This window comes from Pithys albifrons, chromosome 1 (assembly GCF_047495875.1).
Source record: "Pithys albifrons albifrons isolate INPA30051 chromosome 1, PitAlb_v1, whole genome shotgun sequence".
NCBI classification, from domain to species: Eukaryota; Metazoa; Chordata; class Aves; order Passeriformes; family Thamnophilidae; genus Pithys; species Pithys albifrons.
The window spans coordinates 2,947,276-3,019,364 of NC_092458.1; the positions used below are offsets into that span (position 1 = coordinate 2,947,276).

Here is a 72,089-nt window from a genome sequence, read left to right on the forward strand (position 1 = left end):
CAACACTCCTTCTGTATCTATCCAGTGAGGAGCTACACAAGGACAAAGTGTCATCTTAGCAGACATCCTAATGCCCCAAAAGATGGTCCAGGTTTAACTGGCAGCAAGAATCTGCTTGTGTATGTGATGCAGGAGGGGAAGAGAACGAGACTCACTGTGATTCCTGTGCAGGGCTTGTTTTCTGAATAAACAAAGGGCTTCTGTTTGTCAAACTGCCAGTTGAGTGCCTTTAATTATGAATGAATTGAGATTTCCTGAGAAATTAACACAGTCAACAAGTGTCTTTTTTGAAATTATAAACAGACTACTTTTCAGCAAAGGGAATATGTGATTAAGAAAGCTCCTCTGGTCAGAAACTGCAATTTATACTTTAAAATCTTAATCAATCCAAAGCTTCAAATTTAAAGGAGAACTATAACCCTATAGACATGTTTTGTTCTGTTTATGTTGCCGTTGTTTATAAACTGCACCATCATTAACTATTTTCACTCAAGTCTCTTGTGGCATTTACTAAATGCTGGCCTGGGTGTCGCTAGCAAGTGATGAAAATGTCACAGAAGCAAAACAAGTGTATGGTTGTTGAAAATGAACATAATAACTTAATAAATACATATTCAAATAAATGATGTGTATGAAATATGCCTTGCTAAATGATGAGGTCCATACAGAGGGCCAGGAATGTCTAGTCACTCGACTGATTAAACAGGAGCTTCATTTTTACAGTCAGGACCACATTTCCTTAACATCTGCTCTAGTAAGAAAATGAAAGCAGTGACAGATTTATTCTTTGTTCTTTGAAGAATTTCCACCATATGGATGCTACTAAAGCTCAATCGAAGGACAAAGGGGTCTGTAGGAATCAATAGATCTTACCTGTGCATGTAACCAAATGAAGTGATTCTGTCACTTGGGGATCATTGTTTTGTAAACTCTTACCATTAATTTCTTTCTGATATGATTTGAAAGTTTGTCTTTTCTGAAAGAAGATTGCTTTTGAGGAGACTGTATTTGTTCTAATTTGTTTAAATTAGAAGCAGTATGTGGCTGGCCTTGAAAAATGAGCTGTTGAAATTGCTGTGATAGCAGTCTGGTTTAGTTAAAGCCCAAGTTGCCAAGGCTTTCTTAATGCAGAGAAAGAAGATAGCAGTAAAGCAATTTTACTGTGCTAATAAAGAGATTTTTGGATCAGTCCCACCTAAATGCCCATGAAGGCAGTGAAAGCACAGCTTTGCCAGTGTCTGGTGTGTGCAGGCACTAAGTTATCAACAGCAAAAAGTGTCCTAATAGCCATGGGCTGCACAGCTCTGCTGGCAAAGGGTTACAGTGTGGCTTCAGCATGAAGCAGAGAGGGACTATTTGAATTTATACAAATGCAAGTACACATTGCTTCACACACAATTTTTCCTCTCCCCACACACTATTTTCCAGAAGCAGTATTCTGTTCTTGACATGACATAAGCCAGACCCATCAAAACTCCTGTCAGGTACTGTACCAAATCCCAACAAACATCCAATGGGTGGACTTCAGCAGAACTCTTATTTAGCTCATCCCTCTGCCTGGTGTTCCTTTTGGGCTGCAGCTACATGACTGTCTGTCAAGAGGGGGGATTAGTACTATGAAAGTGAATAAGGAGTATATGGTTTGAAAAATGCATCTTTAAAGTGTGCCTGTCATCTAGATGTGTGGTGACATGTGCTCTAAGACTGCCAGATATTACCTTGCTCTAGTAGCAGGGTGAGGGGACAGGTGGAGAAATCCCAGCTCTTTGTTCCCATTCTGAAACAGGAATGCTTTAACTGACGCCAAGTCTAGACTCAGACTGAGGGAGTAGATAACCAAACCCCCCCAAATAACAACTCTTTGCAGCTTTCTGAGCAGATAAATATAAAATGTGGAGAGCAGCCAGGCAGAAAGGGACCTTGGAGTACTAATTGACAGGAAGCTCAACATGAGCCAACAGTGTGCCCAGGTGGCCAAGAAGGCCAATGGGATCCTGGCCTGTATCAAAAAAAGTGTGGCCAGCAGGCCCAGGGCAGTGACCCTTCCCCTGTACTCTGCATCGGTGAGGCCACACCTTGAGTGTTGTGTTCAGTTCTGGGCCCCTCAGTTCAGAAAGGATATTGAGGTGCTGGAGCGGGTCCAGAGAAGAGCAACAAGGCTGGTGAAGGGACTGGAGCACAAGTGCTGTGGGGAGAGGCTGAGGGAGCTGGGGGTGTTTAGCCTGGAGAAGAGGAGGCTCAGAGGTGACCTCAGCACTGTCTAGAACTACCTGAAGGGAAGTTATAGCCAGGTGGGGGCTGGTCTCTTCTCCCAGGCACTCAGCAATAGGACAAGGGGGCACGATGGGCTCAAGCTCTGCCAGGGGAAATTTAAGTTGGATATCAGAAAAAAATTCTTTCCAGAGAGAGTAATCAGGCATTGGAATGGGCTGCCCAGAGAGGGGGTGGATTCACCATCCCTGGAGATTTTTAAATGCAGATTGGACGTGGCACTGAGTGCCATGATCTGGTAAATGGACTGGAGTTGGACCAAGGGTTGGACTCGATGATCTTGGAGGTCTTTTCCAACCCAATCCATTCTATGATTCTATGATTCTATGTTGTTTACAGGCCAGAGAAGAGAGTGAGAGAGAGGTACCTGGGAGATGTTGGTGCCACAGTTGTAGTTCAGTGTAATTTCAAGCACCACAATTATATCCCATGTCTTATGCCCTACAAAACCTCTAACTTCAAAATAAAAGAGAAACAAAAGATGCATGGATCTTACATCCATTTTGTCTACTGTGGAACATCAGTTACTTTCAATGTCTAGGCAGTGTCCAAGATGAATTGACAGATAGAAATTACCTAATTATACTTTAATGGATATGGACTACTAGGTCTGTATGTAAGCTCGGTGCTGGAACTTCCTGACTTTTAGGTCAAAATTCATAACATTAACAATCTTAAAGGAATAGCTGTAAACAAGAATTACCACATCAGGGTTTTTTTATTATTTTATTATGAAAGAGCTCACTATCTTTCCTCATATGTGTTTAGTGCTGCATTTACTGCAAACTAGTTTGGCAGTACTGATCTACAGTCTGTAGTGAGCTGCTCACATGCTGATGTTATCTGTATTTCTATTGTAAGGTAGTACAGCTGTGACTCATGTTTTGCATAAATATTAAAATTATGATTTCAACATTTTCACTTTGACAACACCATGCCAAATGCTGCTGTGATAAGTTTCATCAGCTTTTCAAAAGCAAGTCAGAAGAACTGATTTGCTTTTTTAAATGAAGCCATAATGAAATCTTCTAACAATTCCAGATGTTTAGAAATATTCTGCAAACCAGTGTCATCCTACTGTTATGACCTTTAACCATCCTGTTGCTTGTTATATTGATCTACTATTATGTTACACTGTGCTCTGAACTGATAAAATTTGAGGGGTTTTTTTTCTACCTTTCCTAAGGGCTTACCTCACTCACTGAATAACAAAACCATACCTGCATATTCCAACATACAATGTAGCTCATTTGCACATCAATTGAGACTCAGTATTTCACACCCTCATGAATAAGCAAACAACCGATTTCAAGATTAGCAAAAAAAATCTTTCATCACTGTTATGTTTAATTTAATTTAATTATTAATTATATGTATTGTGCTTAGCATTACTTCGCATTACTTAACATTTTGAAGTTTGACAAACCTGGCATTGTATGCACTTCCTCTGTTGGTATAACATGAGCAGACAAACAAAAACACTGGTAACAGTCAAAGAAATAGTCCAAAATGTGTTGCTGGGTATGGCAGTCCATGACAACTCGAGCTGGAAGTTTGTTAATGAGGTGACATCCAAAGAAAGGCAAGGTGCAGTTTGTTGTTTTGTTTTGGTTTGTAAGATTTATAGTCACAGAACAGAGCCATCCTCTTGCACATGAAGTAGTTTGCACCTTATTGAAGACTAGGGTCCAGATAAGATTAGTTTGTGTTGGTGATACAAACCCATTTCCTGGGGGAGAGTGTCTTAAAGAGACTTAATACATATCTTAAAGTTTACCTGAGGAAATGATAAAGTTATCATCTTGTATTTTGCTTCACAATGAAGACATGGCTCTTGCACATTCCAGATTCCCCTCTCCTCCCATTTTTCCTTAAAACAAAACCAAAAAAACCTGGAGAATATCTGATCCCTCCAGTATTTGTACTGTGAGATCTCTAAAAGCATTTTATCTTGTTAAAGCAGCTTCTTCTGCTGAAGAGTCAGTTCTTCAAAACTGTACAACTGAAGAATCAATTATCCCTGAAAAATCAAGGTTGACAAGCTGCAGTACCACATTCATTTCCAGAAAATGCTGTTCACAAAAGACCTAGAGATAGATTCTAGTTATAAGCAGATAGAGATTGAAGTAGTTTTATAGTTTTTCAAGTAACCTTCCTTCATAACAAGGCAGCACTGGGCTTTAGTGTTTGAGGAAGAAAGCAATGCTAATAGTGAAACATCATGCAGAGGCAGACATTAGTATTTGTGTTTGCATCCTCTCAACTGTGAGCTGACTCCTGTTGCTGCTCAGGGAGAAACACAGAAGGGATTTCTGTGCTCATAAAAGCTGAAGGCAAACAGTCCATAAATCTGTATCAAACAATAAGCTCCACAGCAGGTTTTTAATAAGGGGCTCACTTGCAAGATGACCTATGCAAGAAAGAGGGAGAGGACTGACACAGTCAGAAAACAAAAAAAATCAGTAGCTGAAATTATATACGCAAAACTCGAGCTGTTTATGAAGCAGCACAGGGAATGTGGGTGCTGTTGAGCTTGCTGACTAATCCATCCTGTTACCAAAACAAACAACACAACTGACACGGCTTTAGTGGTGGGAGGGAAAATGCTTGTTCTAGACAGTGACAACTGATGGCCAGTGCCATCCTGTCTGCAAGATCTTTTCTGATTGCACAAGACCCAAGAAGTGTGTTAGGTGATCAGGAAGTGAGAGCTGCTGGATCCTCAGTTCTCAGAGTGCTCCATCCCTGCAGAACTGAAAATGCAGGGGATCCTTCCAACTGAAGTGGATGTACTTTGAAGAATAGTTCGAGAAGCAATCACCAGACCTGCAGCCCATAGATTTAAAGAAAAAACCCCAAACCACTACAGACAAAGAGAAATTACTTCCAAACCGATGTCTTTCTATTACAAAAATTTAAGGAACCCATATTTTTAGGTTTTCCTAATAGCAATTTAACTGTGGTCTCTATGAAATCACATGATCCCATGCTTGCCTTTCAGGCTCCTTTGAACCATCTGGTGGTATAATTCCCTATGAAAAAATAAGGTATTGGACTAAAGCAATCATTCTACTTAAACTCACAGTGCAACTGCTTTAAAGATTGTCTCTCAGGACTAAACCAAGCAAGATAATCAGCCTGCACAATAGGGCTGATTCTTCCAAAGCAAATACATACATGGGGTAACAATAATAATGCCAGTTAAATAATGTGGAAATACAACAGTGGGTGACAACTGGTTCATATAAAGTGAACTGCTTTTGTACAAACTAGGATGGACTTTTCCCCGGCATTTATTCTGACCTGACTCAAGCCTGCAGCCTGTGCTGAAGACAAGCTGTGGCTGACCCAACCAGACCACCCAGATGGCTCTGAGCCAACAGAGCAGGGTCAGTGAGACCAGGGCCTTTTCCCATGGGGTTTTGAGTATCTTGGAGGACTCCACAACCTTTCTGAACAACCTCCTCCCTTGTGTGACTACCATCAGAGCAAAACATTGTTGTCTTTTGTTTTAATGGGATTTCCTGTATTGCCTTGTGCCCTTTGCCTCTTGTCCGGTCACTGGGCACCACTGAGAAGGGTCTGGCTCCATGGCTTTTAGTCTGTGGCAGTAGTTTGTGTCTGAGGTGCTTCCCAGTGTCTCAGCTTCTCCCACATGACAAAAGCTCCAACACTTTATCCATCTTTGTGGCCTGTCACAGGTATCCCTCTAGTATGTCTGTGTCTCTCTCACACTTGGCAGTCCCAGAGCTGGATCCAGTACTCCAGGTATCACAGAATCATAGAATGGTTTGGGCTGGAAGGGTCCTTGAGGATGATCTAGATCCAACCACTCCACCACGGGCAGGGACAATTTCCACTAGACCAGGCAGCTTACAGGCCCATCCAACCTGGCACTGAATACTTCCAGGGATGGGCATCCACAACTTCTCTGTGCAGCAGGTATGTCTGACCAGGGCTGAGTAGAGAGGAAGCATCACCTCCCTTGACCTGCTGGAGATGCTCTGCCTGATCCAGCTCAAGGTGCTGTTTGCCTTCTTTATTGCAATTGCTGCAAACTACAGTCCAACGTGGTGCCCTCCAGGACCTCCAGGACTTTTCCTGCAAAGCTGCTTCCCAGCAAGTTGGTCCCCAGCTTGTCCCAGTGCATGGGCTTGTTCCTCCCAGGGGCAGGACTTGGCACTTCCCTTTGCTGAGCTCTGTCAGTCTTCTCTCAGCCCATTTCTCCAGTCTGTCGAGATCCCTCAGGACAGCATTGGTCCATCTGGACAAATCATTCCAGCAGTGTTCCTGTGCCATGTCGCAGCTTTAAAGGGCTGCTACTCATTTGCCTGTCTTTATCTCCAAGACTGATGAGTATTACTTGCATAAATTCCAGTCAATTATAATAATTGAGAAAAAAAAATCATACTGTGCCCAGACTACAGCTCATAATGGGACAGCATTGCAATACTTGATACAGACCCAGGGTTCTTTAGATGGAAAGATTATAGCTTGGATGCTGATATGGATATTAGGAAGCTTGTTTATACTGCAGAGAGTTCCAGTAATAGACTAGACATTGTATTAGCTTTTGCCAAACAAAAATGATTTAAAAACTTCTGATACTAAATAAATTAATAAAATTCTAATCTCATAATATTTCAGCTTGATGAGTCATGAAATTTGAGTATCCTCTGGTGCAGGACAGCTAAGGGCAAGGCTGCAATTTTGCCCTGTGAAAGGAAGACACTGGAGTCTCAGAAGCCAAGGGAGAAGCCTGATATTGAGTAACAACACGTTACCTAAGGTTGGTGTGCTGATGTGAAATTGAAGTGCCATTTTGTTTCCAGAGTGCGTGTGTGTTGTTTGTGACTCACACAACTGATTTGGATACAGGGAACTAAAGACGTGTACAGACTACAGATGAAGGCTATATCCCTGTATCATCATGGAGCACTTCACATGTAGAAGGCAGCTGGGAGGCACAAACAGAACAAATAAGAATCCAGCAGGCAATCGCCTTCAGTGTACTCACCACATACACCCCCATGCTTCTTTCTTAAAGTAACAGAAAGACCTTATGCCCCCAGCTAGTCCCCCCAGCAATATTTTCTATTTCATGAACATTTTTCTCTCTGGCTCATAACAGCTTTTGAATCTGTAGCAATCATCAGACTATGGTGTAAGACCAAAAAACATTTGGTGTATTGACCCCACTGCCCCTTTGGATCAAACCTATACTATGTGATCATGTTCCTTCCTGCTATTTTACTTCTATTTTCCTGCTTTTTCCTGAACATGGAGGGACTTGAGGAAATGTGATTTCTAATCCAGTCCTTGAGACTGAATGTATCACCGAAGCAGAACAAGTACTGCATGTATGTGATCTGTACATTTGAGCAAGTTAAAGCACATGTCTGGGAGAGAGGCTGCTCTGTGGCTCATGCACAAAACATTAATGACAATTATCTGAAAGACAATGAGAAAGAATAAAGCGACACCTTGTATCAATTAATTTATGGTACTTTAATACCAAGTTAATGCATTCCTCAATTAAGAATTTATAAACTTGTAATTTATAGAAAAAAATAAATCACAGCTTCACAAAAAGCTAACTTGAACAATTTGTCCCCTCCCCGCCAACAGGCAGTTTACAATGTATTTCAACTATGTTGGTAGAAAGTTAACAGTGGTGTGAAACTCTTAAAAAACATTTGCAACAGTAATTGAAAATAAAATAATGATTTTACTCCGTGAAAAATTAATAGGAATTATGTTTCCCGGTAAAAGGTAAGTCAGAAAAGCAGCAAAAATCCCTCTCTAATTGTTACGTACGAGCTTCTCTCTTGCCTTGTATCTCATGGGCAAAGGCAACACGGCAGCATTAATCGTTCCCAGGTTCAGCACTCCAGTGGTTTTGGCAAGACATCCTACTCAGGAGTCCAGTGTTTGAGGTGTGTGCTGGTCCTGCCTCCCGCTCTCCCCACAGGCTGCTGTTCCTCCTCTCCCTTGGGGGGCAGTGGGGTCAGCAATAGCTCAGAGTAAAGGTAAGGAGTATGAAAATTTTTCTGTGGGATCATGTTCGCTTTCCACTTTTCACCTCTCCAATACAAACTGGAAACACCAGAAATTGTAGCTGTCACACCTCACATATGAGTATATACAGGAGAGGTGGGATTTGAATGTCGTATTTTCACCTGGGCACAAAACCCCCCTCTCTGCTGAAGTTATAAATACAACCACAGGACCAAAATGTTCCTTCTCTAACTTCTAAATTAAGTCACATTTTCAAAGGTCATTGCACTTGATAACAAAAAGGCAATTAATATGCAAATGATATTAAATATATTGTACAGACCTGAACTTCTGTGCAATCCATTGCTTCAGACACATACATTTAACATCTTTTTAAAAACTAAGCCTCTAATCATGGTTTAACAAAGAAAAACAAACTTTGTTAAAACCAAAAATATTTAAGAACAAATGTACACAAAAAACCGCTCCCTTTAACTCCTAGTGCATTTAAACACATCTTTGAAATTCTCCATGTTGTTCCCACATTCAACCTTGCTACCATTCCATACCAATCTAATGACACTATACCAGAAGACCTTTTCTCTGACCTAACCAATAAGGCTGGCATTTGGGATGCTGTTGGTACAGAGAGGAAAGCTGAAGGTAAGATTATTGCCTCACTCCTTTACATGTGGAAAATCAGAGGTTCCAAAGTGGATGTGACTCATTTGTCACAGATGAATTCCAGTGGCCCATTTCAGGTGCCAAGCACTTGGTCTTCTGAGCTAGCTTGTCCCAGCATATTTTGTGACAACTTCCTGTTAAAACAACAGACATGGAAACAGAAAGGGATATTGTGGTCCCTGAGACATACTAAATGATTTCAAGAACTAAAGCATGGATATTTAGCTGGGAGTGGACCCTCTTTAAGGAAAATTAAGTTAGTTTCAACTTTCAAGAGTTTAACAAAAAGTCACTAAAATATCCTTAAGCAGGACGACACAATATTTGCAGTGTTGGTCAAGAAGAGTGTGTTGTACAGAGTAGCTTTAAGAGTTATCAGTTGCTGAGGACCAAGCAGCTGTGCTGTCACTATCATGCTGAGTCAAACTTGTCTTTCCAAACTAGGTGAGGATGAAACATGGTCTTAACCAAAACATCTCTTTACTCCCATCTCTTTAAAGGTGTAACTACATGACGTGGTGTCTTAAATACTTAAAGTGGGCAAATTGACTAAATGTGCCAGAGGCCAAACTGAACTTTTTAATTTTGTAATTGAACATTGCAACAATATTCTGTGGGCCATATCAGCAAAATATTCACTGCCAAAGCAGTGGCAACATGTGCTACTGGTAATCCATTTTAGGCTAGTGTTTCAAAGGTTTGTACCGTTGAAGGTGTTTTATACCAGTGGCCACCACAACAAAACACCTTTGGCAACCGTAGACATGAAAATCCACAGCAGCTGGAGGAATTGTAAGATGTTTATAAAGTTCTACAGTGCAACATTAACTTTCTGCAGTGTGTTGCATAAAACACCAACCCCCTGTGCAAAGGACAGCTAAACATCTGCCATCACTACCTCACAGATTGCAGGTTTTTGTTCTATCACTTTCTCAAACAAAACTTGGGCTGTGAAGTTTTATAGGATGGTGTGAGATAGTCCACGCAAAGGTCTACAGTGCAGCTGGAGTTGATGGGGAAGGGAACAGAGTAATGAAGGGCTGAAGACTGAATTTTCAGTGCACCACTGGAAGGTTACTCAGGGACTGGTGACAGATGGATTCATGAATAGATTGAACCACACAAGTAGCATCATCACATTGATGGTAGAATCTCTTCCGACAACAAAACAAACCGCAACAAAAAAATCAGCTGCATCCATCAAGTCCAGTAAGTAGTCTCATTTACCTTAAATAAGAAAAAGCATGCATTAGGAACATAGAGTTTACTCAAAAACATTAACAATACTTTATAACACAGCTAACCTATACGAGGAATTCAGTAAAACCAACTTTTGTTTTCAATTACTGCAATTATAAATTAGATGTGTCTTGTGACACTGGAAAAGCCAGCTCTTAAGTGTGTGGGATGTGAACACAGTCAGAGAGCAGAGACCACATGGTTAAGATGGGTAAATTTTTAACAAGTAGAAGAATTAAAGGAAGGTAATCTATGCTTATTTTCATTCTGAAGGTAATCTAAGCTTATATTCCTCTGAATTTGAGCTCTGCTTCCAGAATTAGGGGAAATATTACTGCAACTATCTTGCAGAACTGCATAGTAATCCCTAAATGTAAATTAGTATGCAATTTGGCAGAAACTATCACAACACAAGAAAATAAAAACAGAATTTTAAAAATACCCCCACAAGGTACTTAAGTAGGAAGGATATAGTATTATTATCAGTACTGACATCTCATTCTGTGAAAATAGAGTCAGAGAACTTTATACCCCAGATGTCACATAAGATCCTATATACAGCCAATTCCCACTACACCTCACTTGGGAGATCCTATTTAAGCACACAAAGGCATTTATTTAAACTTGAGTCTAATAAAATATAGCATCATTTTATTTAATTCTACCTCTCCCCACCAAAAAAAAGTACAGCTACAAAATACATTGAAACCTCTTAGGTGTTCACTTCCAAAACTAGTGTGAAAAACTTAACAAAATCTTAGCATAAGGACTCCAGTTGCTATACACAGCTGGCTTCAGTAGTGAAATAAAACAGAACTGCCCTTTCTCCACTGTGAGAGAAGATTGATGATCATAAAATAAGGTACAAGTAATTGATCTGATTTTGAGGGAATTACAAAATGATATCATGAAATACAGTATTGTTCTTCAAATTCAGTCACCAGGTGCCACATGAAAAGGCAGCTTAGCAGTTCTGTAAATGGGGTTTTGCCACGTTAGTGTTCTCTATTCTGGCACAGCAGATTTTTCCATCGTATTTCAGTAGCTGTAAAATCATGGCCCTGCCTTAGAGAGACATGTTCAACAACAGCTCTGTTGCCATGCAAGACTTACTGCTGTTTCAGCACATGAGGGATGAATTCAGTCCTCACTAAATTCAGTGCTCAAACCTGCTACACTGATGACTGTGTTTGAGTTCCAGTGTTTCATTAGAAGATAAAACGCAACAAATGGATTAAATGGAGTTTCTGTACTAAATTAGAAGGAAAGTTTAGTTAACAAGTTCTGGCTTTTAAAAGCAAAAAAATGTTTACCAAGGTTTCTAAGGGGGAAGCAGCCCTGCTCCAATCAGCAGCACAAGTATTATATAATCTATAGATCTACACTAGCACACAACTGGGCAAAACTACAGCCTGTACATATTATCACTGTTGATATTTCTTTAGAGACATCATAATTTTTAAAACAAATTTGAGCAGGAAATTTCTTGCAACTTCTCCCGTCCTCCAGCTTACAATAAACCAATATATTAATATATAAAGTAATTATATTGGCATATATAGCAACTATAGATACATAGCAACAGCAACCATATCAATAGTCACTGTTATGTGAAAACAAGGACAAAAACGGTTTCTGAAGGCCACAGTGAGCTGAGCTGAGTGTGTTTCCCAGTTGTGGGTCACAAAGGCATAGACAAGCTTAAGGAAGAGAGAAAAAGAAATCTCTTATGAGCTCCAGCAGTGCAAGTTTAGATATTTATATGCAGGTTAGTGATAAGTTGTTTATAAAAGCAATAAACGCAGAATTTAAGTTGTGTATCTCCCCACTTATCATTGATTTTCTTATTATTTTAGGTATCCTCCATGTGGTGAAGAAGCTGACCTGGAATATATATTCAAGTTGCTTTGTTCAGCTTGTTAAAAATTTACCCACTTTTCACAGCTGGTTTTATTTTATTCTTACAAATAAAGATTTTTAGATTTTTCTCATTCACAGATACATTCCAGAATTAGTAAATCAATGTGAATCCATTTGTTCAGTTTGATTTTTGCCTAGCATTTGTTTAGTTTGATTTCAGTTCTCCTACAAGCTCCGATAGTCTATTTCATGCAAGCAAAAATACAGCTGAATAGTTAATTTAGACTGAATGAGTAGAAACAAAATACATCATAGGAGCATGCTAGAGTCCTCAATTGTCTGTTTAATTAACACCCCCTGCCTGTCCCACCAAAACCAAAACAAAGAAAGAAAAGTAAACAACCACCCCCAAACAGCTTACTAAGCAGCAACAATGCCCATACTGTAAAATACTTTGGGGACTGAAATTCTGAAACAACAAAGAACAAATGACATTACCATGTAAACTTCTTTTTCTTACCATAATAATATCTTAATGACGTGTGTTACTGCTGGAATAACTAACACTGTCACCCATATTAATAATTTTCTTTTAAAATAAGTAATATATTAATAGGTTGGAGATGCATCTTCATTGCATATGCACACAGTCCCTTCACCAGCTTTGCAGATAAGACTTTTAGGGTCTCTTCTGCACACAATTATTTCACTTATCCATCAAGAGCAAAGTAAAAAAAGAATGTTTTATAGATTTAGTAGATCTAGTTCCAAGGGGACCAGAAAAATCAAAGGGGTACATGAAGCCTTGTGGGCACAGAAGAAAAAGTCTTCCTTTCATTTGAACAGGCTCCTCAAAATAATTAGAGACTTTATAAGAAGAAATACAGGATAAAGGATGGAACCTTATTCTAACAGCAATGCACACTGTAGTGCAGGCAATGCAAAACTCTGCTAGGCTGCTCCACCCTATATCCCTTTCATAAACTGTGTGCAATCTGCACAGATACAAAGGAAGGGGAGAGTTACAGGTTTCATGTGCTTCTAACAACTACAAATTTCATGGCACATGAGGATGAATTCGAGATGGCCTTCACCTGGCTCCCTTAGGTGCATTATGTCTGATTCACACCCTCAGACTCTCGTGTGCATGGACAACAAAAAGCATCAGTCATTTTTGCTGGAAAAAAACGGAATAAAAAGAAAAAAACAAAACCCCAACACTTAAACTAGTGCAGAGAGCTTTTAAAGTGATCTAGTTCAAATAATAACTAACCTGAGGCGTACTTTGCTCCGATTAAGATTACCATGCTACTCATAATAAAAATACCCAAAGGCAGACTACAGAAGATACTAGTGTCACCTGATGTCATCCAGGGGAGGGTGTTTCCAGTCAAGCAAATCAAAAGAGAAATATATATATAAATTGCAATATATGTGTTAAAGATCATATGAACAGAAAAAAATAACAAATGTAGTGACATTTGCAGAAAAACGAAAAAAAATTATGTGTAAGCCCCACAATAATTCACAATAGGCTCTCAATGTAAGAGTTCAAATCTAAATTCTACTGTCAGCACTATCCAGGTTGAGCCTATTTCTAATACTCTTCAATCTTAAGTATCCTTAGCAGGCAGATGACAAAGTTTCAAAGCAAGAACTAAGGAAAATATCATTTCCCCCCCAGGTGTTAAACCATATAATCACTGAGATAAGTTTTGATAAACATGCCTCTTTTCACATGAAATGAAGGGAGAGATCTAGGTTTACTTTCTGCAAGGCAAACTTTTTTATTCTTCCAAATAAAATAAATATATATATAAGCATCAGAATACTAAATCATAATGGACAATACTGAAGTGAATTGTGTAGCTCACACTAAATTACCTGCTTCCCTTCCCAATAGCCTTGGCAGAGTTGTTTGTAAAACATGGTGTTAAGTAAAATATTTAAACCACAATATAGGATGGCAAAAGGAAAATTTTAGCTTTCAAGAATAAAGAGACTTCATACAGCTTGAGAGCTCCAACTGTGGGTTTTGGACAGTGGAGTGAGTTTACATTTTGAGGATTCTTTACTTAATACTTTTCATTCTAATAGTTTTTCCCACAATAGGGAAATGAAATTAAGAAAAAGCCCATAAATGATGTGTTGTAGGATGATTCAGGACTAAAAACTTATCCTGAAATAGTGTTCAAATATAAATTCAAATCATAGATCACAGAAGATTGCAGCTTTAATTTAATTCAAACCTGACAAATGAGAAAGCCCTCTACTTCAAAAGAAAGACCTTGTTCAGACCCTCAAAAGTGATTTTATATTCCATGTGTGTGAACAGTAAGTGTATGTAATTCTTTACTTTATGATAACTTCTTGCTCTTAGCCCTTGTAGATCAAACAGATTTTGATGTGGGTATCAATCCCTCTATACTATACAGCAGATAACAAAGGCAAGATATGGCAGGAAAAGTCACAGGATAGAACTCCTTTGCAACATGAGGTTATAGTATAACAAAGTTAACAAAATCCCTGCACTGTCTTAGAATTGTGCTTTATCTCTTCTTCTAGGTAAGATATTTTTTCTTTTTTAAGCCAAGGGCATTCTGCAAAACCTGCAGTTAGTCTTGATTTCATATTTTCTGGTTTTAGAGCCCTCCAAGATATTAGTTGTGCCCTCTTTTCAAGAGGAAAACCTAACTATCTATTTTCCTGCTTGGTTCACACAGTGGTTTCAAGTAATGATCTTTAAATCACTGTAATGGTCAAGAGATGGTATGAACAGAAAAGCCTAACTGGCTAATTATCAACATTTAACCTGCATTAATGTTTGGTTTACCATTTGAAGGAGCTTCAGATGTCTCCCAGCCCATGGATTTCACTACAGCTTTCTTCCACCTGGCGTACCGATATTCACTTTCTGAAATTGAGAGACCAGCAAACAGAAAAACCCTCAATGCACAAGAATATAACTACCAGTATTTAAGAACCAAACACTACAATATTAGTTTTCCACTCTTTAGCTCAGTGTTGTTTGTTTGCACAGAGTATTATAAAATGCTTTTTTGATTTAAAAAAACACCACCCCAAGCTCCAAGATTATGCACAGTAAGAAGAAATTAAATCAATTTTCTGCATGTTCACCAATAAGAAGGTTCACAAACAGGACAAAATGAAGCAATTGATGTTCATGTAGAAACACTTCAATGTTGAAAATGCTGTCTTGAAGTAGGGATTGTAGAAGTAACTATAATCAAATTGTAAGACAGAATTATGTACCAAAATTTAAGAAATCATAGACAAGACAAAAAAGTATTTTTATTGCACAGGAATTAATTATGTCCAGTACATAATTTCTATCTCTAGAAGCACTTATGAACTGATGAAAAAGATAGTTAGCTAAAATCCATTAATTAACATAGGCTTTTAAAAGCCAAAAGAAGAGTCTTCCCAAAACAGCCAGTCTGTCCTTTTTACATCTATGAAAACTCATATGCACAGGAGCTTAGAAACCTCTTTCACATGAAAAACCTTTCAAGATTTCTTTTATTTTACTTGCTATGAATCCAAAGCTACTGACTGCAATGCCCAAGCTGCTTTGAAAGAGAAGACAGAAAAGAACCCCAACACATTCCCCCACGGAGCGGTGTTGTGGCAACCATCCCTTTTTTGTGGACAAAATAGCAAGTGAAACACACACACTTTTCACTAAGGCAAACACTACCAAGTTGATCTTCAACATTTGTGAGGATATTCATAGGGTATTCATTTCATATCAGTATGTGAGACAGTGAAAAAGAAAAAGCCTGATCTGTTGGTCAAAAAATAAGTTTGCAACTGAGATAACATGAAAGGGTTTTACCCTCTGGGTTGATCTGTGGTTCAAATCGTTCACATGTCACTGCTGTAAAATCTCCAGGATTCAGACTCCAAACTCCAACTCCTTCTGCAGCTCCTGCTGCCATAGCAGCTCCTAAAGCTGTTGTTTCAGGCATTGATGGCTTTACTGAAATTAACCACAGAGAAGACCATGATGATTTTTAATGAAAGTCACCTTGATGACATTAGAACTAAAGATTTGCACATCTATGCAGATACAACAACAAAGCAAGACATCCAATTTGCTCTCAACAGCCACTGCAAACCAATGTTGTTTTCAGCCTTAAAAAGAAAATAGGAGTTGCAATTTCATCTTACCTACTGGAATACAAAGAATGTCTGATTGGAGTTGCATGAGGATTTTGTTACTGGTCATTCCTCCATCTACTTGCAACTGTCTTAGTGGTATCCCATAGTCCTTGTTCATGGCATCTAAAATCTTAAGCAAGAGTAATATACATTACAATTTAAATGCAGAGAAATCCAGGATACCCTCAGAGTGTAAAATACTGATACTTCAGCATCTGCTGAAGAGCATTACGTAGATCATTCTCCTCTCCTATATATTAAAAGAGCAAAACAGAGGTAGTGGCAATACAGTTTTGTTTAATGCACAGCACCTGCTTTCTATTCATTACAGGAATGCTGGTGAGAGGGGGGTCTTTCTCCTTTGATGCTTTCTATGTAGCCCAAGTGCTGCTTATGTGCCCTGAGAAGAATTTTTAAGAAAAGTTGATGACAACTACAACATTTATGAAAGATAACAAAGGAAGAAGCAATACTAAATGGAGTCCTTTAGCTGATTACATTTTGTCTAGATACTTTCTCCAATTTGATGCATTAAAGAATTGAAAGATTTAAGCATTGAACTGACAATCTGGAAGACATTTCAGTAGGAACTGAGGAACATTGAACTGTTTTGAAAGAGCAGCCTCTCAAAATATTTTGAGTTAGTTGTTGAACACTCAGAATTTTACATTAAACAAGACTGACAGCAAAAATAAACTGTTAGCATAATTTTTCTTAAAACTGTTTCCTTCTTTTGAGCATAGTAGACAGTTGAAAAAGGGGATAATTAACTAAGGGTGGAGTATTTAATTCACTGATACTTATCAATATGCTTTTTAGAGGGTTTCCTAAAAACATAAGGTTTGCCTCAAACCTTAGCTACTGGTAACTCCATGGCATGACCCTACAAGCCCCATTAAATACAGAATAGTGGGTTTTCTAGGGTTTTGTAAAAGAAGTCAGTTAAATGACTCCTATGCACTTTGTAAAGTTAGTGCATACTTTTTGTTGACCAATTAGGCATTACCAAGTGCAGAATGATCTTCTCTCTGTAATTTTTCAATTTATGTGAACAAAAAAGAGGTGTATTTTTCTCAGCTTTAAATGACAAAGCAACACAGACCACAAAAAAGACCAGAACTACAATGCATTCTGCCCTGTTCTGTACCTCACAAAGTACCCAGTTATACAATCCTTACTGGGAAAAGTCAACATGCTATTTAAAAAAGAACAAAAAAATTGTAGGCTTGCAAGGTAGTAAAAACTAGATAGAGATGAACTGTCCAGTATTCTCCCCATCCCCAGAAAGGAAGTCATTGAAGTCCCTTACCAGAAAATCTTTAAAGGAACTAGAGGAACTGTCACAGGATAAATAGAGGTTAAAAATTACAATACAAGAGTAAAGTCAGTTTTCATGGTGACAGGGTCTGTCCATGGGCCTGCACTGTTCAATGCATTAGAAATAATCTGGAAAACAGACTTCATAGCATAGCAGCAAAGTTTGCTGGCAGTGCTAGACTAGTACTGCTCTCCACCACTTATTTCTTTCACATACATCATTTTACATTTGTTTTAAGTTGATATTATCTGCCTTTTTTTACCATCCAGAACTTCAGCACTGTTGCAGTCTCTGGTTCTGTTTTCCCTGTTGTGTCACTGTTGTATCACTGTTTATCACATGTTGGATCATTATGCTCCCAGTAAAGATTGAAAGAAATGAAAATAATGCTATAAACCAGGAAAATGAAGAAAAAACCACATCATGATCATTCTGCTGCTATCTCTATTGTACTGAGCTTGGATGAAGAGCAAGGTATCCAAATATGCAACTTTTGTTAATGACAGCATTGTATCCCTCAGAAGTGAAAAATTGCTTATTTGTCCATAATGCCTTCTAGAAGAAAAAACATAACCTGTGTCATCTGCCTGCATAAGGAAGGAGCTTTTTGGATAATAAGGTGCTCAGAAGGACCGAATATCACAATAAAACAGGCAAGAAGTCCACTGGATGTGAATTTCAGAGTTTTCCTAAGGCCTTCCATTTTAACTGGAATTGAAAGAACTTTGTTTTTGACAAGACAGAATTGATGTATCTTTGAAAAATGTACATATAGTTTATCTCTGTCTATAGGACTCAATCTGTTTATTTTAGTGTGTCCACTGGCCTGATCAGGCATTCCTGTCACTGACAAAAGCACATTGACTAAAGCATAGGGGAGTACTAGATCTGCTCAAACAGTGAACTCCACCGTCAATCAGTATGAGAGCTTTATTCCCCTCTCTCCTACTCCCAGCCACATGCCCTGTCTCACATTCTGACATTTGCTGCACTCCTCTGCAAGGCAGCTGAGGTCATTAATCCAGCAGAAAAATAGACCAGCAAAAAGAGGGATAATTTTCTGCTGGAAAGTTCATTGAGCTGTCACATGAGAGGGAATGGATGGGAGGATGGACACAGAAAGAGAAGCAGACAACAAACCAGAGTGTCAGTTCAGTTTCCTGTAACTTTACCCTGACTTCTAGTACAAGAATTAGAATGCTACTTCCAATCTCCTTCACAGCCTTCTGAGGAGTCAGAGGCTGTCTGCACAGCTTTAAAAGCAGAAGGCTGGGTGAAATTTCTGTCTTTTTCCACCAGTACTTTATTCTGTCACTACAGGAACAACATGCTGCCTTCCTCATCTTACACAGATTGAACTGGGAGCTATTTTGAAATTCAGTATGTTTAAACAGCAGCAGTTTAAATCATGCAATCAAATTAAGGTTTGACTGGTATTCTGTGAGGTGTAGGGATTTTGTTTTCTCCTGTATTTGCACAGAACACAGGGACTGCAAACACAGGGAGAAGCAGATGGCGATATAAAGATTCTAATGATCATACTGATATCAATCCCTTTGATTTGGCTGGGAGATTAATTTCCTCTGTGAGAATTTTGGTTTGCTGTTGCAGAATTCCATGTAAGGCAGTGAAGGGAGTCCAGATTTCCCTTGGTATGTTTGCTGCTGTCTCACTTTAACTCGTTTTTGTTCTTGTGTACCAGAAGCAACATAAGCCATCTCTGTCACAGCAGACAATGTAAAATGTCATCTTCTACATGAACAAAACTTTGTAGTTATGGCACTGGCCTTGTCATTTTAATATTTCTGTGTTCTGCCTCAAAATATTCACAAAATAGGTTTAGCTTATTTTAAGTGCTGATAAAAAGCAGCATTAGAACTCCAAAATAATGTACCACTCAACTTTAGATAAAGCCACAGGAATAATTTTTCAACATTAGTAACAAGCAAAGACAAGAATAGCATTGAAGGACAACATAAAGTATATGATTAATTTTCATTATATCTTTTAAATCCATTTTTTTCTGAAGAGCTACAGTTCCTCTTATCATACTAATTTACAATGAATTCAGGACTTGATTTGCCTTTACCTCTCGTGTTTGAAAGCAGACAGCTTCTAGTGCAGCAAAGGCAATGTGCTTTTTATTTGTAAACTGAGTAAGGCCACAGATAATTCTGTTAAGGAGAGAAAAAACCCAGAGTTAGGACACACTTCTTTACCAAACATACACAGTTACTTCAGACCTAGGTCTACTAATTGAAAGCTCAATCAGTTCCATTGTATGAGGGCTACCTTTCAATATTAAAAAGCTTGGGTTTTTTCAATCTAAACTCTCTCATTTTCCTTACAAAGGTGCTTTCAGGGTCCAATCAATACAGTTGCCATAAAATACTTTGATTTTGCCAGTCTGCATGCAGAGAGATGTATATTCACCCATACACACCCACACAAGTTCTAATCTGCCTTTAATAATATAAAGCCTCACTAAAATCGTAATAAATTATCTAATGCAATGCTCTAATGTTCCTATGGAAAAGCAAAGCCAGGTCAGTACTGTGCTCTAAGTGCTTGAAATTGTTTTCAGGTCTTTCTGACTATTCATTGCTTCTGAACCTTCAAAGGGATTTCTGAATATGGTAATTATGCTAAATCTAACCATGAGTAAACTGAATTCTGTCAATGTACTCTGAACTGCAGAGCAAATAAGCATCCTTTTATTCCATTTCAACAGCAGGAATGCTGAGGAATGCTGCTATATTTGGTGCTGGATACATGCAAGATCAAAGATATTAAAGGACATTTTCAGTTGTTACCATTCCACAGATCAGCTTTTAACAGCTCAAAAGTTAAGCCCTGTGATCTGAAAAACTGTAAAAACATGAATCTCAAATATTATTCTTTTTCCTTACATACAAGAACCATCTAAATTCTAAAGATGAAACTACTTGAAACCTTGGGAAATACATATCATTTAAGACTTTTCTCACTTTAGGAAAGTTACTTTATATATACATTTGTTCTGCTTCTGTGATTCCCATGGCATGTTGTGATTCCAGCAACAGGAGGCAAGCTCAAAATAGCAGAAAAGACAAATGAAAGGCTATTGTTTGAACTATTACCACCTTGCTGAGTCTGGACTACCAGGAAAAGGACGGGAAAAAAAGGAGTAGAAAAGAGTTTTCAACAGACTGGGAAGAAAGCTGGATATAAGAAAAAGCAGGAAAAGGGAAAAGGAATTAAGTACCCTGAAACTGAACTCAAAAACACTAACCAGCACTAAATTCTTCCCTTCTTACTTTTGTTGCCTGACAGCTCACAGGAACACAGACCTCCTACCTCCTCTTTTACTTTAGTGAGATGAAACTTTTCAGAACCAGAAATTGCTTTCCCTGCCTTGATCCCCTCAATTTTTTTTTCAGAGGGGGACAAGAAGGAGAGAGGAGGATGAGTAGCTGAGCTGGCTAATCCTTTTCTCCCAGTAGCAGCTGCTGTTTTGAACAGGTTAAATACAAAACACAAACACAGTAGTTGCTTGAAAATACCACAGAGAATGATGCATCCAGACACATTAAAGGAACAAGAAGAACAATTTTACATGCCTGGAAGGACAAGTGTGACAGTATTTGTAAAGTGGTTAAAACCCTCAGTCCTTACCCCCTTGCACTGGGCTCCCAGTACGGTGCATACAGTCCTGAAAATGCTGGCACGAAGTAGCAGCCATAAGAAGTCCCCACCTCTGCAGCCAGTTTTTCTAATGCACACACACAAACAGGCTTCACTTAGCTTTTCACAAGTGTAGCAACACTTAAAGATGATGCTTAAAAGTGTTATTATTTAAATTGGAAAAATATTCTGAATACATTAGGTAGCTACAGAAACAATCAAACCATGTATACACAAATAAAAAATACAACTAATGCTGGCACTCTTCTCCTCGTTAATTAGTTTTCCATATGAATGGAAGATGGGGCATAGGGAGTTGTGTAAAATGAAAAATCAAATCTGAAATCCAAAATTATGTACTCAATATGCTGACCTAGATTCTGTGAGGTTTTCAGAGGTTATCCTGTGGGTAAAAAATGCAACCTTCAAAACAGTCCAAAAGGTCCCACTTTACTTACATTTAAGTCAAGGCAAGCAAATGAAACTGGATCAAGACCAAAGGGAGTTAAGAACTAAATTCCCATTAACTTCAAATGGATTTAGTGTTCCAAATTCTCTGCTTACAGATATAATCACAAGGCCACCTACAAGGAAATCTGAAGTTTCTTAATATCTGAGTAATAACTGGATATATGAACACAATACTAAAATATTTGCAATTTAAAAAATTATATTAAGACATCTAGAATTGCAAAGGAAATAATAATATGCAGCTCCTTCCTAGAACAAGAAAGGAATTCTTTTTTTCCTGCTTTTGCAAAATTTTTGTTTGCATTGGTCAGAGAAGCTGAGCACTAGACAGAAAAACTTCTTCAAAAAGTCTTTCTAAAATGGTACTTTCATATGGACTCCACTGTTGTTACAGTAAAATCAAAAGTGAGCAATTCAGATCTATAGAAAAACCCTGTGAGACTGAGCTATCAGCCAGAAGCAGCAAGGAGCTCAGCTGCTGCTGGCTGAGAGGGAGGTGGTTACTCCCCAAGAATTCACATAGTAGGAATTCACAGGACTCTGCAGGGGCACGAAAACAGCCTGGATGAAATAATATAAACATGGGACTTGTGAGAGAGAGGCTTTAACCAATTGAAGTATCTGGTGTGGTGGTGTGTTAACTCTTTTAGCCAATAAGCTGTAGTCCTAACCCCATATAAACTGTGTGCTTTGGGTAATAAAATGTCTTCACTATAAACTTCATAAGCTTGTTGGTGAAGTCCTTTCTCTCTGCCCAAAATTGTTTACTTTACTCCACTTAAAAAAGGAGTGAAGGGAGAAGGAAGGATTTCAGGGAAATGAAGAGATGATGGAGTCCCACATGACTTTAACAAAACTGACAAGGTTGAAGTTCTTGAAACTCAAACCTTCCAAAGGTCTAGTCAAACTTGAGAAGAGGTACTGCAGTGTCTCAACAAATGACTAGTTCACGTGACAATAGTTTATACTCTGCTGTATGATCTGCAAAGCTTTTGTTCAGAAAAACAGACTGATATTTTAAGTTTTTGCTTAATCTTTCAAGTTTTACATAACATTTTAATTCTTTTTCCACCTTTGAATATCAAATTATTAAAAAAATGTAAGGAATCTCTTTTTAATCCTAAATCTCATTAAATCAGTCACTTTCAAACTTTTGCCCTTGCATGCTTCTGATAATTTTTCCTTTTCCACTATTTGATATATTCCTACTTTCTACAATGTTACACACCACCCACCTTGTTTCAGTTCAGCCCAAGTGGAAAACATCAGCTATGCAACTGCTAAAGGATTACTGTATTCTTAGGCAAAAAATATTACTCTCCTCCACAACTCCTTTAAGAGGCAACTTTGCAAACTGAGGTCCCTAACTCAATGGATATGAAGCCTTCTAATCAATCATTGCACATGTGGGGCCTCAGGTTCCCATGGTTATGACAAGAATATGTAGGTTTAAAATCAAATATGAACTGGTTTCTGTAACACAGACATAAATGCTCTTGACTCTGGAAAATTCAACCCTGTATGAATTGCTAGGGAAACAGATTGCAATAGAACAAATTTTCCAAGGTTGTACTGACAGGCTCTATGAAATCTGTGTATCAATAACAGTGGGTTCATGGATGTGAAACGGACTGTTTAAACACAGCAAAATACACACATGTTCCAGGTTTCTTCAGTTCAGTATTTTGAGCTTTCATTTACCAAGTGAGACATCATGACATTGGAAAAGTTGAAAAACTGAACAGTTCCAAATTGTGCATACTCACCAACTTCCAGTGAAGACTCAGCAATACCCAGATTGTCCCTCAGCCAACGAACAACAGCACCAGCTATTGCAACAGATCCCTGAAGGAAATAAAATCACTGCATTAGGAGACAACAACTGGCAGCTTTGTGTTCCTTTCTAAAAGACTGGAGAGGAGGGGGGAGCTGTGGCCTCCAACTGCAGGCTTACAGACAGTTACAGCTTGAAGCACTCCCAGGAATGCTCACAACTAAACCACAAGTTTCTTGCCATCTGTAGACAGACTGCCATGTGAAAAGGGCAGCCTCTTACACAGGCTCCACGCACAAAAGGTGCAGATTCTACACTTTTTTCCATGCAGGGAAGTTACAATGACATTTTCTAAGCAGTCTCCTTGTCTTTCTAATTTATGACTTCTCCTGAATATACAGGTCTGAGGTCCGGTAGCCTCGGACTTCTTTTCCTGATAAATTAAGATTTTTATGCTTTGATTTAAACAAGACTGATTATATCTAGTCTAAATACAAATGCCCAAAACCACAGAAAATTTAGGCACTGGTGCATCTGCCAGCAAAATTGCTCTGAATTTTTGAATTTGGCCCTGAATGGCTCCATCATATCACAGAGGAATGGCATGGCCACCATCTCACTCCAAAGTCCAAATGGACTTCTCTACAAGACAATCTCAACACTACTAGAATAAGCTTCAAGTAAAACAGGAGCAGCATTGTTATTTTCACCCAAAGCCACTCCTAGAAGGGGCAGGGGTGTTTTCTAAGCAGCTGGCTACTACTGTTACAAGGCACTGATTTGATTTAAAAGAAAAAGCTGAATCCATACTTTTTGCCTTCCTGGGAAGTGTCTTAACCAGCAGATTGTAGATGATTCTAGCATGGATACAGGATAAAGGACACTGAACATCTTCTGTTGAAGCCATGTTTTCAGACAATATCATTAAAGACTTGGAGATGAAGAAGCAAAACACACAAGCACATTTCAGCATGCAGAAATACAAATCACTCTCAGGACAGTTCCAGTTCTTCATTTAAGAACATTGCTTAAAAATAAAACAAACCTCTCACACAACAACACAAAATAAAAATCTAAAAGCTTGACAGAACATGGCAAATGCAAGATCTGCTTTCCTTAGGGAAGGAAATGAGGACAGCCTCCCACATCCTAGTGAAGTACTGTAAGCCACATACTATTCTACCAGTGAAAAAAATCCTGTGTGTTGTCTTTCTTTGTTTCACATGGAAAACACATGCTGTCTACCAAAGCTCAGTATCAGCAGAGAATGTGGTATATGTGTTTTGAGAGTAATTATTGGACTATAATAATTAGCCCAGTTAAGCAGCACAGGTGGAAGAAATCAATTTGGCTGATCCCAACAGAGCTTTGGTGCCAAATAGATGCTCAGCTGATCTGTGGTTGAGAAGCAGAGCTTTAGAACAATGAACCCTGAAGTTTAAGTAAAAATAAAATTTTCTACAGAATTTGGATGCCCTCAGACTTGTGTGGAGAACTGAGGAACTATATTCTGTAAGTAGGCACCTAAATCTAAGTAGGTAAAACCCCTAAATTGTTAAAGGATTTTTGTCATAGAAATTTGATTCAGATTTTTAAAAGTTAGAAGTAAAATCCATTAGAATGAAATAAAAAACATTTAGCTATGACTTCCATTATGAGGGGATAACTGAAACACTACTCTCCCCTTCTATTTAAAACCAAATTTAGTATAAAAATCTTTGTTTTATTTTTGTATAACATTTATAAAAGATCTGAGAGACTGAGTAAGAGAAAAAATTCTTTTACCATCTTGTCCTGAAAATGTAAATGATGCAATGAAGAAATATTTTTATTAGATTACACGCTATAGATTGAAGATAGGGATAAATGAAACCACACATAACCCCTGAGGCACACAAGCTATAACACAGAGCTATTTTCATTTCCATGCAGCTGAGGATAACAAAAGAATACCAGATAACAGAAGTAAACAAGAACATGTATCACTACAAAAAGGAAGAAATGACTGAACTTACCTCTAGTGCATAACAAACAGGTTTGTCTCTGCCCAGTTGGTAAGCTATTGTGGTTAGAAGACCATGCTCAGAAAACACAGACTAAATGAGGAAATGTGAAAGAAAAGGTAAAGCATGAACAGACGCAGAAAATATTTAAATAAAAACATTCAAATTCTAATAAACAAGAGACCAAACCTTCAAATGAAATATGGAAAGTTTAAACAAAGTACATTTTCAGTCACTCTAAATATACACCTGTCATACAACCCTCAGACCACTGGTGCTAATTCTTGTTTCCACAAGCTGCCACAGATCTTTGCAGAGCAAAGAACTGGGGGTCTTTAGAAGGACATGTAAATCAGAAGGAAGCCAAAGCCTCGAGTTATTCATTCAACTCCAACTACAAAGAAATAATGAGAGAAAATGAAGGGAAGAAATAAAATAGTCAAGAGAAGGAAAAAAGACTGTGGTTACATAACATAACCCTGTCTGGATGACATTAAGAAACATGCACAAGGAAAGAGCCAGAAACTTGCTGCAAAAAGTTCCGTTTGGAAACTTAAGGAGCTGGGGAATGGAGTCTTACTGAAATACTCCAAGAAACTTTCTACTCTTTCAGATTTCAGTTTGTGTTTTTCCTTATGTCTGGCAATATAATTGTTGTTAGTAAGTCTACGAAAGGCTAACATACACTTGTAATCAAAAACTTAAATAAAGGTTGTAAAAAGAAAGACCAAAAAGGCAACTGACCTTGTGACCTGTATTGCACAGCAAGAAACAACCTGTTCCATACCTAGCAAGAAAGCAAAGCAAAGTCAGAACCAGGATGTTTAAAGGATAACCGTGACTGTAATTCATCAATCCATGAGTCCCCTGTGGAGAATCAAGACACCACATTTTGACCCTTGAAGGTTATTTTACCATTAACTGATGATACAACCATCCTCAAAAAGCTGATTTAAATGCAGCCTGAAGCTGAAAAATCCAGTCACATTCCTCTGGCTCTTTCTTGTATAACACTTGATCAGAGAGCAGAGGCTGAAAACTAAGTGTGAACTCCTCTTTGGTGGCAGAGTTTGCCTACTTCAATGTCAGCTGATTATGAAAGCTACTTTATAAAATAAATATTTCACAATATTAAAGGGGAAATTTTAAGAAACATTGTCCCTGTCAAAAGAAGAGGGAGTTCTTTAAGCATGTTCCATCCAAAAACTTCTAAAAACAGCATGTTTTTCATTTGAAGACCACATCACATCACATATATGTGTGCATACACATAAGTATAAGGACACAGTTTAATAAAAGGAGTACAAAATACTACAATCCATTCTAACTTACTTTGAGAAATTATGAGTTCCTAACCTTTTTAACCCCCTGAAGGTAATAGTTTAAAACAATACTGAGATAGTCTTCAGTTATATTTGGAGAGAAAAAGAAGCAATAACAGAAATAAGTTAAAACCCCTTGCTTTTACCTTTTAGTTTAGAGCTGTTCACTTTTTTCCCAAAGGTCTCTCGTGTTTTAAAAGCATTTATTATAAAAATACCTTGTGAGTATTACTTAGAACTACGTTTGTTTTACTAAAACACAAGGCCACCAACTGTTCAATTTGTGCATAAATATAAAATTGGAGGTCAATTAACCACAAGTACAGATTAATGTGCAATCATACCTGTGAAAGTCCCATACTGTGCATGTACCTACATGCCCAATAAAACAGATGGATCTATAATGGAACAGTAAGTCATTTATGCAGAGAGCTTTTCCTCAGATGATTGTTTGATTACACCAGTTGGCTGATTTAACTGATCAGCTATTTTAAACAAGGGACACTAAAAGTCTGAGAAATAGGAAAAAACAAATGCAAAATTCTCCATGCTGAGCTAGACAGAGAAGAAACACTAAGCACTGTGACTGAAATGGACCTTTTCAATCCAGCAATGCTGTGCTGTACAAGTCTACACAATCTAACTCACAGGCCTGTATTTTTTTAACTTTAGGTCGTAATTTAAATTATACTGAAACTGTTTTAATCTGTGTCTTGGAAAATTTCAAAATTAAAATCCTCCTGTCACACAGAGATGTTTTTCTCACAGTAGCTGTGTTCCAAAATATAACTCACAGGCCATGTAACTTTAACACTTTCACTACTTTATATAAATAAAGTCAGGATGTGGTTTACTTTGTAGGTCAGTACAATCAAAATGTAGATCTGTAATCATGTGATAACTACAAAAGCATTTGGCAGTGAGCTTGAAAGATAATATAATACTAAATAGCCAACAGAGCAGTAATTATCTTACAACTTTACTATTAACTTACGTATTTTTTGCTTGCCCATCATTAAAACACATTTGCCCAACAAGAGCAGCAGACTGGTCACCCAAGCACTGAAAATGAGAGATATTTTCTTTTAGTAAATGTCTGCACATGAGTTACATGCATGAAAAAGGAACATGAACAGATACATTCCACCATAATTTAAACCTATTAGCTCCACACAGGTAACTGAAAGTGAGGAAAAACCTACAGAGACAAGCTATGCCTTTTATTACTCTTCCCTTTATAAGAACTGAAAATGAAATGTGTTGTGCTACTTATGGTGAACAATTTAAAGAAATAAAAATTAAAATTTACTATCTTTATGCATGTTGTATTGGAAAAAGCTGAGAATCTGCCCAGCATTTCTGGACTACATATGTACATAACTTCTTTCATTTATGGGAAGAGGAGCTTGCTTCCATTTTGCAATGTTACTCATTTATTTCAAGATCCTAAGTTGCCAACAGCACTGTACATGTGCATTAAAGCTGCCAGCTGTATTTCCACAGCCAGACCTTATTAGCGGTGAATCAAGCCAACCAATAATTTATCTTCCAAATTTTACTTCAAATTTAACCTGAAGTAAAAAACCTGCAACTTAATTTGTAGCAGGAATCACTCATCTTAAAGTTTTTTTTGTTCATGCAGGATCAGGTTGTCAGAATCTGAGTCAAAGTAGGACTTACCCCAGAAATTGGTACACCTGTCAAAGCTCCAGAGCTCTGTTTTGCAAAAAGAGAAAGAAAAGCTCTGAGTTAGCTTTCTGTGGCTACAATTGAAGGCAATGAAAAAGAGGCTAAACTTCTAATGCTCAAAGGATAGCAACCATGTAAGCAACATGGTTCAGTTCAGGTGTACACACAAATGCAGACTGATGCAGCTCATGTCTAAAACACTGAGAAACAGAGAGCAGGAAATTTTACAGATATGCTTTATATCACCTCAATAGTTCTTGCCATAAATTTTCTTGAAATCATACTATATAAAAAATTAGGTTCAGTGTAATCTGTGCACTAAATCCCAAGTGTAAAATGCAAAAGTGTAAAATGGTAAAGTGACTAGAAAGAAACGTGACTGTTGTGACACTCTAAGTGAAGAGAGATGTCTGATGTTACAACACAGCATTTTAAGCCTCATACAGACTTTCTTCCAAGCACTACCAGCTTTTCAGTTATATTCCTGCTACAAAATCACAAAGTCATTTAGGTTGGAGAAGACCTCTAAGATCATTGAGTCCAACCCTTAACACAGCACTGCCAAATCCACCACTAAACCACGTCCCTCAAGGCCACATTAACACTCTTCACCTCCAGGCATGGTGACTCCACCACTTCCCTGGGCAGTCTGTTCCAGTGCTTGACAACTGTTGCTGTGAAGGCTCTTGTCTTATCACTTGTTACTTGGGAGAAGAGATCAACCCTCCAGCTCACCACAAGCTCCTTTCACGTAGTTGTAGGGAGTGATAAGGTCTTCCCTGAGCCTGCTTTTCTTCAGGTGAAACATTCCCAGCTCCCTCAGCCACTCCTCAAAGGATTTGCTCTCCAGATCCTTTACCAGTTCCACTGCCCTTCTCTGGACAATTTCCAGCACCCCAGTGTCATTGTGAGGGGCCCAAAACTGAACACAGGATTTGAGGTGTGGGCTCACCAGTGTTGAGTACAGGGGGACAGTCCCTGCCCTGGTCCTGCTGGTCACTCCACTGCTGGTGCAGCCAGGGTGCCATTGGCCTTACTGGCCACCTGGGCACACTCTGGCTCATGTTCAGCCACTGTCAAACAGCACCCCCAGGTCCTTTTCCTCTGGGCAGCTTTCCAGCCACTCTGCCCTCAGCCTGTAGCACTGCCTGGGGCTGCTGTGACTGAAGTGCATGACCCTGCACTTGGCCTTGTTGAACCTCATACAGCTGATCTTGGCCCATCGCTCCCACCTGTCTAAATCCCCCTGCAGAGCCCTCCTGCCCTCCAGCAGATCAACACGTTCGCTCAATTCAGTGTCACCTGCACACTCAGTGAGAGCATCCTGACAACTTTATTTAATTATTTGATTACTGACATTTTTTACTTCTTTCTTTGAATAGTTTCTTTGTGCGATGATGAAAATGCATTTGCAGTAAAGCCATGCAAGTGTATTTCCAATCTGAATCTTTTTTAATTCAATTCTCATTTTAATTAACTGGATTTATGATAACTGCATTTATAAATGCACTAAAAAACTCTGCATGAATTTGATGTTTAACTGTAACAGAATTAATATTTTTTTTACAGAATGACCTGCTTTTCTCAATTATGATACAGCCAGCAACTATTAGCCAGTAGCTGTACTTTTTACTTCACTATAAAAAGAAATATTCAACACACTGCCAATTAAGAGAAACCCATACATTGAAATCACATTTCAGAAATAATTTTGGCATGAACTCTAATTGTAATGTCTCAGTTTTGGAAATACATGGCAAGTTTATTGGTGTAGAAAGTGCACTTTTGCTGGTTCTTAAACCAATGGAAATGCACAGCATCTGAGCAGAATGGGTAAGGCACAGGTGGTCAGCCTAATGGAAGCCTCTACTCACCAGGCTAGGACAGATTTTCTACAGCCAGCAAAAGGAAGAAAAAGAAAAAAAATGGAAGGAAAGGGGAAGAGAAACAGAAGTTGACATTTAAAGTGATGAGCAATTCTGTTGTAGTGGTCAGGTCTTTCCTTGCTCATTCAGCTTAATACAACTCACTCCCATTCGCCCTTCACATAAATATAAGTCAGCAATGACTTCTAGTGGCATTGCCATTAATACATTAGCAAAAATATTTACATTTCAGGGAAGTTTGAGTTATGTTTTAATAAAAATCCCATAACTTGTCTTAATAACAAAATGGCTGTCTGTTCTCAATTAAAGATAGCTCGATCTACCAGGAAAAAGAATGCAAAATAACAATATCTTGGTTATCAAATTTTGAAATTAATAAATTACAAGTCACTGTATCAGAGGAGTTGGTGCTACATCAAAGTAAACAAATATTCAACTTCATAATTTTATACAACAGTAGGTAACAACGTGCTAATCATAAATCAAACAGTACTGGTCTAGAAAAAAGCCATTAGTCTTAATCTATGGAAATTTTGTCAAATCCACTTTGATACAGTTAGATTTTTACAAGATTAACTTCACACAAATACTACAAAACTTACCATCAGGCCATAAATCTCAGAGGAGCTTCGTACTTTTGGAAGTATTTCCATAGGAATATCAAAGAACCTGAACAAAATACAAAAATGTATATATATGGTCAGAAAGCATCTTGCATTTATTTTCTTAAATAAGCTAGAAATAATAAAAAAGAACTATAAAAGGAACTTTCATTACTATGGTTTAATCCACAGCTATGTATTTTTCCACTTGTTACAGCACATAACATTCATTTTTGGAGCAAACAGCATATATTTCAACATTTTAAGGACATATCCAAATGTTTCATGTGTGAGATCATTCCTCTTCCACCAATGTCTTTATAATACTGTTGTCAATAAATTTAAATTTGAAATAGAGACATTATCATTGTAACTGCCCTACAAATTTGATTAAGTAATAAAGCAACTATTAAAGGCCATTGTTTCCATGAACTAGTCCTCTACCTACAGAAAGAGTCTGCTACTTTTATTTAATCCAGACCATTGCAAATTGGGCATGTGGAGAACAATGAATCTTAGTTACTAATGTCAACAGTAACTACAACAGTAACTGCTGATCTTAGTCCACATAGAAATTCTTATTATTACATGAGTTAGAAACTAGTTAAATAACAGTATTACTGAAAAATGAGCTTACTTGCAGAGCTCAGGATCCCATTCCAAGGAATGAATGTTGAACAACATCGTTCTACTGGCATTGGTTACATCTGTACAGTGAATACCTCCATCCTTTCCACCTGTCAAACTCTGAACAAAAATTAACAGTATTTGTCAAGGGAAAATATAGGCTTCCTTCAAAAAATTACAAAAAAACATCTAAACCACAAAGCTTTCAGCTTGGGCCTGGGAACTCAGATATTTATGCAAGAACTAAAGAGGCCTAGTACACCTTTCTAGAGTCCAAGGTTCTCCCAAGAGCGTGAGGAAAATTTTACAGCAACCTATAATGGTAAACTACATATAAGGATCTATAAAAAATATTGTGGTACAGGGACAGTAAAAGTTCACTTTGAAAGGAACAGGAACTTTAATGGAGTTTCTTTAGTGGGCTGTACTGACATCATTGTGTGATCACACTGTACCACAGTACTTTGCATGGGAACTTGCATGATACAAAATTTAGTTCTAAAAAGAGAGATAATAAACTTACAAAAACATACCCATATAAGCCATGAATCAACAGTCCCAAACAAAGCTCTTCCATCATCAACTGCTTTCTTAATCTCTTCCACGTTATCCAAAAGCCATCGAAGTTTCACTGCACTAAAATAAGTGGTAAGTGGAAGACCAGTCTTAAACTGTAAAGTTAAAAACAAAAATAATTTAAACACCATGCAAGTATCTTTTTCAAATATACTATAGTTTATATATAAAAATATTGATAGTAGGTCAAAAAGCAAAGATGCAGAAGTCAGAGAAACTACTCAAACTTGTTATTTAATTAAGTTCTAAGCATACAACACACAAGTTTGGAAACATCAAAACCAAATAACTAGTGCATTAATGGACAAAGATCAAAGTTGATCTAAATGCAGTTCAGGGCCATTTACGTGGAAAAAGCTGTTTCCAGAAGTCCTGTCTTATCTAGGACATCTCCATGTGACAACAAGTCACAACAACAAAAATGAGTGGCACAACACAGGAAAGATGAAATTTGTATTCTACTAGAACTTCAAATGAAGAAAATTTATATGCTTTTTGATATCCATTTCCTGTAGGCAGGAAAACATAGAATATGAAAAACACATAATATTTATACAATCACTTAAGGAAAATACAAATCAAAGATTTGTGACACCTTTTTGCAAGCATTTTTTCCAATTGTTATATATATACTCATATATAAAAAATGAATTTGCTCTTTGTGAACTGTCTTCCTAGTTATCAGATTGGCTCCAAATAATTTCAATATTAAGGCATAAGCTGAAAACAGAGAATATATTTCGTATCAATAAATTATTTCTCAAACAAGTTTTTTCTACAAGGTTTTTAATTTTTGTGAGTGATGTTTACTTACCATTGCCCAGATAGCACATGATTAAATCTCACTATAAGTCATTTAACTTCTCCAGTGAGATGTGTAAGGAGTGCTGATCCCTTATTTTTAGGAAATGAAACATTTTCTAGTCTGAGATCAGTGTATTATGTTTTATTACTTGACAAGCTAAGAAGGGACTAGAAGCTACAAGTGACTTACTTGGTTTTGGGGAATTTAACATATATATATATATATATATATCCAGAACATCATGTACTGTAGCACCTCCTATTTAAATGTTCTGGAATATCTCTTACCTTAGAAAAGGATTTGTTTTTCCCTGGAACTCTTTTAAGAAGACGTTCAACTGTTGACTGGGTTCTCAGGTCAAGCCACACTAAAAACATGAAAAAAATTGATTGATCAACAGATTTAATACACAAAAAGTAACATGTACAGGCACCTTCTACAGAACTACATCCCTTGCTGGTAAATTCCTGTCTATTATTATCTTTTCATGCAGTTGAAAGAATATTGTATTACCATTGTATTTTAAATGCACTGTTGTAAAAACTAAAAATGGTTTGATAAAATCATTTGATTTAGAAGAGCAAATGATCTGAGAAATCAAACAAGATTTTCCACATAACAGGATATATACTTGATCACAGTATAAGCAAATGACTGTGATTAAACTAAGAGGTTAAAAAGCAAATAGCAGGTTGATTATTGACTATTCCTATGTAAACCTTGAACTAAAGGACTAGGCCACTTATCAAGGTATAGTTGGGCTTAGGATAAAGCTGTTAACTACCTATATTTGAATATAGAAGAGTCCTGTGTTTTCAGTGATAGCATTCTAAACTGTATCTGGCACTTGACATGGCCTAAAAGAGCAATTCTGGACAATATTTCCCAGCTGACAAAATCTGAAAGGCTAAGGTGAATTCAAAATAAAACTCTGAACCAGTAAGTACTCATTAAACTTACTTAATACAATTTTCCTTTACACTTAAATCAATAGCATCCTGAAAATTTTGAAGGAAGTGCTTGGGCACAAGTCAGAACTTCATTACATTCAAGGAACCAAGGAACCCTTCAGGAACTTTGGGGGACTTTGGAAAACCCATAAAGAGATTTATGAAGTAAGAATTTTTGCTGAATAGGTTTTTCTTGTAACTGCACTGGTATCTGTACAAACACATATGATACAGACATCAAAAATCAAAGACATTTGTAGGCCAGGCCACAATGAGGTCTGCATAGGAAACTAGGAAAGTGTTTTTTCCACAACACTCTCTTATTATGATATTACATATTCAGAAAGTATAGTGGTTACCAATAGCATTATAAAGAGGTTCTCCAGTTGTCTTGTCCCAAACCACTGTTGTTTCTCTCTGATTGGTGACTCCAATGGCTTCAGGACAAAAATAGAGAGAATATCTTTTTCAGAAGGTTTATTTTCCTCTTTTTGGGGGGTGAGGGAAGGAATGGAGAGGTGGAGAGGAGGGAGGGACAGGTAAGGAGAAGAGGAAAGTAAATGGGAAATAAAAAGCTTCCAATGTTTTCACATTATAATCTTGAAATGTTACTTTTAAAAACTCATCTTTCAACTTTTGCTGCTTAACCTATATGCTCTAAATCTCTCTTGTTTAGGTCACAAACTGAGACAGCAACAACACTGACAGGGAAACTAACTTTGCCCAGTAAGTCCTGAATTAAATCTCAGAATTTCTTCACTTATCACTTGTCTCTCTGATTTTACAAGATTAGGTTAAATCTACTTTGTAGATCCTGCATTGCTAATATACACAAGGAACTTATTATCCCATTATTCCTCCCAAAAAACCTTCTTTCAACTCCAATTTGATATTTTATTTGAGGCCAGCACATGCTGCCACCTTTCTATTTATTAACTTAAAAACTGGAGAATGTGAACTGCTCAACCATGAGTATTTAAAGCCCTCAGTTACCCCTAAGTACCTTTTATGTTAGAGATGTTTATGTTCAGCTCTTTCATTTTTTCACAGGTCTTTTCCACACATTCATAGACAGAGTTTAGTATTTCCTTTGGATCTTGTTCCACCCATCTTTAACAAACAGAAAACATCAGTTAGCAAAAAATAACATAAAAAAGAAATTCTACTTTGAAAAATAAGCTGAGCATTTTGATACAATTATAACTACAATGCATGTTTTACATATGTAGGACAAGTATAAGGAATTTCAAAACCTTTTTAAACTGTAAGCTGAATTTTCACAAAAAAAAAACCATCTGGAGAAAACAAAGAATTTCATTTTGTTTTATTCCATACAGGGGGGGCATTGGCAGCAAACAGTAGGTCTGTTAGGAACAAACTAACAAAAAAAACACTCAGAGAATAAGCTAAAATATTTCTGTGGATTCAGATGAAGATGATGATTATACTGTAAAAATTATCAGCTTTACCATCTTAAATGAGATGTTAAGTCTCATTTAAAATTTAGTTTTAAACTTTAAAGTTTAGACATTAAATACAGTAATGAGGGATCAAACTAAGAATTTTTATTTTTGTAATGCAGGGCACATACTGTACACCCAGTGTGAGTTATTTTATGCCATTTTTCCTACAACACAGTCTTTTAAAGCAGATATTATACTCTAAATAATTATTAATCAACTGGAGTTTTGATAATTCATAGGTAAAAATACATAAGCTCCACCAAAATGTACACAAATAAAAACAATAAAAAATTCATACCCTTCTTTAGGGAATTGTTGACTTATTTCAACTTGATGGTGACTCAGGAGCTCTGCTGTTTTGGCATTGAAAACCTGCAAATAAATTACACAACAATCAATTAATATTTATTATTTTGAGCAAATAGAGTGCTGTGATAATGAATAGCAATTTTCTACAACCAACCCCAATATCCACATAACCTGGATACAGATATATGCATTTTTGTAATTAACACAGGCAAAAAATATTTTGGTAAACCTTCCTGTCAATCTGTCAATTATAACTGCCTTTTTTTTTTATTGATGGATTAGGAAAGAACCACCTTTTTCTATTTTCTTGTGGTAGTGGTAGAAACTGAACTAATGATTCATTTTAGAGTATCTCCCAGGAAGAAAGCCTCTGTTGTCAGTAAAAACATTTCTTTAGTTCCTGCTGTGCCACTCCAATGCCAGAGCTGTGTTTTCTTGGGTTAGCTCAGTTTTAAGAGTGAGAATTTGTGAGAAATCACAGGAGGGTCCAAATCGTGAAGAGGGAAAAAAGCATCCAGGCAGAACCTAGTTTGTTTCAAAGAGCCCAACAAGAACAGAATCTGAAAAGAAAGGAATGTCGCTGCAGCAACACAATACATTAAAAGAACATGCAGAAAAGTAACTTAAATTTGGATATAGTACAACAAAAACCAGCAGAGTGGAGAATCATGAGAACTGTATGAACAGGTGTTCTCAAGGAACCACAACTTAGAGGTTCTGCCTTCCAGCAGAAGGTCAGGAGGAATGCTCAACAATCTTCACTAACCACCAGGGCCTGTTTCCAAAAGGAATCTCTACTGTGGCCAAGCTGAGATGACACCTGGTAAAACATCCAAACAAAGCTGATACTGGTATCCCATGATGTCCAACGATAAGGCAGCCCTAACCTGTGAACCAGTCCTGAACTTGGAGCTGTGACTTTAACCAAAAGGCAAAGAACCCAAGCTGAACTGATGCTGGTGCTGATCCTTGATGAAAGGCCACCTGCCTCGAAAGACTGCATATGGACTATACATATATGCATGTAAGTGCTGGAAAAAAAAATTATTACTGTGGGATATGGGCCGTTGATGTCATATGATATGAAATAAGGGGTGGACGTTGTAGTAGTTTTGGCTTTAGTCAGCATAGGTCCCCATTTAGGCCTCAGTTTTTAGCAGGCCTCAAAGGATGTGACACAGATTAGAGGGGACAGGTATCATCTGACTTAAGCAGCCAAAGAGGTATTTCATATCATCTGACATCATCAGGAAGTGTCGGGGAGTATAACAAGCAAGGTGGGAGGAGTCTCGCCCTCTCTTTGGTCCATGCCTCTGACCAGGACGGTTCCTGCTCCCTGACTGCTGATATCAGGCCCTGCTGCCGGTCCCACGTCTGTTTACCCAGGGACGTGAGCACATTCCTGTTAATTCCTCTTTCCCTCTTGCTGGGAGGTTTCCTTTGGGGAGGAGGTTTGGTTGGTTTGGAGTTTCACCTGTTAGCTGGGGCGACCTCGGTGAGCCTGTTGTTGTTTCCTGTCACTATGTGCTATTCCATATTCTGTGTTAAGCTCTCCTCTTCTCTGTATAAATATAAAAACCTCACCGTGTTTAAAGCCTCGTTTCTGCTGTTTTCCCTCACTCTCCTGCTCTGGGAGTGGACTTTTTGACTGGGTACCAGGCAGTTGGCATGTTGCCAGCTCAAACTATAACAATTGTACAATAAGTAAACCAGAGTAACTGACTGGGCAACGATGACGTTCCCGTGAGAACGGCTCTTTCTCACGAGCACCATGAGGAATCTTCTGCTTAAAGAAAGGTCAGGGACCTGGAAAGTAAAATCTAACAGCAGGTTCATGTGAACTGTAGAACACGACAGTAGGACATCGTCCTGCCTGATTGTGACAAGCAGAGGTGAGCCAGACTTAGAAACCACTCACATGCTAAAGAAACAAAATTCAGTTATACCCATCCACATGTAGGATTCAACTGAATCTTTTCTAGACTTTATTAATGCTCCCTTCTCATTCCATAAATTTTAGGAATTTCTCTTAAAGCTTTTAATCCATAAGCTCTTGATTACATTTAGAAAGTACACTTTACTCTGAAAATATCAGAACAATTCTGACAAAAAGGAGATGAAGTTCTGATTCTCCAGTTTCTTTGGAACATTGAAGTTTGAAGTTTAGAAACATTTTACCTCTATACTGGAATTGCAGAACAATGAAGGCTGAAAGGGATGTCAGGAGATCTCTAGTACAACTTCCTGCTCAAAGCAGGGTCAGCTATGAGATTAGACCAGGTTGCCCAAGGACTTTTTTCCTAGGCAAGTCTTGAAAACCTCCAAGGATGAAAACAGCACAACCTCTGGAAAACACTGGAAGTTAATTTTCACTCTCCCCTGCCCAGAAAATAAGTCTTTAAAAAGTTCTTTTCTGCTACCAGTTGGAAAGATTACACAGAGAGACCACCACTGTGTTGGTTTTACTGCATTTACTTATCTGTGTTTCATCTTACCAGCTCAGGCTTGACATGAAGCTATCCCAACAAAAGGGAAATCTCTGTCAGTACTACATTTTTGGAAGAAACGTGCAAAAATGGGATATGGGTCTTAGAACGTTACACAACATAACTAATAGAAGAGGTTAAGCTTTGCATGTACACAGCAAGATGGTTTTACTTGAAATTCCCTGTCTGCCAAAAGCATATTCACATTTACTAAGTTTATAGAATAAAGACAGAAAGATGGAGGACTTTTTATTGAACCTGTATGTATCTGACCTACTAACATTGTTAAATATCACTCAGTAATCATTCACCATTAATCACTCAGTATTCCTTGAAACAGAAGGCAGTGCAAAGGATTCCTACTGGTAAAAGGAAACACAGATTCAATCAGAAGTCATTGAGTGAACGTGGAGTGTGTGACCCACAGACACAGCAATAAATTGTGACAGCAATAAATTCTCAACAGAAACAATGACACTGTAAATGCACAGATTTTTTCATGCCCACAAAGAAGAACTGGGCAAACATACTGTCCTATCCACTGCAAACAAACCCACAAGTTTCTGACATCCTCAACAAAGCAGCAGACACTCCCTGTACCTCAGGAGAAGGGATTAAAAGGTTTTGCTGGGAACAATCCATATTCAAGGCCAGGTTGGATGGGAGCCTGAGCAACCAGTGAAAGCTGTCCCTGGTCACTGTGGGGGTGGAACTAGGTGATCTTTAAGGTCCCTTTCAACTCAAATCATTCTGTGATTCTACACTGATAAACACAATTCTCATAACTGAAAAGATGCCAAATATGAAAGAAACACTAAATTTAAACCTACAAGATGATAAATCAAAGTGGGAATAAGTAGAACAAATGGGCCCTCACAGCCTTCCTTGCCCAATTCCTCCAAAAACCCACAACTGTTGTCAAGAATGTCCCCTATATAGACACTTTTTCCCTGACAGTGTTGAGATAGAGAAATAAGTGACAGGAAGTATGATATTGAGTGAAGCTTTGGTCACCACAATATAAGAAAGTTATTAAACTATTAGAAGGGCTGCAAAGATGGTGAAGGGCCTTGAGGGGAAGCTGTGTGAGGAAGCAGCTGAGGGCACTTGGTCTGTTCAGCCTGGAGGAGAGAAGGCTGAGGGGAGACCTCATTGCAGTTACAACTTCCTTGTGAGGGGCAGAGGAGGGGCAGGCACTGAGCTCTTCTCTGTGGTGACCAGTGACAAGACCTGAGGGAATGGCCTGAAGTTGTGTCAGGGGGAGGTTTATGTTGGATATTAGGAAAAGGTTCTTCACCCAGAAGGTGGTTGGGCACAGGAACAGGCTCCCCAGGGAAGTGGTCACAGCACCAAGCCTGACAGAGCTCAAGAAGAGTTTGAATGATACTGGCAGGGATATGGTGTGACTCTTAGGGATGGTCCAGTGCAGGGCCAGGAGCTGGACTCGATGATCCTTGTGTGTCCCTTCCAACTCAGCATATTCTGTGAATAATTCAGATAAGGTCAATACATTCCTACTGAAACAGGTTTAGAAGTGTATTTCTGTAATTTATTGGGAGTAGAGGCTCTAATTGCTTTCATATTGATCAAGAACTGGTCCCAGTTTATGATACTGATCTCTCACTTTTTGTAAGGTGGGGGGAAAAGTCAACCTCAGTATTGCCCTAATTTTATGAGCTGTAGTCACGAAACAATTGTCTATTTGGATGGGTAGAGTTGTCTTGAAGAGAGATGAAAGTGAAACCCACCAGATATGTGCTGAATTCTCAGGTGAGAGGAGAGATTAAAGAAAAGGAATAAATAACATCCTGCCTCTACTCTCAAAAAAGAATTAGACTTTGAGCCTTGAGTCTCAAGACTGGAAAGAAGAAAGACTGACTCAGCCATGCTGTATGTGGGCAAGCAGACAAGTACAAGGGCTATCATTTAATTCAAGCTCTTACAGGGTCTTCAATATAATACATCACATCCCATGAAGGGCTGCAGTTACTCGTATTACGTACTATTATGTATTACCTTCAATTTTCCTTATCTTAGTGGAAAAGAGTATCAATCTGCTGTAACAATTTTCAAAGAATGAAAGAAATATGAGGCTCCTGGCAGTGATGCAAGAAGCTGCACAGCTGAAAAGACAATAGTGAAAACAGATTTTAGAAGTAACTCTTCATGACTCCCAAGCATTGTCATGTAACTCTGTCTGCAGAAAAGCCATTTTTGATAGACTATGCTGTATCCTTATGAATTTCTGTTAAGCTGGAACAGCCATGGCTTTGCAGGCAAACCAGCTTAGAGCTGGAGTTCTGAAATTGCACTGAAATCAACCCAGCTGGGGTAAGGATGACAGACAAACAATAATTTCTGCTTTAACATTTAACTAGGAATAGCAAACAGAATTTATGTATAAGTTCAGCTTAACAAGACTCCTAGAAATTATCTTTCTTGAAGACTCCTGATGAAAAGACCTTTCTCCCCCATCTAGGAGATGCTTAAAAAGCAAAACTACATTGTATTTTAAGTGATAAGAGTTAGGGTAAAAAAATGTATTTGCAATATTTTTAACCCTCTTTTCAAGCTACACAATCAAGTTTTGCTTTTTCCCCGAAGGTCAAGTTACTTCAGTAGAGGGGTGAAGTGGGTTCCCCTCTGAAGGGAAAGGCCAATGGGTACTAATCTCTTCTTTATCCAAAATCAGTTTTTGTTTATTGAAAACAATGTTTGCAGTGTGATACAACTTTATTTGACTATTTCTTCTGGAGATGAAGTAAAGGAAGAAAGAAATATATCACAGAGGTGGGAAAAAATTTTTCTGTGGCTGCCTGACAAACCCAGAACTTAAAGTATTCTAAAGGCACTTCACTGTGTATTTCAATTCTTGCTGTTCCTGGATAAAATGCCAAAGAGACTCTACTAAGCAAATACCTTTCAAAAGATCAAACAGTGACTTTGTTCACCACTAGCTCCTGATCCTTAGACTTTTGCAAAGGAAATTATAGTGGATTTTATATCATTCTTGAATAATATAAAATGGAACATGAGAAATGCAAGTATTTGATGAAAATTTTTGACAAAACATCTTGGCCAGATTTAGTCATCTGGGTACACTTTTTTTGGCCTATTCAATTAATTTTCCTGCTTGACATCTTAAAGAAAATGAGCCTTGAGGATCTGCAGTGGTACTTGAAGATCTGCTCTCTCCCTGGTAACTCTGAATGTTATCCAGGTTCAATCCAACTTAACAGAAAAGTTGCAAATTCAAAAATAGTTACATACTTCATTTGGCAAAAGTAGCTTATCAAAGCAAAGATACAAAATAGGGTTCCCAGTGGGTAAAGCTACAGCATAAACTAAAACTGTGTGTGTGCTTTGTGAGAGGGGCAAAGCTAAATAAGGAGTGGCAGTAACAGAAATACACTTGAGCTCTGGTGCTTCTTCATCATCTGTGCTTACAGTCTCCTCATTCACCCAAGCAAGAGACTGAAAACCTGTGTCTGTACACAGGATAATTTATTGTGAAAGGAATCTCTGGAGGTCATCCAGCCCAACTCACTGCTCAGGTAAGCCTAAATTTAAGACCAGGTGGTTCAGGGCCTTTTCTATTCAGGTGTTGAGTAACTGCAAGGCTGGAAATTCCACAGGCTTTCTTGGCCCTTATAGTGAAACAATTCTTCTTTAGGTCTATTTGTAACTTCACTTGCTGCAACTTGTGTTCATTGTCTGTTGTCTTTTCCTATGGATGTCTGAGAAAAGGCTAAGTCTGTGTTCTCTACAAACCATGGTTAGAGATCTGAAGACACTCTCTCAAGCCTTTCTTGTGAAGAAAGTTGCACCACAGTGATCATGTTACTGATCCTCTGGCTGGATGAAATCCACTTCTTCAAACCCTCTTGTCCTCTGGGGGATCCAACACCAGACCCAGTGCCACACAGATGGCAATAATTACTTTCTGTACTTTTCTTAATGTGGTTAATCTTCACCACCACAAGGATGCACTGCTCACTTATGTTCAACTTGTGGTGCAGCAGGAATCCATGTCCTTTTCCACCAAGGAGCTCCCCAGCCTTCTGTCGCAGTGCTAAACTTTGCTGAACTTTCTGCCAGGCTCCTTCTCCAACTGGAATCCCAGTCAACAGGTTGCCTCCATCTGAGAGGGCATTCAACCCATCCCCACAGCTGCTGACAAAAATACTGTGGGGTATCAGCCCTCACTGCTGTGGAACTCCACTGGTGAATCAGCCAGCAGCAATCGTAAAGTTAGACTGAACTGCTGATGCTACTTTTTGGCCTCATAGGACCAGATAGTTTTTCACCCAGAACTCTTTAACCTGCTCAAAATCATCTGTCTTCCACCTTAAAAAACTAGATAGGCAAAGTAAACAACAGTTTGACTTTGGCTTGTGACTTGGTAAAAGCTAAAATTGTTGGAAGCACTAAATAAAACAAATGTAGAGAGGTAAGTAAGAAAGGCAAGCAAAACAACTAATGGTAAAAGATCTAAAGGCAATAAGAGAGCCAAGGAAACAACTCAGGCACAAACAAAACTATATTACATTTTGGCTTAAAATATTTCAGAGCAAAGTGTCTCTTCTAACAGCAGCAGTCCCTTCTCAGCACAGAACTCTCCAGATACACGTTGTTATCTGAATGACTGATGTGTGTTGTAGCAGATCCCTGCACACTTTGCCCTCTTCTTCCTCTCTCCCCCATGTTCTGATTTAATTCAGTGCTCACCTATCTTATTTGCTCAAATCCATAGTACTATGAGCACACTGCCAAGTTTAAGACAATGCTGTATTTGACATGAATTGAGTCCTCAAACAAAGCAACATACCTCATGTAGGCAGACACAATCTGCCTGACTGCATACAAGCCACCAATAATTGTGCCCAGTGTAAGAAATTCCTTGTAAGAGGAACTTGTAAAAATACTTGTAAAAAGCACTTGCATATAAGTTTGAAGTTTGCAATGTCTCTTTTAGTTCTACTCATGTTATCCTTTTAGGATAAGAAAAAAGTTAAATCTGTGTATATGTAAGAGCAGATAGAATTTATCTTCATGTGTTACAGGGAACTTCTTCAGAACTTGTTCCCAGAAAGGAGTCCTGACTGGTATTCAGGACAGCCTGCTGGTGTCATTTGTCAGTTTGGAGTTTCTCTCCACCCCCAGATCTGTGTTTTGTCATTTGACAGACCCATGAAGGTCGTGATATTGAGTAATAATGGTAACACAGGTCAGGAAGATATTCTAGTCTCCTGCTTCGTGAAAGAACACGTCACAGAAAGAAAAAAAAAAGAAAAAAGCAAGGGCAAACAAAACCATTCAACTTCCCAATTCAATACTATGCATATTTGACAACATTTTATATCTAGTCATTGTCTCTATTCCACTTTGTGGAGGAATTTATCACTGGGATTTAAGTAAGTCAAACTACCATGACTTACTGACTCGGGACCAGGACACTTGTAGAGATTCGCAAGCAGGAAGTTTTTGTAGTAAGTTTCAGATACATCAGTTACAGTCTATTGCATAATATACAAATAACTAGATCCTTCAATTAAGTGGCTCGTATATACGATTAATGTATTAATAGTTCCATCCTTAAACAAACATCTCTCCTTCACTGTTTAAACAAGCAAGTGTTCCATTCATAGTGTGCAGGCTCAGCCACCTCAACACCTACAATGCCCGGGATGTGCTGACATTGGGGTTGGAACCGCAGCAGCCACCCCAGCAGGCCCCAGCAGGTTTTAGAGGGGAACACAGCGAAGTCATCACATTGTTTGACGACAGCTGATCACAGTCCCTGAACCCGCACGGATCTGCTCCTCTAGTGCCAGAGGACCATGTCCGTTTGATTCCATTCGGGGCAAGATACCCGACAGATTTAAAACCCGACAGATTTAAAACCTCAGAGATTTAAAAGGCAGCCTGCTCGGGGCAGTGGGATTTCGCAGTCCCGAGGAGCAGCAGCCAGAGACGCCGGTTTCGGGCTGGCTCCGGGACCGCTCCGCGGGACGGGCGCTGCTCCCGCCGGGAACGCGACACGGGGACATCGCGGGGACAACTCCGACACCCCCGGGACAGTCAGTACCGCTCCTTCCGGCGACAAGGAGGCAGGAGCCGGGGCAGCGCATCCCGGCCCTGCGGGCCCGCTCCCTCTGCCCTTCCCCAAGGGCACGGCCGAGGCCCCCGCTGGGTGAGAGGCGAGGAAAAGGCGCGGGAGCCGCGGGACCCCGCTGAGGCCGTGGGGGGTGCCGCCTGCCTGCGGCGCCGCGCCGCCGCCCGCGCTGTGCTCACCAGGAAGCGGCTGGAGCTGGTGCCCTGGTCGATGGCTCCCACCAGCGGCCCCAGCGCCGTGTGCTGTGTCGCGGCCATGAGCGCGCCGTGGCCGCGGCGGGTCCCTCCGGCAGCGGCGGGTCCCGCGGGCAGCGCGGGGCCGGCTGAGCCCGGCGGCGGGGGCGGGGCGGGGGGCGCTGCCGCGCGCGTTGTCAGCGCCCAGCCAATCAGCGACCGGGGCGCGCCGGGGGCGGGGCCGGGCCGCGAGGGAGGGGGCGCGCGAGGGGGCGTGTCACGTGAGGCGCGGGGCGCGTCAGGCACCGCCCCCCCCTGCCCGCGGCGTCCCCTCAGCTGAGGGAGGGGCGGCAGCTGCGGGGGCTCCGCTGAGGCGGCTCCGCTGCGGGGCCGAGTCGGGACAGGCACGTCCTGCGGGACCGGCCCCGCACCCCCGGCCCAGGTCACCTGTGCCCTGAGGCGCCGTTCCCCGGAGCGAAACCTGTTTCGCTCGTAATCAGGGAGAGCGGGAACAAGCCCCTCTCTGAGGCGCGATCCCGCCCGGGACACGCCAAGCCAGGCTGGCTACTGGAAACCTCGTGTTCGGGGCCAGTACTGCCGGGGGACTGTGCAAAACTGAGTGACCGGGGGAATTGATCCCTGGGAATGCCTCTTGTTGGGATGGGAAGGCAGGGAGAGGTTGGGAAAAGTGGATGTGGATTTGCCCCTGGCATTGGTTTGTTCTCCAGGTGTTTCTCCAAGGGGAATGTGGACAGATGGGTTTGGGTAGAGGCTCCTCAGAGGAGGGTTTGCCCTGGAATTCAGGTGGATCACTCAAAGTTTGGTGGGGGAAGGATTGTTTTCAGCAGCTTAAAATCAGAATAAACCCCTTGGAGAGGTGGGAATTGATCCTTGGAAGTTCCTGTTGTTGGGATGGGAAGGCAGGGAGAGGTTGGGAAAAGTGGATGTGGATTTGCCCCTGGCATTGGTTTGTTCTCCAGGTGTTTCTCCAAGGGGAATGTGGACAGATGGGTTTGGGTAGAGGATCTCTTGACATCATTTTCCCAGCTCATCCCAAGCCACCAGGTGGCATGGACAGTGAGGAACATCTGCAGGGTGAGGGAGCAGCCCAGCTTGGCTGGCACTGAGGGGATTTTGTCAAGTAAACAATAAATAATGCAGGGGGAAAAAGGATACCACACACTGACCAGTGTGATCAAGTGAATGTCCCCAGCTGAGGGAGCTGGGGGTGTTCAGCCTGGAGAAGAGGAGGCTCAGAGGTGACCTCAGCACTGTCTGGAACTCCCTGAAGGGAAGTTCTGGCCAGGTGAGGGTTGGTCTCTTCTCCCAGGCACTCAGCAATAGGACAAGGGGGCACGATGGGCTCAAGCTCTGACAGGGGAAATTGAAGTTGGAGAGCAGAAAAAAATTCTTTGCAGAGAGAGTGGTCAGGCATTGGAATGGGCTGCCCAGAGAGGGGGTGGATTCCCCATCCCTGGAGGTTTTTAACCTGAGCTTGGCCATGGCACTGAGTACCATGATCTGGTAAAGGGACTGGAGTTGGACCAAGGGTTGGACTTGATGTTATTTATGTCCATGATACAGCCCCGAAGCGGCTTTTCATCTTTCCAAGCTCTGCCCTGCGTCACGCAGAAATATGCATTGGTTTTAAAAAGTGGAATCTCAATCTCCCTTCCTGACTACCTTCTGGTAACTCGTGCTTCGGGAAAAACCTCTGGTGTTGCAAGACCCACGATGGGATTGCAAAAGGCAGCAAGGCTGAGCACACTGAAAGCTGCCAGTGGTGCACCGTGCCAGTAAATCAGCCCCCACAGACACCAGGAACAGCTCCCACAGACACCAGTAACAGCTCCCATAGACACCAGTAAATGAGTCCCCACAGACACCAGGAACCGCTCCCATAGACACCAGTAAATGAGCCCCACAGACACCAGGAACAGCTCCCACAGACACCAGTAACAGCTCCCATAGACACCAGTAAATGAGTCCCCACAGACACCAGTAACAGCTCCCATAGACACCAGTAAATGAGTCCCCACAGACACCAGGAACAGCTCCCACAGACACCAGTAACAGCTCCCATAGACACCAGTAAATGAGTCCCCACAGACACCAGTAACAGCTCCCATAGACACCAGTAAATCAGTCCCCACAGACACCAGGAACAGCTCCCACAGACACCAGTAAATGAGTCTCCACAGACACCAGTAACAGCCCCCACAGACACCAGTGACAGCTCCCATAGACACCAGTAAATGAGTCCCCACAGACACCAGTAACAGCTCCCATAGACACCAGTAAATGAGTCCCGACAAGACACCAGGAACAGCTCCCACAGACACCAGTGACAGCTCCCATAGACACCAGTAAATGAGTCCCCACAGACACCAGGAACAGCTCCCATAGACACCAGTAACAGCCCCCACAGACACCAGGAACAGCTCCCATAGACAACAGTAACAGCCCCCACAGACACCAGTAAATGAGTCCCCACAGACACCAGGAACAGCTCCCATAGACACCAGTAAAAGCCCCCACAGACACCAGTAAAAGAGCCCTGACAGACACCAGTAAATCAGCCCCCACAGACACCAGTAACAGCCCCCACAGACACCACTAAACAGATTTGCCTGCACTGTAATCCCCATTACTGTTGGATGTCCAAACTCGGGGTGTTTTGCCACTGTTGCTCCCTGATAAGCAAGATCTGGTTGCTGCCACTTGGGAATCCTTTGTGTGACATCTTACCCAGCTCTTGCAATGTTCCCTTGTTTTGTTTGATAGGGTTTCAGCTGGCACTGAGAAGCCTTGGCTTGGCAGTGAGCAGCACTAACCACTAATGTGTGATAGCAGGGGATTTCATTGCAGCCCATAATTACAAAATCTGAAATGAGGCAAATACATTTTAGTGGTAAGATCCTCCTTTTCCAGACTGAGAGTAATGAAACGCTGGAACCACTTACTAAATATTATGAAGGATTCTCTATTATTCTCAAGTGTTATAGCCAATTTTTTCTTAGGATTTAGCTATAGTTCAGAGATCAATTTGCTCAGGTATGTGCCACAACTCTTAGAGAAGGATCCATAGCAGTTTGTACTGGAAGATTGTAGTGATTCTGCCCGAGATCTCCCCTCTACTTCCCTCACTTGTCACCGTGAATGTTACGTGCTACTCTCAAGCCACTGGCAACACCTGCAGTTCACTAGGAAAGCTCGTGCAAGGCTATAACATCTCCATGCAGATTAGCAACTCAAGGAGTGAACCCCCACGGATCTGAGTTAACTATGAATTTGTTAGTATAATTCCTAGGAACAGTGGGGGGCTTATGTGATGTCTTTTGCCTCTTTTACAGGATTGTATTTTGAGTGTATTTTAAGTCAAGACAAGATTTTCAGCAAAGGCTGAGGTCTCTCAGAGTCCCAAAAGTGAGGAAGCAATGTGACTGATATTAAACAGAACATGAAATACCACTGCACCTATGTACAATTCATAAGGATCACTGAGTTACAGAGATTTTCTAGGAGGTGCAGTTCTACCATTTCCTTATGTATTCTTTAGCAATGCCTGTGTATGTTCATAGACCAGGAACAGGAGGGCTGGCAGCAATAACCTCTGATATTCCTTTAACCCACATGAGACATGCAAGCAAGACAGATAAAAAGGGGAAATGATTCAGTCCAAAACTAGAAAATACAGAGTCAGGAAGAACAGGTTATTCTTCCCAGGTCATTCAACAGTGTGCTCTCCCTTCTTCTACATTCCTATTGAGTGTTTGACTAGAACATTTTTTCCCGTGGTATTTATTATACAACACATGAGCGTTACTGTTTGCAGAGTACAGATAGTGGGCACTGTCCCAGGGAAGCTGCCTGCAGGGGAAGGAAGGGTGGAGCTGTGACTGCACCTTTACAGTAAGATGGTGTGAGGCCACACTCGGCTGAGACAGTTTTAAAGAAATTAGCTTCCTTTAAAGGAAGGAGTGTGAATAATTTGTGTGGACTAATTTCTTCTGCTTCTGGCTCAGATCTCACTGAGACAACTCTACACAATGCAGCTTAAGTTGTTAACTGTTCTATTCTCCTGCTGAAGAATGTATTAAATGGGAAGGGGGGCAAGGAAAGGAAAATAAAACTCAAGTACTAGTCCAGAGGCTTGTATATATTATTCATGACATAAGGAGAGATTTTAGAACTTAGTTATACTTACTATGACAATTTTCAGCCTGGTAGAAGTAATGGGGACTCCTATTGATTTTGGAGAATTTAATCATAAGAAAGTTGAATTCAGTTCCCCAAAATGTTACATTTATGAACATGTTACTTGTTTTCAACCACACACACAATGCAGATTTCTGTACTTGCAGCTTTTTGACCTCTTGTACTGAATTCAAATGGAAAGTTTTTCCACCTGTGAATAGAGCTCCACTGGTTTAATTTTTTTAAATATTTTAAAGATAGTGAACACATTTGAAGCACATTCACTAAGGGCATAAATATTTGCAGTGTGTTTTTCAGACAACATAATTTAGTTCCTAAGAAACTAGTTTCAATAGCACATAAACCCAGTTGTTTGCTTTTGGTTTGAGTTTTTCAGTTTCGATTTGATTTTTTTTTGTTTGTAATCTCAGCAGAATGAAGGAAAGTTGGCAAGTACGTTCTGCTCTTTCTGGCTGATTCTTCTTTATTGACCTCAGGTTAAGGACAGAACGTGACTGTGTCAGGCTACTCCAAGCATGTGATACAGTGTGAATTAAGCAATGGATGCCAGAGATCCACGTCTTTCCCTTCTGCCTCTTAGTGACAGAGAGGCCTCAGCCATCAAATCCTGCTCTTCCTTACAGGTGTCTGATCTTTGTGTTCCCTCAGGAAGAGTGGAAGGCAAATATTTGGAACTAGCCTGGAACAGGTGTAGTTGTACAGTGTACAGTGTGTCAGGGTAACGAGTCACGCTGTCACATGCACCCTTTTGCCTCCTGGGAATTTGGATGGTATGTGCGAGGGTGCATATGCCGGCACATGTGGATAAAATCCATCTCTCTGGCTCAGCACCAACAGGTCATGACCTTGCCTGCCAGCGCCCTCACATTTATATAAATAATCTGCAGCACCATATACAGGGAACTTTTTCATAGATCCAGAGGAGGGCAGGGAGATTAGAATGAACAATTCTACATTCTGTCTCCTGCGTTTGTTTTGGAAGGTGTCCACGGGCAGTACTCTCTTACCATTTGGCAGGAACAGTTTTATTGTGAAGCCATGACTGCTGTGATGCAATGAATGTCTTGCAGGATGTGTTTTACTTCTGACCTGATATTAGACAATAGCTTTCCCTGAATGACACTTTATATTTAGAATGACTCTCACACTGCTCAAACCCTGAGAAATCATTGTTGCAGTTGTTGTCTTTCTGGTGGGCAAAAATAGATAAAAAAGAGTCACATTTTGAAGACAACTAATACTAAGTCATTTGAAAAGCAGTTATTAAGCCAGTAAGACTTTACATGAGTCATAGAACCACAGAATTGCTTGGGTTGGAAGGGACATCAAAGATCATCTCGTTCTAATCTCCCTGCCCTGGGCAGGAACACCTTTCACTATACCAGGTTGCTCAAAGCCCTATTATTCAAATCAAAAGGGGGAAGTCAGGAAAAAAAAAACCCAAAATTTTATATAGATAAAAGTAAATGTTCTCAGACCTTAAAATGAATAATTCAGAGAAATATAAATATTTATTGAAAGAGAAAAGAGACCAAAAAGCCCCTAGTTTTGTGAAATTTCTAATTCTGCTCTGCAAAATGTTTGCATAGCAAGGCTGATGAACAGCATGAAGTGCTAGAGCCACTTTGTTCAGGTGCAGATTGTCTAATAATTATAAAAACTAGTGTACCATGGTAAGAAATCATAAACTAAGCTAGACATTTCAATAAGATGAAATGGTAAAGATCCAAGATTTTGTAGAGTTGAAGCCAAAGTTTTGCAAGTTTGACAGGTCATGTCACTGAACAAAGAAAAGGCAGAAATCCAACAGTGATGAAGACACTTCAAGACCACCCCGAGTGATGAAAGTCAGGAGAACATTACCCAGATTCGAAGCCAAAAGGGAAGCTCCACTCAAGGTTTTGCCCAGTCATTAATATGGAAATTAAAGGGTGTTAACTATGAACTTAAAGCTATAAATGGCTTCTTTTACTCAAACAAGGCAGGAAAGTTTTTGCCCAGTATGAACTGGCTTGTCTCCAACGTTGTCAATAAACACCTTTGCTGCTATTAGAATAAAAAATCTCTTAGCAGTTATTTTTGCGGCGTTTTCACTTATCATTTATCAGTGGTACAGTAGATAGTGTTTCAAAATCCTAAACTCTAAGATACTTGGTCTTCTAGCTTGCATAAAAAATTATGACAACTCACTGCAAAATTTACTCCTGAAACTTTATTTTGCATTCAAGGAGCATTTGGTCAATGCTGTCATGCACATGATGTCATTCTTTGGGTGTCCTGTGCAGGACCAGGACTTTGACTCAATGCTCCTGATAGATCCCTTCCAGGTCAGTGTATTCTATGATTCAGTGATTGAAGAGACACATTAAAACTGAGTTAGTTTTCTACTGTTTCATAACAGCTGTATTTTGCTAGCTTTTTTTTTTTTTTTTTTTTACTTATCAAGTGCAGAGTTAACATAATTCATGTGGAATAAGCTGTTGATAGGGCCAGTTCTTATAGACTCATTCTCTTCTTTACTTTAGCCTTCGAGTTAGGAGAGGCAATGCAACTGCTGCTCATACAGGGCATCTTTTCATATCTTTTTGGTTTTTTTTTACACTGAATAGAGGGTATTTCTGAAAATAATCTTAAATGAAATTGCTACTTGTGATAGTAAGAGTAGAAAAAATGTGAATTACTTTAAATCCTGATATTTGACACTTTTGACTCTAAATCCTAGCTCAGGATTGAAAATTTAGTGATATACACTTCAGGCTGGGGTTCATAAGCACTGTAGATATTAAAACCAAGAATCAGCAGTGGAATTGCATGAAAACTGTGCAACTGTTGCTACACTGGGTTTAAAATAATTCTATAATCCTTCACTGTGCTCTTACATAATGCAGAACAACTAAAACAAAGGAGGAGAAAATAAAGTTTCAAGTGAGCGGTGCCATGTGTCCACAGAGAGTACAGAAGGATAGTGTTTATTAAAACATACCATCAAAAATATTATCTATATGTAGAAATTTCTTTAATTATATTAAGGAAAATACATACTTATAAAGAAGATACAGGCTACAGGCTGGGCACAGAGTGGCTGGAGAGCAGCCAGGCAGAAAGGGACCTTGGAGTACTAATTGACAGGAAGCTCAACAGGAGCCAACAGTGTGCCCAGGTGGCCAAGAAGGCCAATGGGATCCTGGCCTGTATCAAAAATAGCGTGGCCAGCAGGAACAGGGCAGTGACCCTTCCCCTGTACTCTGCGTTGGTGAAGCCACACCTTGAGTGTTGTGTTCAGTTCTGGGCCCCTCAGTTCAGAAAGGATATTGAGGGGCTGGAGCGAGTCCAGAGAAGAGCAACAAGGCTGGTGAAGGAACTGGAGCACAAGCCCTATGGGGAGAGGCTGAGGGAGCTGGGGGTGTTTAGCCTGGAGAAGAGGAGGCTCAGAGGTGACCTCATCACTGTCTAGAACTACCTGAAGGGAAGTTCTAGCCAGGTGGGGGCTGGTCTCTTCTCCCAGGCACTCAGCAATAGGACAAGGGGGTACAATGGGCTCAAGCTCTGCCAGGGGAAATTTAAGTTGGATATCAGAAAAAAATTCTTTCCAGAGAGAGTAATCAGGCATTGGAATGGGCTGCCCAGAGATGGGGTGGATTCACCATCCCTGGAGATTTTTAAATGCAGATTGGACGTGGCACTGAGTGCCATGATCTGGTAAATGGACTGGAGTTGGACCAAGGGTTGGACTCGATGATCTTGGAGGTCTTTTCCAACCCAATCGATTCTATGATTCTATGATTCTATTCTAAGATATTTTCCATCTTTTCCGTTTTCTGTTTCAGTTTGTTATTGCATGCGGAATTACTGTGCAACATCCTCAGAAAGGGCACTGAGAATTCAGTACTGATTATTATATAGTGCTCTCGCCATTTACTCTAGGTAATTAAGTGCCTCCAGGATGTGCACTTTGTCTATGAACTTCAAAGGTTTTTGATGTATTATCTCTAAAAAACCTCTTGTGAAAGTGTAATGCCTCTGGCATTTTTATTTAGATATGGAGAAAGGCTCAGAGCAGCTGAAGTACAGGCCAGTGGTCACGTAGCAAGTCATTAGCAGAGCAGAGGTAAAGCACAGCTTTCCCTCAGGTCCAAAGGCACTGCTTTCTCTGGCCACTGCCTTCCTCAGGAATCAGTAACTGCAGTCCTGTTGCCCTCAGACAGCATAGGACTGAATAAACTGATAATAAGTGACAGAGGCAGGATTCCACAGGGTGAGTGGATCTAGTGTCACATAGGTCCTAAAAGATGATGTTTTTACCACTATTGTCCAGGTCCTGGCCATGCAGAGTTTCTGCTTATTGTGCAATGGATCTGGTTTTTATTGGATCCTTTTTTGAGTCATCTGAGCTCATTAATATGGCAGAAAACTTACCCAGACAAAATAAAAGCGGATTGTTCTCTGCCAAGAAGCTGAATTGACTCACTTGCTGTAATGAGTGCCAGAGCTGGTGCAAAAGCAGAGCTTTCCACAGCAAGGAGCATGGGAAAGGTTAAGAATAAGTAGGAGATGATGTGGAGGAGACTAGGGACAGCATGAAATATTTAGCAGCTGCAATCTCTCAGATTGCCTCAGTTGCTCACCGACCTTCAACCTCCATATCATCAAATCTAATGTTAGATATCTGTTGGAAAATTCTGGAGATGTTAATGGACATTATTACCATGAAGACTTGACTGTACTGTCTCTTTTAGAGAATAACATTAAAATATTGCTATGTTTATCTTTAAAACATTTTCAATTTTACATCACAAAACTAATGTACCTTTCATAAAACTGATGGGAGAGTTCAGCTACACTGATGTCTTCTGGAAATTCCTTATGCTTTGGTTATATCATAAGGCAAAATGATGTTGGTTGCCAGCAGCTGGAGTTCCTGGGGACTTGTAGGTAATGGCCAAATTGCTCCTGAGAGAGCCATGTTTGCTCAGCCCTAGGAAGAGAAAGCCTATGGTACATCTTACTGCTGCCTATAACTTTACCTAGTGGGAGAATATAGAGGAGATGGATGGATCCAGCCTCTTGGAGATACATGGTGACAGGACAGGAGGGAAAAGATGTAATCTGTTTAGATGTAAGGGATAACTGGAAATAGGGACTTTTTAAAAAAAATTTGTTTTCCTTCTCATAGTCAGAGTTGTCAAAAAGTGGAGCAGATGCCCAGAGAGGCTGTAAAATCTTCATCCTTCAGGTACTCAAAATGCAACTGGACAAGGTCTGACCAACCTGCTCTAGCTGTGTCTGCTCCGGACAGGAGGTAGGACCAGTTGGCCTCCAGGATTCCTTCCAGCATACATAATTCATTGAGCCTGTGGTTTTTTGTTGTAGTTTGGGATTATTATGTAAATTCTCTCCCCTGCCACTCACTGACCATGCCAGCAGTTAACAAAAAGAAGTAGTTACTGCTGATCGCTTAGGTGGGGGCAGGTTGTCTCTTTTGTTTTTGGGGACATTTTTCTTCTTAGCTCGGTGGAAGGCAGGAGCGCTGTGTGTGCTGCCCAGGAGGGAAGCTGCCCTTTTTTCTCTCCTGCTCCTGCTGCTGGGGCTTCTTGTTGAGCCGCTGCTTTTCTCCTCACCACGGCTGTTTCTCCTGGTTCCTGCGTCTGGGCTCCGGCCCCTGCTCCGCTCTCACCGCTGCCTGCACCGTCACGGCCTGCCCGCCCCGGCTGGGGCAGTGACCCGGGAGAGAGAGAGGTTTGCAGCTGCTTTCCAGGACACGCGGCGGTTCCCCACTTTCAGCTTTCTTTTTCTTCATTTGGGACAAGAGACACAGAGTTCATCTGGGAACTCACCCTGCTGCCAGCCGGGCTGTGACACTGATACTGCCATAATGCTCCCGAAGGAAACTTGTTGTTATGGGGATTGTTGTTTGTGGGGGTTGTTGTTTTGTTTGTTTTTCCTCTGTGGTGTTGGGGAAGTGGTTTGCTCTGGTCTGTTTATAGTTATACCTATACCTACATATATATATATATATATATATATATATTTATAGCAGTTAGGGACAGTTATCCTTGTATTAAAATTCCTTTTCTTAAATTTGATAAAGAGTGGCATGATTATTGTGGAGAAAGGCCCCCTCTCCCGCTTGTGGGTAAACATTTTGGTTTTTCCCCTCAAACCAAGACACTTTTCTTGAGGGTAAATGCAACAAGCACTCAGTACTTGTAGCCATGCTTCAGCTCTTCTCTTTCAACTCCATGACAAGTCTGTACGTAGACATCAGCCACATGCTTTCAGTTGCTCTCCATTTGTAATCCAATCAGACACAAGTTGGAAAATGAAAGAGAGAGGGGAGTGGTTGACTTTTCCCAAGAAGCATAAACTGCAGCTAAAAACTCTTGTGTTTCCTTCTGAAGTACTGCATGCCAGTTTCCGTGTGGCATGTCTCCAAGCAGAATCTGAAACAATAAAAGGGCTTGAAGCAATGAATTACCTCAAGACTGTTGCCACTCCCTGCACTGTTTCCAAATGCTCTATCAGTTGTGTAGTGTTTCATAGTCTGTAGTGTTTAATAAAGAATTTATAGGGAGCCATCCTACAGATTTTGAAGATGGACGCAGCCCCAAGGTCATTCTGAGACAGTCATTCACTAATGTCAGTCATCTTTACCCTAAATACTCAAAGCAAAAATATCTCTGTGGGGCAGGATGTTAGCCATAGGAAAGAACGATATCAGAGAGCATCTCAAAGTTTTGAAATAGAATCAGAATCAACTAAGTTGGAAAAGACCTCTGAGATCATTGAGTACAACCTTTGACCTAACACCAACCTGCAAACTAGAGCATGGCAGAGCCCCATGGACAGCCAAGGAGTACAGCACATAAAATTTCAGTTAATCTGCTAGTTAATGTTGCTAACATCCTTACTCAGAAACATGAAACATGTGGGAATGTACATATCCAGTCAGAAAAATGAGCTTGTTAGAATGGTCTTCTGCAAGTGTTTAAAATGTCACCTACATTGCAAGTGGAACTGCTGGTAACTGCAATGGTTAGTGCCCTACCCAGGTTATCGAGGACTCAGAAATAATGTAAATCCCAACCTTTGATTTCAGTGCCAAGGAATTTCTTGCCAGAAGAGGAGTGCCTTTGCTTCAGTTTTTAACTTTGTGTCACTTTTTAACAGGTGAGAACAGGGTATAATTTACTCCCAGGTTAATAGTTAACATATATAGATAACCTACACAGATGGGTCAAAATAAAGGCAGGAAGACCTAGGAGAAAAGCTTGATATGGTAGTTGGATAACCCAGATTTAAGAGTTGTTGCCAGATTAAAACCTTTTCCCTGTTTTTATTCTAATATTTTATGCATATTTGAGTTTTCTAGTTATTTCCCTAAACAAACAAAAACTCTGTAGTCCCAGGGAGGACTTGATATTTACAGTTCACTAATTCTTCAGAAGATCACAGAGAAGGTAAGAAAAGTCCAGCAAAGCCTGCTTTATAGGTAAAGACATTCTGGATGTCAGATGAGAAGATCTCAGTTTGAGTGATGCTTCCAGGGATCAGGGTGTGAAAGGACTTATCCAGAGTAACAGATGCTTTCTGACACTGATGTGATGGCACACACTAGCAGGAGATGTTCCTGAAGTTTGTGCTCGCTGTTTTGGAGTGTTGCAGGTTCAAAGGAATAGAGACAGACATGTATAATGTCCAGGTTTCTTCCTGAGTCAGAAAACACATTTGCTCTGTTAAGCTGACAATTATACCTCACTGGAGACACAAAAATGAACATCAGTCTTTCCACAGTTCATAAAAGATACCTTGCTGTGTTTGTATTGGGAATTGAATTGGATTTCATAGAATCATAGAATCATAGAATCGATTGTGTTGGAAAAGACCTCCAAGATCATCGAGTCCAACCCTTCGTCCAACTCTAGTCCATTTACCAGATCACGGCACTCAGCGCCACGTCCAATCTGCATTTAAAAATCTCTAGGGATGGTGAATCCACCCCCTCTCTGGGCAGCCCATTCCAATGCCTGATTACTCTCTCTGGAAAGAATTGTTTTCTGATATCCAACTTAAATTTCCCCTGGCAGAGCTTAAGCCCATCGTGCCCCCTTGTCCTATTGCTGAGTGCCTGGGAGAAGAGACCAGCCCCCACCTGGCTATAACTTCCCTTCAGGTAGTTCCAGAAAGTGATGAGGTCACCTCTGAGCCTCCTCTTCTCCAGGCTAAACACCCCCAGCTCCCTCAGCCTCTCCCCATAGGACTTGTGCTCCAGTCCCTTCACCAGCCTTGTTGCTCTTCTCTGGACTCGCTCCAGCCCCTCAATATCCTTTCTGAACTGAGGGGCCCAGAACTGAACACAACACTCAAGGTGTGGCCTCACCAATGCAGAGTCCAGGGGAAGGATCACTGCCCTGGTCCTGCTGGTCACGCTATTTTTGATACAGGCCAGGATCCCATTGGCCTTCTTGGCCACCTGGGCACACTGTTGGCTCATGTTGAGCTTCCTGTCAATTAGTACTCCAAGGTCCCTTTCTGCCTGGCTGCTCTCCAGCCACTCTGTGCCCAGCCTGGAGCGCTGCAGGGGGTTATTGTGGCCAAAGTGCAGGACCCAGCACTTGGCCTTGTTGAACTTCATCCCATGTATTTCTTTCTGTGATTGCCAAAGCAGAAATTGAAAGCTATGCTTATAGAGAAAGAAAACGACAACTCAGATCTAGAAAAAGAAACTCTCAGATATAATGAAGTAAAATAAACTACAACAAAAACACAAGGAGAAAGGTAATCAAGGTATCAATGAAGCTGTCCAAGTAAAGGGCTCTCCAGTACTGAAGAATAACTGAGTTTGTAAGGTAAAAAACCTTCTAGGATATCCTGAGGAGAACTTGAGAGAGTTAAGACATATCTAATAGGTATCATTAAGGCAAGAACTCCTGTCACTGAAAGAGAAAGTGGATATGTGGTCTAATCTTCAAATACTGAATTTGACATTTTGATAATTTATTGCATGTTTTCTGAGCATCTGCTGAGGCCACATATCCTCAGTGTTACTTAGGACAGCTAATCTAAACAATGCATTTCCCTCATGCACTGATGAAGGAGCACAACGTGCAGAAAGAAAAAAATTGCTTTTCTGATACACTGACCAGTTCAGCTATTCCTGCTCCAGTCCTGGAAGGCAAGGATGAACTGCTGACCACACTGTCCTGACCCAGCACAGACAGCAGGCCTGTCACAGTCCTGGAAACCCAGGCGATTCTGGAGTTAATACCTGCCCCAGTCAGAGCCAGCTGGATTACAGCTGAGTCTGCTGGGGCAGGGTGGTAGAGCAGAGGCAAACATAAGCGGTTCCCTTCCCTGGGCTGGCCATAAGGTAACACTTAGGTAGGTAGCACTGCAGGCAAGCAGAGTGCTCAGATTTGCATACTGGGTTATAAAGCACAGACATTTGTGCTGCAGCAGGTATTTGTTTCAGCCTTGTATGTGCAACGGAAAGATGGTTCCACCTCTATTATCAGTTATGGCTATTTCAATTGGTTATTGTGCAGTTCTGCACGTGGTGTATTATGTGAACCTTATCCTTTGGCTGAATGCCTTCCCAACAGCAGGTTCCTGTTTAATATACCTAAAATATACCTTCTCTAGAATGATTTGTAGTTAAAATGGTAGAATTTGTGTTTACTGGGAAGTTATTTCTTATTATACATAACGTGTGTAAGTGTGTGTTATATTGTAGTATCCTCTTAATTTTCTCTTTTCTGTATTAATACATGTAGTTAGTTTCAGCATAGACCTGGCTTTGGAAGTTTTGTTTCCTCTCTCCCTCTTCTTTTCCCCTTAGCTGGTTGGGGGGAGGAGGAACCCTTTCTCTCTGTCTTGGACAGTTGGCATTTTGCCAGATCAACCCAGGACAATAGTTTACTGCTCAGGTTTTTCAAGATGAGTTCCTGATAACTGCAGCATGCCTCAGTCATGTTATCCCCTCATATTGCAGGCCCTTTGACATTTTAGTCTACCCAGTAGTGGTTCGTTAACAGAACGTACTTATGTATTCATATTGCAGCTACATGTTATCAATTCTAATTGCAGTAATGCATTTGGTCCATTATCAGAACAGCTCACTCATGGCATTTGGTTCTCTCCAGGTTACAGAGAAGCTCCTTAGGGACAGAGTTGAGAGCTGGGGTGGAAACTGCTCCAGCTGCCTTCTTTGTGAGTCCTCCCTGTAATGAGTACATTAACTTCTAGAAGCTGCATTGATTTTTCTGTGCAATTTTACAAGATTCTAATGACTACAATACAGTGGTTTGTCTGTATATACTTCTTATTGGGGATATTAGGACAAAGGTAATAGGGGTGTAAATAAAATCATAAACATTCAGGTGACAAACATCAGTGTAGCAGTGATAAAATTCATCTACTTATTGCAGAAGTAGAGAAATGACATTTCTAATGACATGTCTTCTGTTATTACAAAATAAATTTATAGATGGATGTTCATTCTGTATGAAATTATATTTTTTTTAGTATAATAATAAAAAGAAATTAAATTACTAACTTCAGCCTCTTTATACGTTTGTTTCTACCATATTGTTTGAGACAGGGAGTCAGCCTGAGGCAACACACTGCTCAGTTTGATTTCATATGCTATGGGTGTAACTTATTCTTTCTGTTCTGTGCAGAAATAATTATCTGGCTAATGAAAAAGACATTGCACAGTCAATGCACCACAGCTAAATGTTTCAAGAATACTTTAGGGAAATTCTTGCTCCCCCTGCAGTCAAAAAGAGATTTTACAATGAATTTAAGAAAGAAAGGAGATGTGCCTTTCTCCTGTAAATGCCCTAAAATGTGCTTTACGTGTGTGTGTGTTTGCTTTGCTTTGTCACTGCTTACTTAAGAAAGAAACAAGATTAAAATTTTAATATAAATATGATTTTTCTTCTGTTATCTTTGCTTACTATTTTGTTTGCTGTACTTTTGTAAACAAGATGAACAGTGAGTGAACAGAAACCCCCCACATCTGTGGTGTATTTTGTACAGAGTTCTCAGATGGTTAATGGTGGAGTATGTGAGTCTGCTAAAACAAAAGAGGACAGAGAGTATTAGAAATCTTGGAGTCATTGAAATGTACCAAAAATACAGTTCTAATTAATTCACAATAGTTAAATGCATGATGTAACTGAAAATAAATGGTATGAACACTAAATAACTACAATTAAGACACATGTTTATAATGTAGATGATTAAATTTCTTCTTCTAGATATGTAATATAAATATATATAAAGCCTTTGTGATATAGTATAATATTTATAGATATTATATTAAAATAACATCACAATACACATAGAAAAACATCAAACAGTAAGGGGTTTTCTAATGGTTCAGTGCCATTAATTTTCATAGAATAATTTAGTTTAGGAGGTATCTTAGAAAGTTACCTCAGCATCTTTTATGAAGATTAAAAACACCACCTTTTTTCCCCCTAGACATTCTATTATGCTATTCCTTAAGTTTTCAGTTCACACAACATCCAAATAAAAGGATTTTTTCTGTATCTTCTCCTGAAAAGACTGATTCTCATTTTCTTATTGCATCTTCCTCTTTTAAATTTTGTAATAATTAGAGGCCTGATAGAAATCACAGAACACTTCTGTGGTTGAAATACTGTTTTCCTTATACACATCAGCAGAAGGATTAACTTTTTTACAATTTTGACATCTGAGACAGTGTATGTAAAACAGGTAATCCCAGCTAACAAGGCATATTTCTCATGAGAGCTTTCCAGGCTGCAGAGGGAGGATTTGAGAATGGCACACTACCTTTTGGCTTTGCAAAAAGCTGTCATCAGGTAATCTTTAAACAACCAGACCCCTAAAGAAATCTGATATGTAATCATTGATTGAAGAGGCTGTTGTGGAAGAAAGGTGAGAAGTTATTTTCCCTGAATATGGTGTGGCCTTCCATAGGTAGAACAGCTGGAATGTGGGTACTGAACTTGTTGCGCAGTTGCTCTGCCTCTTTTGTTGGTTCAAGTTCAGATGCTGTCTTGATTACAACAAATTTCACCTGTGGTGAGAGTTCATTCTGCACTTTTATGAGCAATCCTCAGTTCATTTACCTCAGAAGGCAAACGGTGAGGAACTGGGCTGTGTTCTGCCACAGAAGCAGTTCAGAGGTGGAGTGTCCATTTCTTAGCAACTCTTATGAATTATGTCTCATCTCATTAATACAAATCTTAAGAGACCCAAACTGTCCATCTCACCTGTGTGCCTTTAAACATGCACCATGTCACCTGTAAGAGATGATTCCAATAATATTCTGTGGTTGTTGACCTGCAGACTGCAGAAGTGAAAAAAAAAAGTAAAGCTCCAAGACCCGCACAGTTGATGGGAAGTGCCCATCCATTGCTATGACAGCTGGTCCCACCTATTCAGTTCATCCCAGAGGTCACATTGTTTGGCAGCAAAACAGTGCCTAAAGTTGTCTCTTCTGCGTCCTTTCCTCAGCCACAGCTGAAAGGCAGCAAGGCAGTGACCAAACACCTGTTCTTCTGGAGAGCTCTTGCTTCATAGTGAAGATACAGCTGAGTCTGCAGAGAGGTTGTGGGATGTCAGTGGGGATATATGGAGACATTGACCCCCCACAGTCTACTCTTTAGAGTGACTTAAGTGGTTCAACCAATTCTGCTAAAAAGAAAAGTCCAACCCTTCAGGGTAGTCACCTGAGACCAAGATGTTAGTTTACACATTTGACCTCAGCAGTCAAAATTTAGAGTTCCTCAGGGCTACCAGAGAACATTGTTGACAATATACCCACTTTTCTCTTCAGTATATGAGTGGTAAACAACCTGCTTTGAGGAGAGCAAGCAGACTGAATCCTGAATTTTGCCCAGGCATAACAATATGGTGTTCAAAGTACTGTATTCTGGTGCAAGGCTGGATGCAAATTTCCATGAACATTGATTGCATCATGAATCACCCATGGGTGAGTCAGGGATGTTGTGAAATATTTACTGGTTATGGGTACAGTAAATCCATAGCTGAATGTGAGTTATGCTCTGCCATGAAGTGATTCTTATTATGGCATCTGATATGGATAATTGTTTTACAAACTTTTCCTGTTATTTAATTTTGCCCTGTCTGACTAAGCATGAATGACTTCTGAGTTTGATGATGATACGGATGTCTGTAGAGTCATTGTAATTTTTAAGTTACAATTTCTGTGTTGTAAATAATGATGTTTGATCAGATTGGTGTAAAGCAAGATTAAAAAAACCAAACAAATGGCACAAATACTAAACATCTCTAGTTTCTTATGATTTATCTAGTTCTTCCCTAATAAATAGCTTTACCATGTCAGTAAAGATGTCCACTACCTAAGACAGAATGAAAGATAAAAAATTCAAAGAAGAAAAAAAGGAAACAGCCAGTTTTACTTGACAGCACAGGCCTACATTTTACAGCATTTCTGGAATGCCCAGAAAGATACAAAAATTCATTAATTCTGACTTAGGTGTAATCTACATTGTCCTGAACTTTAAGTTTCTTGTCTCTTACTGGTTTTCAGAAATCTCTCTGCTCTTTTGGGATTCTTGATGTCAGCATTTATATATTTTATTATGTCTTGATGTCAGCATTTATATCTTTTATTATGGAAATGTAGTGAGTTACTTGGCCTGGTGGTTGGTTTGGTGGTTTATTTCCAGTTTTGCTGAGTGGTTGCTGAAATAATTTGAATTTGTTTCCCTTTTGTGTAATCAAATCCATGGGATTGTCTTGTTTACCTGAAAGAGTTATGTAAACCCATGCTTGATATTAAGTGATTTTACAAGTTAAGAAAATTAGTCATGTAATATTTACAGATCTCAATCAGAAATATAGAGGATGTTGGCAGTATTGACAGTATAGCCCAAATTATCAAATATCAAAAATCTGTCTTTACCTTTAGTCCCCATTTTCCTCCTTTGTGGTTATTCTGCTCCCTCTTTGTCTAGTTTTATATCCGGCTTTTGTCTGTTGTGTCACTGTGCTTGCAGTCACTCATATTTGTGTATTGTATTCATATGTCACTGCAGTAGCAACAAACATTTGCAGAGAAGTATTTGTTGAGTTTTGTACCAAATCCTGGGTTTTTTTACCCTCTTCCTATTTAGAAACACAGACCAGCTGAGGCAGGAAGGCACCTGTGAAGATCATCTGGTCTAAGTATCTTCTCAGAGGTAAATCTATGAGAGCAGGTTGCTCAGGACTCTGTCCAGTTGGTTTTGAGTATATTCAAGGGTGGAGCAGAGGGGAAGGATCAGCTGTCTCAAACTGTGGACAAAGCTCTGCCTAATGCAGAACAAAATTATATTGGTGGCTCATAATTTCAATTTTTAAATTTAAATATTCTATCTTATTTCTAAATCTTTGTATTGTTTCTGTCCCAGTCTCCCTGAAGATAGATATATATCTTCAGTAAATCCCCCAAGTGCGACATCAAACACACAATTGTCATTAACTCACTGAGTTCCACCTTAAAGTAAATATGGCTGTTTTTTTCCAGAAACCACATTGGATCCATTTTCCAAAAACTCTTTTCCTCTTATTTATGTAACTAAATAACCTTTTCCTATCAATCTACCTTGCAAAATCTCAGTTGCAGCCTCCATCTGAAAAAGCTTCCCTGATTCTCTACGCCTGTGTAATTGCCCAATTTAATGTGTTTCTGCCCCTTCTCAGCAACCATCTCTTTAAAAAAAATGTCGACTCAGAGACCCTTTGCTTTCAATCTGCTTCTCAGAAACTTTTTCGTGATACCATTGCTTCCTCTCACTCCCTTTTCCAGGTCTCATGTTCCTGGATAATGCTCAGCAGCAGCAAATTGTGCCGAGTATCATTTCTTTGTCAGCAGATGGAACTGGCAATTTTCCCATGCTTGTTGCAGACTCTCACATTTGGTGCTTTTCCTGTTTTTCTTTACTCATGGCATAGTTACCCAGGAACACCTAGCTCAAACAAAGCCATGGGCAGTGATTTGCTGCTTTAGAATCATAGAATCATAGAATCATAGAATCGATTGGGTTGGAAAAGACCTCCAAGATCATCGAGTCCAACCCTTGGTCCAACTCCAGTCCATTTACCAGATCATGGCACTCAGCGCCACGTCCAATCTGCATTTAAAGATCTCTAGGGATGGTGAATCCACCACCTCTCTGGGCAGCCCATTCCAATGCCTGATTACTCTCTCTGTAAAAAATTTTTTTCTGATCTCCAACTTAAATTTCCCCTGGCAGAGCTTAAGCCCATGCCCCCTTGTTCTATTGCTGAGTGCCTGGGAGAAGAGACCAGCCCCCACCTGGCTATAACTTCCCTTCAGGTAGTTCTAGACAGTGCTGAGGTCACCTCTGAGCCTCCTCTTCTCCAGGCTAAACAACCCCAGCTCCCTCAGCCTCTCCCCATAGGGCTTGTGCTCCAGTCCCTTCACCAGCCTTGTTGCTCTTCTCTGGACCCGCTCCAGCATCTCAATATCCTTTCTGAACTGAGGGGCCCAGAACTGAACACAACACTCAAGGTGTGGCCTCACCAATGCAGAGTACAGGGGAAGGATCACTGCCCTGGTCCTGCTGGTCACGCTATTTTTGATACAGGCCAGGATCCCATTGGCCTTCTTGGCCACCTGGGCACACTGTTGACTCATGTTGAGCTTCCTGTCAATTAGTACTCCAAGGTCCCTTTCTGCCTGGCTGCTCTCCAGCCACTCTGTGCCCAGCCTGTAGCGCTGCAGGGGGTTGTTGTGGCCAAAGTGCAGAACCCGGCACTTGGCCTTGTTGAACTTCATCCCTTTGGAATCAGCCCATCTCTCAAGTCTATCCAGATCCCTCTGCAGAGCCCTCCTGCCTTCCAGCAGGTTGACACTCCCTCCCAACTTGGTGTCATCAGCAAATTTGCTGATGATGGACTCAATCCCCACATCTAATCATCAATAAAGATGTTAAACAGGACTGGACCCAACACAGACCCCTGGGGAACACCACTGGTGACCAGCTGGATGCAGCTCCATTCACCAGCACTCTCTGGGCCCAACCCTCCAGCCAGTTCCTGACCCAGGAGAGGGTACACTTGTCCAGGCCATGGGCTACCAGCTTTTCCAGGAGTATATTATGGGAGACAGTATCAAAGGCCTTGCTGAAGTCCAGATAGACACATCCACAGCCTTCCCCTCATCCACCAGGTGGGTCACCTGATCGTAGAAAGAGATCAGGTTGGTCAGACAGGACCTGCCCCTCCTAAACCCATGCTGGCTGGGTCTAATCCCTTGTCCACCCTGAAGGTGCTTTGTGCAGGAGGGTTTTTTATTATTATTTTGTTAAAAGTCCTCAGCTGATCAACTGCTTATTCTGTTGCTGCCTTTAGACACAGGTTTCGAATGAATATTAATGAGAGAGCTTGGGATAGCTGATAAAGTTGGTTGCTGGAAAGAAGCAAGAATAAGAAAGTGAGGGATGTAGAAATCAAAGCCAAACTAAGAGCCAGTACATGAGAAAAAAGACACAGGGAATTCATCCAGTTATCACAGAATGGCTCTACCTAGAAATTAAAGACGTGCCAAATACAGTTAACGTAACCAGACCTCTTTAATGGCTCCTGGATTTCTGCAACTTCTTTGTGGTATTTTGAAACACTAACAAAAAAATACCTTTTTAGTAGCCTGACAGCCATAGATTTTCTTATGCAACACTGAGGTGTAATAAAAAACTGAACAAGAAAATCCTCATGTATTATTTTTTTACAGCTAAAAAGTTCTTTGCCTGGTCTTAAAGCCTCACCACTAGTGACTAGTTGTCACTGAACCAAGAAGTACATTAGCAGTGGGATGCACAATTTACTTTTAACAAAAACCTAATGCAAGCATTGGAATTTGAGTATGTATCATGTGGCAGAATTTTGTATATGCAGGCAGCATTCCAGACAATCTGTATTACCCTTGGAAATAGAATTTGAACCTTTTGTATTACAATTAACCACTTCTTCTTTTAGAAAATCCTGGCTTATCCCAGAGGTTATGTGTAGCCACAGTGGAATCTGGCAGAAAGCCAGGAAGAAAACTGCTGGTATTGTATTGAGCAGAGATGAATAGTCTTCCTTGTCCTCAAGGTGCAGGCAGGTGAAAGAACAAGCTCCTCTTTTTATCAGCTGGGATTTGCTAGGCTTAGAATTTATTAAATCTGATGACCCGTTGAGGAGGGAATTCTGAGCTCAACCAGAGGCAAAAAATGCAGAAAAATGTTCTTGTGGAAAGAAAGCTGTCCTAGTTCAGCAGGAGGGACCAATTAACACTGTGTGGGGGTGATCAAAGCTGTGTATTCTACCCCCTCTATTCATTCCCCAAGGACAATGGACCATTAGCAGCAGCTGCCCAGGGAGTCATTATCACCTTCCCACCCAGCCTGAGGGGGCGGAGCTACTAATGGGCCATCAACAGTTCAACAATACCCCCTGGCTCCCAGAGTTAATCACCCATTGTGTGAGTTCCTTCCCAGGGGGAGGGACTGGGTGCTCCCTGAGGGTACATAAGTGGTGGGTAAGAAGACCTCGGGAACTTCTCGTCGGATCCAGAGGAGCAACAGGACCTCGACAGCAGGAGATCACCGCTCTCACCCAGACCACAGCCCTCGCCTGCACCAACAGGTTTTTCATTTCCTTTTGCTCTGGACTGGGGGGAGCCACAGGGGTCTCAGCACAAGGGCAAACAAGCCCCCTTGGGTTTGTGCCCCAGGACACTGGGCTATACTGCTGGGGTTTTGTGAGTTGAAAGCCATTTCCCTTTTGTGCCAGTGTTTTTATTGTAATATTATTATTAAATTTTAGCTCTGACTTATAATCTCTCTCGTGTTGAGTTCATTTCCCCTGATGGTTCGCCTTTAAACCAGCACAAAAGCCAAGTTCTGGCAACATCGGTACAACACCTTCTACTCTACTGCCCTCTTCCCAGGATGCTGTGGGCTGTTGGAGTCTGCTCTAGTCACTGCACTTGTAAAAAGACTACTTCAATAAAAGGTGGAAGCAGCAAAAATATTTCTTCCCTGACCTAATGGTTAGTCTTATCACTAATCCAGTAATGTGCCTTTCTATCTGGTTGGTAGGATGTAATTAGCTGCTACTTAATTAACTAAGCATGTACAAGTAATCATTTCAGACTTATATAACACCCCTGTGGAATTCCTGTGGTAGGAAGTGATCTGACATAGTTAGGGGCTTCAAGTACTTTTTTTATTCTGCAGGAGATGCTTTGAAAATCAGGGATATGGAATAGCTGTTTTCTTTGTTTGTCACCTGAAATACTAATTTTGATCACTCCTAGCTGCTCTGCCCACTCAGGCTTATAAATAAAAAATAATAATTTTTTCACATTGTGAAATGATTTATATGAATTGTGCAAAATGAATTATATGAATTTCAAGCATTTAAAGAATTTTTCAATGAGTGAAAAGCATTAAATGAAACTAAAACAGGAAGAAACCTCCAAACCTTCAGTGTATATATATGTATGCATGTGTTTAAATACTTGCAGAAGAATGATGCATCTTGAGCAAATATTCCCCCTTGAAAAAAAATCATTGCTAAATTTCCTCTTTGAAAATTGACTTCCAAAGAAATTACAGTGCCTATCATAACACAAATTCTATGAAAGGAGCAGAACTGATGTCTGCATCCTGAGAGGCTTAAAAATTGACCTCAGAAAAGTGCCCAAAAAGATCTGGAAGGTGGAAGGATAAGAAGAGTTATAGCTGCTGATAAACCCTTTTGCAGAGCTGGGTGGTAAGCCAGGAAAGAACACGCTTCATTGCTTGAAGAGTGGTTGTGGTTTGCACTCTCCCAGCATGCTGCAGAGCCAGGCTCCTCTCTTCTGCTGACTAAAATGCATCATACCCTGAGGTATTTCAGTCAGCATCAGACAGCAAACTGTACACAGTATCCGTGGCGTACATCAGGGTGTCAGTAAATATATAAATCTCTTTGCACATTGTAGACCATCTTTTATCCGCATTGTTGTTTGAGAGGTGCTAAAAAGTAGGTGGCCTTTAGAGATTCTTGCTCGTTGCTTTAAAACCATCCATTTCCAAGTTATCATGGTACTGAATAAAAGACAAAAAAAAAAGTTAAAAAGAGGTGGAAAAAGAGAAGTTTTTGGCTTTTGGCCAGATGCTGACAATGGAAAAGGGCAGCCCGCCCAGCATGCTGTTGTCTGATGCTTTACAGGCCACTCGTGATCCCTGCACTGCAGGCTGAATAGCAGCACTTATGGTCTATGTACCCATGTGGGGTTATGCACGGCAACCTCAGTGCAGTCTCTGCCATCAGGGACGTGGACAATAAGGTGCTTTGTTCAGGATACATGGGTGCAGCATTCTTTATGACCATTTAAAGAAAGGAATATGGGCAGAACAATTTGACCCTTAAAGGTAAATAAAGGATTATGAATGAAGAGAGGTTGGGACTGAAGGGAGAGATTTCTGAACTGTGACTAGATCAATCTCCTAGTTCATGTAAACATTAGTGAGAGAAGAAAAGAACATGAACTGAAAGGACTTCATTAACTGGCTACTCAATACTAGAAAAGACTAATACTGGAAACATAATGTAGAATAGCTTCAATATTCTACATCCGATACTGTCATATTTTCCAACAGAAAACTCCCCTTGACCTTAGAGATTTTATTGGAGGGTGCAATGGTCTTGTCTATAGTTTTCTTAAAGGCCTTGCTTTTGCTTTCTTCATTTTCACATAAGTTGAACCTGTAGAGTTGTCTGCATATAACCAACTATTCATGTGATCCACAAAAGAGAAACTAAATTCAATGTAGGAATAAATCGTATATTTCATTGACTAAAAGGAGCATATAAGGCAGCAAATGTACCCTATTACTACTCTATTTGTACCTGAAGTACAAAAAGATATTTTATAATGAAACAACAAATCAGGAAATTCATGGCCCTTGCCTCTGTAGTTAACTAAAAGATTTTATGGGGTGAAATGACTACTTCATTTTGAAGTATCAAACTCTGGGTGCAGAATTTGATGGATTTAACTACATGGAAGGTATTGTGCTCTATGTGTTCCTGAGGTTAAGGCTCTGGGCACCAAGGACAGCCAGACATCCCATTACTGCACGGGCAGCCACTGGTCACGGGCAGCTGGAGACAGTAAATACATATGGGCACCAAAACTTCCTCACCTTTTCCAGAATGGCAATGCTCCCTGTGTCCCTGTGACCTCGTTTTCCTCCTTGGAAGTGCATGGGCAAGAGAACGATGTCACAACCACCTCTTTTTTTGCATAACAGGTGGAGAGCTGGAGTAATTCACCCAGAAGACTCCCTTCAGCCTAGGATATCTGAAACTCAGACTTGCCTGACACTCATTTGGAAGACAAGAATCCTCATTGTTTTACCTAGACATTTTTACTGATCTGTTTTCTACTGTAGGCAATAAGGGAACATGAGATAAAACTGTGTGCTATGGAGGTTCTTCCCTGTTTAAAGACTGATGGTTTACTCAAATAATTGATTATACTGGCATAATTATTGAATTGAAAACTGAGTTTTCAGCTCTAACCAAGTGTGGCATACTGTGACTCTTGAAATATATCTGATTTTACAGCTGTAAAGGAACATAAATCTTTCATGATTTTGTTTATGATGAAGTACTAGATAGTGCTTATCTCCTCATCAACTCTTTCCTTCCAAAGATCAAAACGTTAAAAATTATCCCCTTTGTCCTATTGCACAAAGTAATTATAAACCAGGTGATAATCCTAAAGTGGTATTTTTAACCTTTTGAATTTTAACATTTCCAGTTATAGGTATACACATAGCAAATGAGAAGCGAGCTGAAATTGTTTGATAACCAGAGAGAGCTTACTGTGTACATACTTGATTATATGTGCAGGAAAATAGATTTATCTCCTGCACTTATTCCTACTATTAATTAGAACAAAAAGCTATGGAATATTGGTCCTATCACAAGCTCCTAAGTTATAAACTCTAGAATACAGACATTTTGTCTGCAAGTGATAAGCCTTTGAACTGTTTGACCAAACAGGCCAGGCTAAGCAGAGATTTATTTATTCTGAACTTCTGTGCTGGAGCCAGCAGCTCTAGAGAAGGACCTTTAGCCTTCTCTTCTATTTCTGGCAGTGCAGTGTTATCAGTTGCAAAGTTCTGAGCCATATGAGCTCAATGGTGTTGGTGGGCAAGGGTCACTTTGGTGGACTGTCTAGTGCTATCATAGGGGTGAGTCCTTTCCCAGCATTCTGTTCTGCTTATGTCAGCCAGATGTGGGCAGAGTAACAGCTGCTGCTGAAACCCTGTCTCCCTAGGATGCCTGGTCTGGGGAGGTTATTTTGGATCAGCTCCACTATGTTTCCATGAAAGTCCACGAGGAAACAGCCATGGCAAAGTTTGAGGCATGGTCCTGGTGTGCATCCTCCTTTTGAGTTTCATCCAAAAGGAATCTGCTTCACATGCTTCAAGAGACAAACTAAAGCACTGTGAGAGCAAACAGCTGGCACATTTGTTTTGAAAATAAACTGAACTGAAATAAGAAGTTAAGGGAGATGTATGTATTAATGAAATAATTAATATTATTATAATATTAATCTAAATTAAAGCAGTTTTCTCGAGGAAATTCCCTGTGAGTGCAAGAATGTGGTAGAGAAGGAAACAGGGCAATTTACTCCAATTTACTCTCTTTTGAGTATAGGGATACACAGTCTTGATGCTTTGGGCTTGGTGTAGTGAAGTACACTGAGAAAAGTAAGTTGGTATGGCCTCAGACAATCTGAGCTACCTTTGCAGGTGAAGAGACTGACTGAAAGACTCTCTAAGGTGCTGAAAGACTCTGTGTGGTCCCTCTCCTCTCACATCTATTCCACTGGGTGCAGGAGGCACAGCACATGCAGGGATCTCTGTGAAAGGGATCAGGTGGCTCTGTGCTGTACTGTCTCCCAACTCACTGAGCTCTGGATCAGGCCCTCAGAGTGGCAGAAATTCATATAGAACAGTGCTTCATAGCTGAGGATAGCTCTTTCAAGGTCAGGAGTAAACATGGAAAAAGTCACTAGAAAAAATGACTGTCCCCAAAGCCTCGACTGTCAGGATGTTAATGTGCAATTTGTATGACAAGAAATTACAGTTTAACATCTCTTTTCCATAGGTACATAAAGCTACTGTGCAGAAATACAAACAGTGTTTGGCTTTCTCTAGATAACTGAAAACAATCTATGTGCACGGCTGGAAAAAAAAAAAGGCCATTTATTTTTTCCAAATCCAGGGGGCTGAAAGTAACTCTTAAATCCATACTGAAGTATCTCCATGAAAGCAGATTGATATTTCAGTGATTCTGAATACCTGTACTTTTCTGGGCCCAAAAGTGATTTTACTTTAAAATATCAGTCTGTTTGTGTCTTCCCTTTTTTACATGGGTTTAGATGATTAAAAAAGTATTCTGAAAACTCTCTGAGTACCTTTATAGATATGCTTTTTTATATTACCAAATTTATTTCCCAGAAGTCTAATAGAAATATTGAGCTCCTGTGACTACAGAGCTCTCTAGAATTACAGAAAAGATAAAACTTTATAGTGATTTATTTCTTGCTCCCCTCAATACTATTTCATCCAGATAAGGAAACCCCAGAAAAAAAAATTATATTGGACTAGTATAAATTTGACAAGCCCAAGTCTGGTCCCTAGTAGGAATGAAGGATCAGAGAAAAAAAAGATAATGGTTAATATTAATGTTAATGTTAAGCATAAAAGAGTTGGTTTCCTGAGGAAGCATTTTTATAACAAAGATATCTGTTGTGACTTGCATTAAACTGCCAATTTTGTTCAGGTTTTGTGCTTTTTAGGCACTGTTGATCCTAACATGGCATATGGTTGGGTACAATATTACTTATTAAACTATTGTATGAATTGGCTAGTAGGTAGGGTTAGACTGGCACCTGTATTTTTTACATGCCTGTGTTTAAGGAGACTTTGGAAGAAGACTTTGATACTAGTCTTGATTGTATGTTGCATCATCGTGATTATTCAGGAAAATGATGTTCTTAGAAGTGTGATTTCTGGCTGTCAGAGTTGGAGGCTTCTGAGAAAAAAAACAAACAAAAAAAAAGGCCCTCAATGAGGAAGTTAAAATTTACTGTGAATGAAAATGTATTTCTAATATATTTCTTTCTTTATTACAATGTATAGATGTCTAATGATGTCCTTTGAAAGCAAACTTGGTATGTTCTGTTGGGATCAACCCAAGCAGTCCAGTTCTGTGCTACAAACAGTACTTGTCCTCTGCCCTTTAAGGAATACTCCAACAACAACCTCAAAGCCTTATTCACTGTCCCTATGGCTCAAGCTTGGAGGATGAATTCCT

The 72,089-nt window shown here is 40.0% G+C and overlaps 1 protein-coding gene across 2 annotated transcripts; it reads right to left on the bottom strand.

Annotated features, from left to right (window-relative positions):
• Positions 1-7,764: 7,764 nt before the first annotated feature.
• On the bottom strand, positions 7,765-44,634 carry GK (glycerol kinase). 2 transcript variants are annotated; one of them, XM_071581923.1, is made up of 20 exons: positions 44,472-44,634; positions 35,681-35,754; positions 34,923-35,029; positions 34,279-34,356; positions 33,257-33,336; positions 32,122-32,259; positions 31,599-31,708; positions 30,962-31,028; positions 28,465-28,500; positions 27,779-27,846; positions 26,207-26,249; positions 25,475-25,555; positions 23,452-23,530; positions 21,206-21,302; positions 19,641-19,725; positions 16,243-16,363; positions 15,908-16,051; positions 14,885-14,965; positions 13,325-13,411; positions 7,765-10,179 (listed from the first exon to the last, which is right to left on the bottom strand). In XM_071581923.1, exons 1-20 carry the CDS (start codon positions 44,547-44,549, stop codon positions 10,172-10,174), a joined length of 1,662 nt encoding a protein of 553 aa, XP_071438024.1. In that variant the 5' UTR covers positions 44,550-44,634; the 3' UTR covers positions 7,765-10,171. The 2 variants fall into 2 exon arrangements, with proteins under 2 accessions (XP_071438024.1, XP_071438111.1); XM_071582010.1 differs by lacking the exon at positions 13,325-13,411.
• Between the last annotated feature and the right edge of the window lie 27,455 nt (positions 44,635-72,089).

What these genes read in the sequence shown, in the direction of transcription:
- GK (XM_071581923.1), bottom strand. Translation starts at nt 44,549, where the DNA reads ATGGCCGCGACACAGCACACGGCGCTGGGGCCGCTGGTGGGAGCCATC. An exon ending in CTGAGATTTATGGCCTGATG is followed by an intron (nt 28,501 to 30,961) that starts GTAAGTTTTGTA and finishes TTTGCAAAACAG; the next exon opens with AGCTCTGGAGCTTTGACAGG. An exon ending in ACCACAGATCAACCCAGAGG is followed by an intron (nt 14,966 to 15,907) that starts GTAAAACCCTTT and finishes TCTCAATTTCAG; the next exon opens with AAAGTGAATATCGGTACGCC.